The following is a 70,520-nucleotide window of genomic DNA, read 5'->3' on the forward strand; positions in this document are numbered from 1 at the left end:
GGATGGGATGGTCTAACAGTTGAATTCTTCAAGGAGTTTTGGGAGGAGCTCCAGGATTCAACCACCATCATAGCGAACAGAGCCTTTCAACAAGGTCAGCTTGAACCAGCAATTTCAAAAGGGCTAATTAAACCAATCCCTAAGCAAATCTCATGCTCCTCCCTTAAAGACTGGCGACCCATTACAATGATGATAGTCATGTACAAAATAATTGGGAAAGTTCTAGCAAGAAGACTTAGCCGAGTCCTCAACAACACAATTACACCACATCAGCATGGCTTCATCAAAGGTAGGTCAATTTTGGATAATATTTTGGCGACATTGGTTGGAATTGAATATGCCAAGCTGGCTGACCAAAAGTGCATCTTGCTGCAACTGGATCTCGATAAAGGCTACGACCGCATTCTATGGTCATTTATTCAGCAAGTGATGGAGGCATTAGGATTTGGGCCATGTATGAGTAAAGCAGCAAAGAGCTTAGGATGCGGAGGGTTCTCAGAGCTACTGTTCAATGATAGGATTGTTGGATGCTTCTTAGGTCAAAGGGCCATCAAACAAGGTTGCCCAGTGCCCCCCTTGTTCTTTGCAATCTGTACCCACCCGCTAATAACAACACTTGAATCCGAAGTAGCCAAAGGGGAAATTTGTGGCTTAGAACTCCCCAATAATGAGCAACTTCTGGTCAAATTATTTGCCGATGATGCTCTAATGTTCTTGAAAGTTGAAGAAGGGTTCTTAAGGAAAGCCTTGGAGATTTTCCAGGTCTTCTCCACTGCTTCAGGTTCAAAATGTAATATCGAGAAGTCCAGACTAATTTCACTTTCAGAAGATAACAACTTCGACCCTGCATGTTGGGTTGGAAAAGTCACTAAAAAAGGTGAGGTTTTTCGTCACTTGGGTACCCCGTTGGGTGTGCTAATATCACACAATCAAAGAGCTAGGTGGGTTCTAGAGAAAATTCAAAAGAAAATGAAAAGGTGGGAATTCATTCTTTTGCCATTTCATGCTAGGGCTAGAGTCATTAATGCATTCCTGACCCCCTTAATATCGTTCAACTCCCCCCTGCTGAAAATGGCAAAGATCCATTGGAAAGAGTTCTTGAAACCCATTAAGAATTTCCTATGGAGAAACAATACGAAATCAAGCAGACCTTGGCATTGGTGTAGCTGGGAACGGGTGACCACACCAAAGGAATATGGAGGGTTGGGAATAATCAACCCAATGGTTCATGCACAAGCCATGTCAGCTAAACTCTTTGTGACTCTCACAGACAATAAGCAGGCATGGGCAATTATGGCCAACTTCTGTATTGACCAGGCAACTCTCAAGTCGCAAGGAGGTTCCTGGAGAAGACTCCAAGTGGCTGACAAATTACTCACCCCGTAGTGGTCGTCCCTTCTGGTTAAAGGCATTACGGGAATGAAACTGTATGAAAGCAGCCACATTCCTAGAATGGCATGAACAACCAAGATATTTCACTAATTCATCATCTCATTGGTCTCCCTGGTTCTCTAAACTAGGTCTCAAACTTGATTCCCCGATTTGGATAGAAGCGGCACGAAAACTTAACAACAAAGGATTGACCCATCTGAAGGATGTCTGGGACTCCTCTCGCCACCGATGGATAGCCAAGACAGGCTCAACAATGATGGCACGGTTCAACATATGAGAGCATTTTGGTGGGCCGCCTCATAACAGCCCTTCAAAAAGGCTCCCACCCACCATGCACATCAGCTCAGGATTGGAAAGCTTGGAACTGGCCTCGCAACAGGCCGTTCAACAAACCTCTATAACAAAAGAACTATACCTTCAACTCAATGCCCCCTCGGATTGGTCCAAATCCTTTAACAAAGCCTGGAACAAGGAGTGGCTACCTGAAAAATGGCATTGGATTATAGGGAAACTGTGGAAGTCTAACTTCCAAGAAAACACTAAAGTATTCAAATGGAAGGTCTTGATAGGGGCTCTCCTGACAGGTTCAAAGGCAGTAGTCAGGGGATTAGGTCAGGACATCTGCTCTAGATGCGGAGCCAACGGGGACACTATGAGAGAATGGGGTGCTTGCTGTGGATTATTACCGTGCTATTAGAGAGAGAATGGGCAAAACAAGAGAGAGAGCGGGGGGAGGTGGAGAGAGGACATCTAGCGCGCTATTACCGCGCGTATTACCGCGTTTATTACCGTGCTTATTACCGTCAAAAAATCGAATGAAACTCCCGCCCTTTTCGCTTATACCGGTTGCTTTTCACTCTCTCTTTCTCTCATCATCTCTCCCCCTCTCTCTCTCTCCCCATTACTATCACCTCTCTCTCTCTCCCTCTCTCTCTTTCTCTCTCTCTCTCTCTCTCTCTCTCTCTCTCTCTCTCTCTCTCTCTCTCTCTCTCTCTCTCCCCCATTTTTTAGTCCCTCTCTCTTCATAAATATTTAAATTTTAGGTGACCTACATATTATGTTTGTTTATTTTTTGTTTTTTCTATTTTTCATTCTCTCCATCATCTCTTTCTCTTCCACTCTTATATATATATATATATATATATATATATATATATTGAAATCAATTATAATATAGATGTATGTATGTGTATATATGTATGTATTTATTTTAGACAAGTATGTATGTGTAAATTTCAATATATATATATATATATATATATATATAAATTACTTACTTATATATTATATTTGTTTTTATTTTTTCTATATCTTTCTGTTTCTCTCATCTTCTCTCTCTTTTTTACTTTCTCATAAACATTTAAATTTTTAATCAATTATAATATATATATGTGTAAGTGTAAATGTATGTATATATGTATATATACATAGATATTAATTAAGGAGATTGGACATCTATTTTACATACCACCCATTAAAAATTTAAAGAGACATGTTTAATATTGAGAGACTTCCTATGGATTTAACGACAAGGATCACGATGGCACATATAAGACAATGACAAACACAATACAAAAGATCAATCTCAAGAAGATGGATATCAATTTTCATCCGCTAAGAGGTCTCTACAAGCATTGGCATCCATATCTAAGCCCATGGTGGCTAGATCAATAAATAAACTCATTTCGTCTTCATCCGAAGCATCTTCCATTGAGTCGTTGTCATGTTCTGCATCGTCATCTTCTCCACTATGGTGCACGTCAGAGAGAGGTTGTATTTCATCAACCTCAGTGGTATTCTCCTCTGCATCTTCATGATGTGCTATACAAGGATCGATAACATGCTCTACATCTGCCTCTGCAAAGGTAGACCTACTCTGCGGTGTGACTGGAATCACATACCATAGTCTTCTTTGATGTATGGAAGGCACATAAAAGACCTAAAAAAATAAAATAAAACAAGTAGATTAGACAATGATCACTTAAATTTTATAAATTTAATTATAACTTATTACATATCTTTACATGCTCGCAACTAGTAGGGTGGATCAAGATATCGGTTTTTCCATGATGAAACTTGGTGGAATCCACCATATATAGACCATTTTCATGTTTCATCACCGCACCCGCAAACCATCGACACTCGAAGAGAAATGAGTGAAATGTTCTAAAATCCACCTTGATTATTCTTTCTATAGTTCCACAATATCTCACCTCTTCGCTTGTAGTGTCAAAGTTACCCATGACTCCGCTATCGCTTGTGGTTCTACTCTCATCCACCCTTCGGGTACGAAAATGACGCCCTTGAGACCACATAGAGTTGAAGGTAAGACCCTCCAAAACCAATAGATTTTAAATGCATATACTCAAACAAGAAAACACAAAGTTATATACACAAACAAATTCACATATGAACTATTTTTTCGTTACCTTTGGCATGCACCCTCTTGCATACTCCCATTCTCTAGGGCTAATTTGCTCTCCTTGTGCTTTAGCTTTGGTCATCGTAGCATGTATCCATTCCACATCAATGAGAGCGGAAAATTTTGCAAGCTCTCTAGGAAAAGGAGGTGCTCTCCTTCCCCCATGTGCCCTCTTCCATGCATCTCTCTCTCTATCTCTTGTTGCACGTGCTTCCACGAACATATCCACCCATTTTGACATCACGGGAGCATTGAGTAGAGAGTAGTTATTTACCATAGCTTGAAAATCTCTATCCATGATGAGCAAGCTTCCTTTCCCACTAGGAATGTTTGAATGCATCTTCGGGTCCTCCTCTTCAATCCATAGACGAGGCAATGATGGATCAATGGTAGAGAGATATTGAGAGACATAGACAAATGACTCTGGCACTATCCACCCTTCTACTATACTTGCCTCCGGTTGAGCTCGTAATCTGACAAAGTCCTTTAGTGTCTTGAGGAATCTCTCCAAGAAGAACATCCACCTAGAGTGCACCGCTCCACAAATGGCAATCTCATCAACTAAATGGAGTAGTAGGTGCACTTGATTAACAAGAATGGATCATGGAAAAGCATCCTCGAGAGCACAAACGGCCTCCACTGCCAGAAGACGAGCTGTAGGAATGGAAGAGATTTCTATCTCTTTGGAGCTCACAAACCTACAATCAATACAAGTATTTAGTCACATAATTGAAAAAAAAAAGAGAATCATGATTGAAATAAGAGTTACTGTATATTACCTCACCACTTCTCCAACCTTGAAGATTGCTCTCTTCACTTTTGCATCTCCATAACCACTTATGCCTATTGGAATGACAAACTTTAAAACAAGAGCAAACATGTGATTATTCCCTCTAGAACATAAGTATATGTAAATAAAGAAAAAAAAGATTAATCTTTAACCTGAAGCATTTTATGCCAATCATGACTCTTGAGTCCATAGAGTTGAGTCGAACCTCCCTTCTTGCTTTTTGTGAATGTACCCTTGAGAGATCGCATGTATCCAGTGGGGGTGCGGATGGAGGTAATGACTTGCCTCATTTGCTCTTGTTCCATTCTGGACATAATCCACGGTGCCTTGGGAAGGATAATCTTCCCACGAGGCCCCATGCGAGGTGTAGCTGAGGGAGGGAGACATCGAAGGGCTTGCATGTCTTCCCTAGCACCAAGTGAATCTCTCTTACCCGTTACATGATCCCATATGGCTTGTCCCACATTCTTGAACACGTGCATGGGATCCAAAAGGTGTTGGATCTTCAACTTTGACCAATAGGGGAGGCTAAGCAAGATGGAGTATCGTGACATACCTCTCGGTGGTCCATTGGGAGGAGTAGATTGCGCATGATGCTCCTCCCAATGCTTTGCCCAATCTTGCATATTCCATTGAAATGGCTCCATCCCATTGGTGGAAGGTACATACTTGGCATGCGATGTAGGCAAGAATCTATGGTTGTTGGGATATATCACCTTGTTTAGTAGCACGGGCCTCTCTGTCACCAATGATGGACCACAAATTGGACATGCTCTATGTCCGGATGTGGATAAACCTATAACATACATACAAACAAGAAGAATGAGCACATTTTTTAATACACTTCGATATATACATAACATTTAAAGATAAGATATGAGCATACCAGAGATTTCTCCAAAGCCTGGAAAGTCATGCATCGTCCATAAGAGGATGCCCTTCACCAAAGCATGTCGATCTCGAGGGGGCCTGGAAACATCCATCACCTCGATGCCTCTCCACAACTCCTGGAGATCCTCAATAAGAGGCTCCAAGTAAACATCCATGTTCTTAACCTTATGCTTTCCTGGGATAAGAAGAGATAGAAAGATATTGCCTTTTTTTGTTGTCTCCCATGGTGGAATGTTGTAGTTCCACGACTACAACCGGCCAAGTACTCCAAGTGGTGGAACGTTCACCGATGGGGTTCACTCCATCAGTAGCCGTTACATGATCCCATATGGCTTGTCCCACATTCTTGAACACGTGCATGGGATCCAAAAGGTGTTGGATCTTCAACTTTGACCAATAGGGGAGGCTAAGCAAGATGGAGTATCGTGACATACCTCTCGGTGGTCCATTGGGAGGAGTAGATTGCGCATGATGCTCCTCCCAATGCTTTGCCCAATCTTGCATATTCCATTGAAATGGCTCCATCCCATTGGTGGAAGGTACATACTTGGCATGCGATGTAGGCAAGAATCTATGGTTGTTGGGATATATCACCTTGTTTAGTAGCACGGGCCTCTCTGTCACCAATGATGGACCACAAATTGGACATGCTCTATGTCCGGATGTGGATAAACCTATAACATACATACAAACAAGAAGAATGAGCACATTTTTTAATACACTTCGATATATACATAACATTTAAAGATAAGATATGAGCATACCAGAGATTTCTCCAAAGCCTGGAAAGTCATGCATCGTCCATAAGAGGATGCCCTTCACCAAAGCATGTCGATCTCGAGGGGGCCTGGAAACATCCATCACCTCGATGCCTCTCCACAACTCCTGGAGATCCTCAATAAGAGGCTCCAAGTAAACATCCATGTTCTTAAACTTATGCTTTCCTGGGATAAGAAGAGATAGAAAGATATTGCCTTTTTTTGTTGTCTCCCATGGTGGAATGTTGTAGTTCACAACTACAACCGGCCAAGTACTCCAAGTGGTGGAACGTTCACCGATGGGGTTCACTCCATCAGTAGCCGTTACATGATCCCATATGGCTTGTCCCACATTCTTGAACACGTGCATGGGATCCAAAAGGTGTTGGATCTTCAACTTTGACCAATAGGGGAGGCTAAGCAAGATGGAGTATCGTGACATACCTCTCGGTGGTCCATTGGGAGGAGTAGATTGCGCATGATGCTCCTCCCAATGCTTTGCCCAATCTTGCATATTCCATTGAAATGGCTCCATCCCATTGGTGGAAGGTACATACTTGGCATGCGATGTAGGCAAGAATCTATGGTTGTTGGGATATATCACCTTGTTTAGTAGCACGGGCCTCTCTGTCACCAATGATGGACCACAAATTGGACATGCTCTATGTCCGGATGTGGATAAACCTATAACATACATACAAACAAGAAGAATGAGCACATTTTTTAATACACTTCGATATATACATAACATTTAAAGATAAGATATGAGCATACCAGAGATTTCTCCAAAGCCTGGAAAGTCATGCATCGTCCATAAGAGGATGCCCTTCACCAAAGCATGTTGATCTCGAGGGGGCCTGGAAACATCCATCACCTCGATGCCTCTCCACAACTCCTCGAGATCCTCAGTAAGAGTCTCCAAGTAAACATCCATGTTCTTAACCTTATGCTTTCCTGGGATAAGAAGAGATAGAAAGATATTGCCTTTTTTTGTTGTCTCCCATGGTGGAATGTTGTAGTTCACGACTACAACTGGCCAAGTACTCCAAGTGGTGGAACGTTCACCGATGGGGTTCACTCCATCAGTAGCCGTTACATGATCCCATATGGCTTGTCCCACATTCTTGAACACGTGCATGGGATCCAAAAGGTGTTGGATCTTCAACTTTGACCAAAAGGGGAGGCTAAGCAAGATGGAGTATCGTGACATACCTCTCGGTGGTCCATTAGGAGGAGGAGATTGTGCATGATGCTCCTCCCAATGCTTTGCCCAATCTTGCATGTTCCATTGAAATGGCTCCATCCCATTGGTGGAAGGTACATACTTGGGATGCGATGTAGGCAAGAATCTATGGTTGTTGGGATATATCACCTTGTTTAGGAGCATGGGCCTCTCTGTCACCAATGATGGACCACAAATTGGACATGCTATATGCCCGGATATGGATATACCTGCAACATACATACAAACAAGAAGGATGAGCACATTTTTCAATACATTTTGATATATACATAGCATTCAAAGAGAAGATATGAGTATACCAGAGATCTCTCCAAAGCCTGGAAAGTCATGCATCGTCCACAAGAGGATGCCCTTCACCAAAGCATGTCGATCTCAAAGGGGCCTAGAAACATCCATTACCTTGATGCCTCTCCACAACTCCTGGAGCTCCTTCACAAGAGGCTCTAGGTAAACATCCATGTGTTTAACCTTATGCTTTCCTGGGATGAGAAGAGAGAGAAAGATGTTTCCTTTTTTTGTTGTCTCTCATGGTGGAATGCTGTAGTTCACAACTACAACTGGCCAAGTACTCCAAGTAGTGGAACGTTCGCAGAAGGGGTTCACTCCATCAGTAGCCAAACCAAGCCTCAAGTGTCGAGGCTCCATCCTAAACTCTGGCCATGTATCTTCAATGTGACCCCATGCTGGTGTATCCACTGGCACTCGCATGACTCCATCCATACTTCGATTTGATGCATGCCAAGTGACTAGTGTGCTACTCCCTTTGCTCCTAAACATATGTTGGATACGAGGGATAAGTGGAAAATGCCTCAACACCTTGCGAGGCACTGTGGACGTTTGCATGCCATCTTTATACCTCTTCTCCCCACATTTGGGTCATGTATCTGCATAGGCATGCTCACCACGAAATAACATGCAGTCATTGACACATGCATGTATGCGCACATAGTCCATCCCCAAGCTCGTCACAATACCTCGAGCACTTCGACGGGTACTAGGTAGTTGATTACCTACCGGTAACAACTTCCCTAGCAATCTAGAACATACCAAAAATTCATGAAAAAAATGATATTAGAAAATAAGTATAATACACAATGTTAACTACTAAGTATAATACACAGTGATATTAGAAAGATACTTACTTAAGAAGCGCATCGACACTTGCACTACTCCATCCAAACATCGATTGAAGATTCAAGATCTCGAGGGAGGCTCACAAAATAGAGTATGTAGATCCCTCATACACCGGTTTATGGGCTGCTTCGAGAAAGGACTCCTCTAAAGATTGCATGGCCTCCTCGCACGCGCAATCATCCTCACAATCATTATTGGCTTCATTGAGAAGTAAATCTTCCACCATTTCATGTAAAGTTGTGTCCTCAACCCTCACATGGGGTAGAACATCGACGGATGCACCTTCGTCATGAGCACTTCTCGATGTATCGACCTCAGGGCAGGTTGAAACTCCTGTCTTCGCTTCTTGTCGTATCCGCTCCTCCTTTCTCCTTTGTGCTCCACCACCAATGACGCTCCAATGTGGAGCAATGTCGATCTCCGCCAAAGTTCGTGGATCCATCGTTTCTTCTCGTGTGCGCTTCCGTGGATCCTCCCATAAGCCCCAATCCTCAACGTGTGCCAAACATATGCGTCGAAGACGTGCAATGCCATTTTTACACCTTGTGCAAGGACATGGCAAACGATCTGCCAACCACCGATTGCGTTCCAGACCTGCTCGTGGCCCCTCCCTGTCCCATTCGTTCTGCACATATGAACAAGGATTAAATTTAGGATGATTTCTAAAATTCTCATGACAAAAAAAAAAACTAATAAGAGCATTTTACAACATAAAATGATCACTTCAATATTGAATCCAAAAAAAAAAATATTTGATTCTCTTTCTCCTAACTTTATGCTTACAAAGTGTACCTAGATTCTTTTTTCTAACTTTGCAATTGAGAATCTAGCAATAGGACATACATAGATGACAACAAACCTTGAATCTAGGAGGAGAATCCACTCTCGGGCCATGTTTTGTGCTACTTTCCCCACAGCGTCAATAAGCGCAGTAATGTGCGCGGTAATCTCGACGGTAAGGAGCGCGGTAATATCCACGGTAAAACGATTTTTAAATTTTTTTATATAAAGAGAGGGGCAACGGTGGGCGACCGCGTTTGGCCCCTCTTCTTGAAGCAGCAGCAGCAGAAGCAGCCTCCTCCTCCATAGCCACTCTCCCCCTCTCTATCTCTCTATCTCTCTTGCACTCTCTCTTCCCCTCCATATCCTCATCACCAAGCCATCTCCCCCTCTTCAAGAAGCTATCATGTAAGTGCTTCTCTCTCTCCCTCTATGCACACACACACACATATATGCACTACACACACATATGCACATACACATGCACATATATACACATATGCATATGCACACACACACACATGCACTCACACATGCATATGCACACACACACACATATACACACACACATATGCATATGCATACACACACACATGCATATGCACACACACACATACACATATGCACACACACACATATGCATATGCACATCACACACACACACACATGCATATACACACACACATATGCATATGCACACACACACATGCACACATACACATGTGCATATGCACACACACATATGCACACATACACATGTGCATATGCACACACACATATGCACACATACACATGTGCATATGCACACACACACATGCATATGCATACACACACATATGTACACACACACATGCATATGCACACACACACACACACACACACATTAGAGTGCTTAATGCACTCCAATGTGCATTTAAGTATACACATTGGAATGCAATAGGCATTCCAATGTGCACATCTAATGTGCACATTGGAATGCCTATTACATTCCAATGTGCTTTTTTTTTTCCTATCTCAATGTGCACATTAGAGCGCACATTGGAATGCCTATTGCATTCCAATGTGCACATTGCACATCGGAATGCTTGAAGCATTCCAATGTGCCTTTTTTTTTCTTTTTCAATGTGCACAATAGAGTGCACATTTCCTTTCTCCCCCTCTCAATGTGCACTCCAATGTGCACATTGAGTGTGTATGTGTGCACATACACACTCAATGTGCCTTGGATGGCACATTGATAGCTCATTTTTTCTCTCTCCCTCTCTCAATGTGCACCCCATGTGCACATTTCCTTTCTCCCCCCTCTCAATGTGCACTCCAATGTGCTCATTGAGTGTGTATGTGTGCACATACACACTCAATGTGCCTTGGATGGCACATTGATAGCTAATTTTCTCTCTCTCCCTCTCTCAATGTGCACCCCATGTGCACATTCTCACTCTCCCCCCTCTCAATGTGCACTCCAATGTGCACATTGAGTGTGTATGTGTGCACATACACACTCAATGTGCCTTGGATGACACATTGATAGCTCATTTTCTCTCTCTCCCTCTCTCAATGTGCACCCCATGTGCACATTCTCGCTCTCCCCCCTCTCAATGTGCACTCCAATGTGCACATTGAGTGTGTATGTGTGCCTTGGATGGCACATTGATAGCTCATTTTCTCTCTCTCCCTCTCTCAATGTGCACCCCATGTGCACATTCTCATTCTCCCCCCTCTCAATGTGCACTCCCCCATGTGCACATTCTCACTCTCAATGTGCACTCCCTCAATGTGCACCTCATGTGCATATTCCCTCTCTCATACTAAGAAGGGTGAGAGCACTTACATCCATATGTGAGACCGAATAGAAGAGGCACATAGGTGTAGGCTCCACAAGAGACTCCACGTAGGGGTAGGCTCCAATAGACTCCACCTATTGACCGGTTGAAGTTTAGTAGAGAGATTAGAGAGCCTAGATGAGAGAAGTAGAGAGATTAGTAGATAGAACTAGAGAGGTTAGATGAGAGATGTAGAGAGTTTAAGTGAAGGTATGCCTCTCTTTTATAGAAGAGAGGCACCTACATAGGATTCCTTCTATACATAGGATTCCCCTTTTCACATAGGATTCTCTCACCTAGGATTCTCCCCACACCTAGGATTCCCCCATCACATAGGATTCTTCCCACACCTAGGATTCTCCCCTCACATAGTATTTCTCTTTCACATAGAATTTCACACACGTATACGCTATATTTTATAATATTAAAGTAAGATCTTTCATATAAAAGTAAATTATTTTCTATTTATAAAAGTAAATTAGATATTTATATTGATAAAATAGATGTGTATATCTAATATGCACATTCCCTCTCTCCCTCTTCAATGTGCATATCTAAAATGCACATTGACTGTGTATGTGTACATCTAATGTGCACATATATATGCATATATATGTACATTGAAGGGAGGGAAGAGAGGAAAAGAGAGTGTGTATTTCACACACTTAGATTTCACACACGTATACGCTATATTTTATAATATTAAAGTAAGATCTTTAATATAAAAGTAAATTATTTTCTATTTATAAAAGTAAATTAGATATTTATATTGATAAAATAGATGTGTATATCTAATATGCACATTCCCTCTCTCCCTCTTTCAACATTCCCTCTCTCCCTCTTGAAAGAGGGAGAGAGGGAATGTGCATATTAGATATACACATCTATTTTATCAATATAAATATCTAATTTGCTTTTATAAATAGAAAATAATTTACTTTTATATTAAAGATCTTACTTTAATATTATAAAATATAGCGTATACGTGTGTGAAATACACACTCTCTTTTCCTCTCTTCCCTCCCTTCAATGTACATATATATGCATATATATGTGCACATTAGAGTGCTCTAATTTATATTGAGAGAGAGAGAGAGAGAGAGAGAGAGAGAGAAAGAGAGAGCATATTATTAAAATATATATTTTGTTTTTTTCTCAAATTATGGCTTCATCTTCTTCGAATCGTTTTCGTAGTGTTAGCGATTTTATATCCGATGGGCTATCATATGCGGAGGCTCATGCCGCATATGATGCCCAGTTTAGAGGGGCAGAATCTAGTCACTTAGGTGTGGCTAGTCCATCTGATATCCAGGCCGCTTTGCGGACACGTGCAGAGTGGGAGCAGCTTTCAGCCTCGCTGTTGGGCGATATACGCCCGAACAGCTCGGTTCTTATGGAATTTACTCTATGCCTCCATATACCTCTCCATATGGGGGGACACCAGTGGTTCAGAGTGTGCCACCTACAGCACTGCCTTCTACAGTTCCTTCTTACCGACCCTCTCCATTGCCGTCACAGGGTCCCTCCCCGCTTCCCTCACATCGGCCCTCTCCGTTGCCCTCACAGGCTCCTTCTCCTGCACGTGGCAGCTCTTCAGAGGGTCTCATCGATCTACTGGTAGCGGTAGACGCTCACGCCGCTCCAGTGGATCATGTTGCTTTGGAGGAGGGGATGTTGACTCTCCTCCTGTTTCACCACTTCCCACTCCTGCAGAGGATGAAGACACAGATAGACCGATGCCTGACGGGCAGGGTCTATATTATCATATCCACCGAGGTGGAGATGTGGATCTCAGCACTGCTGCTAGTAGGAGATTACGGACAACAATCTGATACATGCGACGTATCAGAATTGTTTTGTGAAATTTCGAGATCAAGATGTGAGTCTCTTGAATTATATAGAAACTTGCATGCACATCCGGTACCCAAATCCACCGGATCAACAGTTTTCTCGGCAATGGCTTGAAGAGCATGTAAAGCTCTTCCTAAAAAATAAAAAATCTAGTATCCGACGGGCGGCAAGCAAGCAAGTGGTAGAAGCAGATAGAAACTATCGTCCGGGAAACGCCCATGATGCTGAGTGGGATTACGCCATAGCCGAAAAGGTGGAGAGCCAGGCTGGTGGTCAAGCGGCACATGGACAGCAGAGGGATGCCAAGTCTCGACAGGCGCCGATGCACTATGGGTCTGGTGGGAAGGCTACTTGGAAAGATAAATTTGTAAGTCGTTTGATTATTTTTAAATACAAATCATTAAACTCTAAGTATCATATCCTAAATATTTTTTTATTGATTTAGGCACACATTACTGGTTGGCGGCTGACATGAGAGATAGTGAAGTATCGGGAGGCCCACACGAAGTACGAAACATGGCTATGGCTTCTCGAAAAGAATAACATCACTCAAAATGAGTTCGACAGGGCAGTTGGGACTCTTCAACAAGTAAGTAATAGATTTTATTAGAAGTTTAATGCTTTAAATTTCATGATCAAATAATTACTAATATCCTATGTGTTTTTGCAGAGCCAAAGAGGCGGTGATGAGTGGCGGCCTGCTAGCGACGACGATGAGGAGGATTAGCCTTGTTTTTTTTTTGTAACTCCTCCTATGTATATAAGCCCCTCTTTGTTTTGGGCTTTTTTTGTAAAACTCTTTATGATCAATGAAAAAACAATTTTTGAAATTGGTGTTTATGTGGTACTTGATTTTAATTATAATTAAAATTTAATTATTGATAAAAAAAAGGGATGACCACCTGGATGGGTCTTTTAGGGACCCAATCCAGGTGGTCATCCCTTTTTTTTTAAAAAAACGTTAAGCGGTAATGTCAGCGAGTATATTTGTGGGTATAGACGCGGTAATACGCATGGGTATATGGGCGCCGTATACCCACACCTATTACCGCATTTATTGCTTCTGGTCGAGTACCGCGACCATTACCGCGGATATTGCCGCACAAGCCCTGTTGCCCAGTCCCACTCCCCTATGTATTTTGGCGTCTATATACGCGGTAATACCCCACTTCTATTATAGTGGGAGTTGCTTTCCCACCTCTTTCTTGAGTGCCCAATCATATCAAGAGTGGTGTTCAAATTCAGGAGATGGATGTTCTCAACGTGGGGATTCAAAGTTTCCAAACTGCATCTAGCCCTTAGGAATATCAACCTAAATAATGAAACAGTAGAAACTATGTTTTTAACAGCTAGCTCATGTTTCTTGAAAAGAATTTGGCAGGCGAGGAACCAGAGGCTGTTTCAAGGGGGCAATTCCACCCCCACACTCAAAGAAATCTTGAACGCATGTGCCACTTCTTTCCTAGAACTTCGGAGCAAACTGGACCAAAGTGAAGCATGGCATCAGTTCTGGGAAGCTGTGAGAGTGATCCACATCTAATAAGAACTTTTAGCCATTAACTTGTAATGAGAAACATGGATTTGCCACTCAAATTGATTTGTCGGTAGAGGTGGGTGATTCCCATGATCTTTAGGGAGAGGTTTGAGATACCCTATCGGGGGCAGCTCCCTTAAGCTGCGATTGTAGCACAGCGGTCCAATCCCACCCACTCCATTGTACTTATATTTGTACTTTTTCTTTTATAAATAGAAAAGGTCTCTGCTCCCTGTTGGGGGGAGTATGGCTTTTTTTTTTAAAAGGCCACTAAACACAAGACACACACACAATATATACATGCTTTGAAACACACATAAATCCACCTACATACTAAGAAACTCTCTTTTTCTCACATAGTCTCTCACCCTCCACCCCATCTCTCCATATCTCTCTCTCATACACACGCACACAAACACATTCGTGCACACCTCATTTTCAGCTTGATTACTTTTTTTTTTTTTTTTGGGCCAAACTCCCCCCAATAGGGAGTAGAAATTCTATATTAGCAAACGAAGAAAAGAAAAGTACAATCGACGTTGGACTGACTAGGATTGGACTGTAGGAAAAGACCACCGCTTTACTAAAATTTATTTTACTAAAGCTTTGATGACAACGAAAGGGTTGAGTAATGAGTTGGAATGGTCTAAAGATGTATTATGGAGAAGACTTGAGGAACTTACTGATAGCATAAAGCAGTGAGTTGGAATGGTCTAAAGGTAGCCCTATTGGTGTACTACTAGCATTCTAGGTCACCCTATCGGCTGGTTGGTCCTGTTCTTTTTCCAACCACTTCACGGCCATTTTAAGATAGAGAGAGAGAGAGAGAGAGAGAGAGAGAGAGAGAGAGAGAGAGAGAGAGAGAGAGAGAGAGAGAGAGAGAGAGAGAGCACTGGTCACAAAAAAAAAATTTCATATATAAACATATACACAAACATTCATACCTTGGGGGGGTCACTCATCATATGTAACCCTATCACGTGAGTTCAACAGAAGGATTTTTTTTATTTCTAAAATTTACAGAAATAAATATACATAAGGGACTATTTAAAATAGTTTTGGAAAAAATTTACATATTTGTATAGAAAAGGGGTACATTTTATTAATGAAATTTTTTACAGATAAGGGACTTTAAATATAGGCCTTGAACGCACGTGATATAGAGGGTTTATACATAGTGACCCCCCCGAGATTCATACACACACGCACACATACACACACACATGCATGCATATACACATTCACACACACTCTCTATGTCTCTCTCACACACAAACTCTCTCACATACACACACTCATAAACACACATATGCACACACACTCATACACACATATGCACACACACTCATATACACATACTCATGTATATCATTAGATTTTAAGTATCATTAGTTTTCACACTATGAGAGAATCAGGTGTTTGCAACGGGTTATTACTGTGGCTCCGGATAGAGAATGAGCAAAAGAAGAGAGAGAGTGGGGGTGGAGAGAGGACATCTAGCATGCTATTATCGTGGGTATTACCACAGATATTATTGCAATTATTACTATGTTTATTATCGCTATAGTTTTTTTTCAAACTCTCGCTTGTTTCGTTTGTTCTCACTTTTTGTCTCTCTCTTTCTCATCATCATCATCTCTCTCTCTCTCTCTCTCTCTCTCTCTCTCCCTCCCTATCATCTCTCTTTCTCTCTCACTTTCTCTCTCTCCTCTATCATCTCTCTCCCATTCTATTTTTCTTCCACTCTCTTTCATAGATATTTGGATTTTAACTCACTTATATATTATGTTTGTTTTCGTTTTCTCTATTTCTCTCTCTCTCCCATGATCTCTCTCTCTTTTACTCTTTCTCATAAACATATAAATTTTTAAATCATGAATTATAATATATATGTGTATATGTGTAAATGTGTGTATATATGTATGTATATATTTTACACTATAGGAGAATAGGGTGTTTGCAGCAGGTTATTACCGCGACCTTGGAGAGAGAATGGAAAAGAAAAGAGAGAGAGTGAGGAGGGGCTGGAGGGCGGGTAACTAGCGTGCTATTACCGCATGTATTACCGCGGTTATTACTGTGACTATTACAGCACAAACCGAATTTCTCACTCCTGTCTTTTTGGAGTGTGCCGGCTCTCTCTCTCTCTCACTCTCTCTCTCTCTCCCTCCCTCCCTCTCATCATCTCTTTCCCTCTCTCTCTCTCTCCTACCATCATCTCTCTCCCTCTCCCACTCTCTCTCTCTCTCTCTCTCTCTCTCTCTCTCTCCCATCATCTCTCTTCCATTCTTTTTTCTTCCCCTTCTCTTCATAAATATTTGAATTTTAACTCACTTAATTATATGTTATGTTTAATTGTCTATTTTTTGTTTTCTCTTTTTTTTCTTTTCTATTATCTCTCTCTATTTCACTCTTTCTCATAAATGTATACATTTTTAAATCAATTATAATATATATGTATGTATGTGTAAATGTATGTATGTATGTATATATATATATATATATATATATATATATATATATGTATGTATGTATGTATGTATTTTGGATAAGTATGTATGTATATATTTCACAAAGATATAGATTTTAACTCACTTATATATTATGTTTGTTTTTATTTTCTCTATCTCTCTCTCTCTCTCTCTCTCATCATCTCTCTCTGTTCCACTCTTTCTTATAAACATTTAAATTTTTAATCATTTATAATATATATGTGTGTAAGTGGAAATGTGTGTATATATGTATATATGTATAGATCCTAAGGAGATTGGACATCTAATTTACATATCACCTAATATATTCTGAAGAGATATGTTCAATATTGAAAAAATTCCTATGGATTTAACGGAAAGGATTACAATGATAAATATAAAAAAAGTGACAAAAATAGAAGCACAAATATAAGACAATGACAAACACAATACAAGATATAAATATCAAGAACATGGATATCAATTTTCGTCTGCCAAGAGATCTCTACAAGCATTAGTATCCATATCTAAGCCCATGGTGGCTAGATCAATAAATAAACTCATTTCTTCTTCATCCGAAGCATCTTCCATTGAGTCGTTGTCATCTTCCCCATCTTCATCTTCCCCACTATGGTGCGCATTGGAGAGAGGTTGTATTTCATCAACCTCAGTGGCATCCTCCTCCGCATCTTCATGATGTGCTATAGTAGGGTCGATAACATGCTCTACATCTATCTCTGCAAAGATAGACCTACTCTGTGGTGTGACTGGAATCACATACCATAGTCTTCTTTGATGTAGGGAAGGCACATAAAATACCTATCAATAAAAAAATTCAAAACAACAAGGTTAGGCAATGATCACTTGAATTTTATAAATTTAATTATAATTTCTTGCATCTCTTTACCTGCTCGCAACTAGTAGGGTGTACCAAGATATCAGTTTTTCCATGATGAAACTTGGTGGAATCCACCATATATAGACCACTCTCATGTTTCATCACCGCACCCGCAAACCATCGACACTCGAAGAGAAATGAGTGAAATGTTCTGAAATCCACTTTGATTATTCTTTCTATGGTTCCACAATACCTCACCTCTTCACTTGTAGTGTCAAAGTTGCCCATCACTCCGCTATCGCTTGTGGTTCTGCTTTCATCCACCCTTCGGCGGGTACGAAAATGATGCCCTTGAGACCACATAGAGTTGAAAGTAAGACCCTGCAAAATCAATAGATTTTAAATGCATATACTCAAACAAATAAACACAAAGACATATGCATAAGCAAATTCATATATAAACTATTTTCTTGTTACCTTTGGCATGCACCCTCTTGCGTACTCCCATTCTCTAGGGCTAATTTGCTCTCCTTGTGCCTTAGCTTTGGTCATCGTAGCATGTATCCAATCCACATCAATGAGAGCGAAAAAGTTTGCAAGCTCTTTAGGAAAAAGAGGTGCTCTCCTTCCTCCATGTGCCCTCTTCCATGCATCTCTTTCTTTGTCTCTTGTTGCACGGGCTTCCACGAACATATCCACCCATTTTGTCATCACGGGAGCATTAAGTAGGGAGAAGTTATTTACCATAGCCCGCAAATCTCTATCCATGATGAGCAAGGTCCCTTTTTCACTAGGGATGTTGGAATGCATCTTCGGGTCCTCCTCTTCGGTCCATAGACAAGGCAATGATGGATCAATGGTGGAGAGATATTGAGAAACATAGACAAAAGCCTCTTGCACTATCCACCCTTCCACCATACTTGCTTCCGGTTGAGCTCATAATTTGACAAAATCTTTTAGTGTCTTGAGGAATCTCTCCAAAAAGAACATCCACCTAGAGTGCACCACACCACAAATGGCAATCTCATCAACTAAATGGAGTAGTAAGTGCACTTGACTAACAAGAACGGATCGTGAAAAAGCATCTTCGAGAGCACAAACGGCCTCCACTACAAGAAGGCGAGCTATAAGAATGGAAGAGATTTCTATCTCTTTGGAGCTCGCAAACCTACAAGTAATACAAGTATTTTAGTCACATGATTGAGAAAGAGAGAGATTCATGATTAGCATAGGAGTTATTGTACATTACCTCACTACCTCTCCAACCTTGAATATTGCTCTCTTCACCTTTGCATCTCCATATCCACTTATTCCTTTTGGAATGACAAACTATAAAACAAGAGCATACATGTGATTATTACATCGAAGATATAAGTACATATAAGGAAAGAAAAAAATATTAGTATTTAACCTGAAGCATCTTATGCCAATCATGACTCTTGAGTCCATAGAGTTGAGCCAAACCTCCCTTCTTGCTTTTTGTGAATGTACCCTTGAGAGATCGCATGTAGTCGGTGGGGGTGCGGATGGAAGTAATGACTTGCTTCATTTACTCTTGCTCTATTTTGGACATAATCCAAGGTTCCTTAGGAAGGATAATCCTCCCGTGAGGCCCCATGCAAGGTGTAGCTGAGGGAGGGAGACGCCGAAGGGCTTGCATGTCTTCCCTAGCACTAAGTGAATCCCTTTTACCCGTAAATGATCCCATATGGCTTGTCCCACATTCTTAAACATTTGCATGGGATCCAAAAGGTGTTGGATCTTCAATTTTGACCAATAGGGGAGACTAAACAAGATCGAATATCGTGACATACCTCTCGGTGGTCCATTAGGAGGAGGAGATTGTGCATGATGCTCCTCCCAATGCTTTGCCCAATCTTGCATGTTCCATTGAAATGGCTCCATCCCATTGGTGGAAGGTACATACTTGGGATGCGATGTAGGCAAGAATCTATGGTTGTTGGGATATATCACCTTGTTTAGGAGCATGGGCCTCTCTGTCACCAATGATGGACCACAAATTGGACATGCTATATGCCCGGATATGGATAAACCTGCAACATACATACAAACAAGAAGGATGAGCACATTTTTCAATACATTTTGATATATACATAGCATTCAAAGAAAAGATATGAGTATACCAGAGATCTCTCCAAAGCCTGGAAAGTCATGCATCGTCCACAAGAGGATGCCCTTCACCAAAGCATGTCGATCTCAAAGGGGCCTAGAAACATCCATTACCTTGATGCCTCTCCACAACTCCTGGAGCTCCTTCACAAGAGGCTCTAGGTAAACATCCATGTGTTTAACCTTATGCTTTCCTGGGATGAGAAGAGAGAGAAAGATGTTTCCTTTTTTTGTTGTCTCTCATGGTGGATGTGCACTCTAAAATGCACATTGCACATTGGAATGCAAGAAGCATTCCAATGTGCACATCTAACTCGTTGGAATGGAATAAGCATTCCAATGTGCACATTAGATGTGCATATTGGAATGCTTCTTGCATTCCAATGTGCCTTTTTTTTTCTCCCTCTTTTAATGTGCACATTAGAGTGCACATTGGAATGCTTCCAATGTGCACTCTAAAATGCACATTGCACATTGGAATACAAGAAGCATTCCAATGTGCACATCTAACACATTGGAATGCAATAAGCATTCCAATGTGCACATTAGATGTGCACATTGAAATGCTTATTGCATTTCAATGTGCTTTTTTTTTTCTCTCTTTCAATGTGTACATTAGAGTGCACATTGAAATGCTTATTGCATTCCAATGTGCACATTGAACATTGGAATGAATTCTCCTCCTTCAATGTGCACTCCAATGTGCATATTGATCTCTCTCTCTCCCCTCAATGTGCACTCCTTTGTGCACATTGAGTGTGTATGTGCACATCAATGTGCACATACACACTCACTCTCTCTCTCTCTCTCCTCCCTCAATGTGCACTCCAATGTGCACATTGCCTCTCTCCACCCTTCAATGTGCACTCTTTTGTGCACATTGAGTGTGTATGTGCACATTGATGTGCACATACACACTCACCCTCTCTCTCTCTCCTCCCTCAATGTGCACTCTAATGTGCACATTGCCTCTTTCTCTTCCCTTCAAAGTGCACATTGAGTGTGTATGTGCACATCAATGTGCACATACACTCTCACCCTCTCTCTCTCCCCCCTCAATGTGCACATTGAGTGTGTACCCTCCCTTCAATGTGCACTCCTTTGTGCACATTGAGTCTGTATGTGCACATCAATGTGCACATACACACTCACCCTCTCTCTCTCCTCCCTCAATGTGCACTCCAATGTGCACATTGAGTGTGTACCCTCCCTTTAATGTGCACTCCTTTGTGCACATTGAGTGTATATGTGCACATACACACTCACCCTCTCTCTCTTCTCTCTCAAGAAGGGTGAGAGCACTTACCTCCATATGTGAGATCGAATAGAAGAGGCACCAATAGAAGAAGCACCAATAGACTCCACTTAGGCACTCCACTTAGGCTCCAATTGAGATGAGAGAAGCAGAGAGATTAGAGAGCTTAGATGAGAGAAGTTGAGAGCTTAGATGAGAGATATAGAGAGCCTAGATGAGAGATGCAGAGAGCTTAAGTGAAGGCATGCCTCTCTTTTATAAAAGAGAGGCACCCACATAGGATCCCCTTTAGACATAGGATTCCCCTCTTCACATAGGATTCCCCCTCACGTATGATTCTCCCCCTCACATAGGATTCTCCCACCTAGGATTTTTTTCTCACATAGGATTTGACACACCTAAGATTCACACACATATACACGGTTTATATTTATAAAAATAAATTTTTTATATTTATAAAAAAAATAGATATTTATATTGAATGTGTATGTGCACATTAATGTGCACATATATACACACACACACTCTTTTCCCTGCTCAATGTGCACTCTCCCTCTCTCCTTCCCATATGTGCACATATACACACACACACACACTCTCTTCCCTTCTCAATGTGCACTCTCCCTCTCTCCTTCTCAACGTGTAGAGATATATATAGAGAGAGAGATTTAGAGAGGAATAAGAGATGAGATAGAGATAGATCTAGAGAGTTAAAGAGAGATATATATAGAGAGATATTTAGAGAGGAATAAGAGAGTTGGGAGATATTTACATATAAAGAAGAAATTAGAAGGAGATTGTTCTAGATAGGGTCAAAGAGCGATGCAATGAAGGTAGAAGAGAAGAAACATGAGGTAGCAAAAAAAAAGTGAGAGAAAAGCGACATTAAAAACTTGTAGAAACATTACAGGTGTCATCCGATTCAGTATCCTCGAGGTTTGGAAGCATTGCAAAAGCCCAAGCTAGGTCAAAAGCCAAGATCAAGTTTTGATGTATACAAGTTTGCAGAATATTATCGAGATCAAGTTTCTACAAGTATTTAATGTCGCTTTCTTCTCGCTTCTTTTCTTTCACCTCATGTTTCTTCTGTTTTACCTCCTTTGCTCCCTCTTCATTCTTCACACACACTCTCTCTCTTCCCTTCTCAATGTGCACTCTCCCTCTCTCCTTCCCATCTCAGTGCCTTAGATGGCACATTGATCTCTCTCTTCCCCCCTTCAATGTGCACTTGGATGTGCACATTGAGTGTGTATGTACACATTAATGTGCATATATATACACACTCTTTTTCTTTCATTTTCAATGTGCACCCCCATGTGCACATTTTCTCTCTCCCCCTTCTTAATGTGCATATTTTCTCTCTTCTTTTTCTCTCTCTGTGTCTCTCTCTCTCACTCGCTTTAATATGCTCTAATTAGATGCTAGTTAAAAATTATATTGAGAGAGAGAGAGAGAGTATATTATTAAAATATTTATTTTGCTCTTGCAGATTATGGCATCATCTTCCTCGAACCGCTTTCATAGTATAGGCGATTATATAAATGATGGGCTATCATATGCAGAAGCTCAGGCCGCATATGATGCCCAGTTCAAAGAGTCAGAATCTAGTCTCTTAGGCATAGCTAGCCCAAGTGATATCCAGGCCACTTTGCGGGCACTTGCAGAGTAAGAGCAACTTATGGCCTCGCTGTTTGGGCGATATACGCTCGAACAGCTCAGTGCTTATGGCATTTACTCTATGCCTCCATATACTTCTACATATGGGGGCATGCCACTAGTCCAGAGTGTGCCACCTACGGCACCATCTTCTACACTTCCCTCTTACTGACCCTCTCCGTTGCCATCATAGGCTCCCTCCCCATTTCCCTCGCATCGGCCCTCTCCATTACCTTCACAGCCCTCTCTGTTACCTTCACAGGCTCCCTCTCCACTTCCCTCACATCGACCTTCTCCTGCACATGGAGGCTCCTCAGAGGGTTGTCGTCGATCTTCTGGTAGCGGTAGACGCTCACGTTGCTCCAGTGGATCATGTTGCTTTGGTGGAGGAGATGTTGACTCTCCTCCTGTTTCACCACTTCCCACTCCTACAGAGGATGAGGACACAGATAGACCGACGCCCGACAGGCAGGGTCTATATTACCATACCCATCGAGGTGGAGATGTGAATCTTGGTACTACTGCTGGTAGGAGTTTACGGACTCACTTAAACAATCTGATACATTCGACATATCAGAATTGTTTTATAAAATTTCGGGATCAAGATGTGAGTCTCCTAAACTACATAGAAACTTGTACGCACATCCGGTATCCAAATCCACCGGAACACCAGTTTTCATGGGAATGGCTTGAAGAGCATGTAAAGCTCTTCCTAAAAAACAAAAAGTCTAGTATCCGACGGGCAGCAGGCAAGTAAGTGGCAGAATGCAGAGTGGGATTATGCCATAGCCAAAAAGGTGGAGAGCACAGCTGGTGGCTGAGCAGGAGCGAGATGCCAGGTCTTGACAGGTGCCTACACACTACGAGTCTGGAGGAAAGGCTGCTTGGAAAGATAAAATTGTAAGTTTTTTTAATAATTTTAAATATAAACCATCAAACCCCTAGCACTAAGTATCGTATTCTAAATATCTTTTAATTGATTTAGGCACACATTACTGGTTGGCGGCCGACACGAGAGATAGTGAAGTATCGAGAGGCTCACACAGAGTACGAAACATGGCTATGGCTCCTTGAAAATCGTAACATAACTCAAGAGGAGTTCAATAAGGCAATTGGGACTCTTCAACAGGTAAGTAATATATTTGATTTAAAGTTTAATATTTTTTAATTTAATGATCAAATAGTTACTAATATTCTATGTGTTTTTTCAGAGCCAAAAAGGTGAAGGTGGTGAATGGCATCCCACTAGCGATGATGATGAAGAAGATAATGACTAGTTTTAATTATATTTTGTAAATCCCCCTATGTATATAAGCCCGTCTTTGTTTTGGGCTTCTTTTGTAAAACTCTTCATGAATAATAAAAAAATAATTTTTGAAATTGTTATCTTTGAGGTGTTTGATTTTAATTATATTTAAAATTTATTTATTAAACAAAAAGGGATGACCATCTAGATGGGTCTTTTTAGGACCCAATCCAGATGGTCATCCCTTTTTTTTTGAAAAAACCAGTTAGTGGTAATAAGCACAGATATTATCGCGGTAATAGTCCCGACAACAAGCACGGTAATAGAGGCGTGATATACCCACGAGTATTACCGTGCCTATTGCTCCTGGACCATTGCTACGCCTATTGCCGGTAATATTGCCGAACTGGTGCCTAATGCTCAGTCCCACTACCCTGTGTATTTACGCGATTATATTCGCGGCGGTAAACAATGCCTTCTATTATAATTAGACAAGTATGTATATATGTATGTATTTCACAAATATATGGATTTTAACTCACTTCTATATTATGTTTGTTTTCTCTTTCTCTATATCTCTCATCATCTCTCTCTCTTTCACATAAACATTTAAATTTTTAATCAATTATAATATATATGTGTGTATGTGTAAATGTGTGTATATATGTATAGATCTTAAGGAGATTGTACATATTCTAATTACATACCACACAATAAAATTCTAAGGAGATATGTTCAATATTGAGAGAATTCCTATGGATTCAATGACAATGACCACATGACAAATATAAAAAAAGTAACAAAAATAGAAGCATAATTATAAGACAATCACAAACACAAATACAAATGGATATCAATTTTTGTCTAACAAGAGGTCTCTACAAGCATTAGTATACATATCTAAGCCCATGGTGGCTAGATCAATAAATAAACTCATTTATTCTTCATTTGAAGCATCTTCTATCGAGTCGTTGTCATCTTTTCCATCTCCATCTTTCCCACTATGGTGCGTATTGGAGAGAAGTTGCATTTCTTCAACCTCAATAGTATTCTCCTCTGCATCTTCATGGCGTGCTATATTAGAGTCAATAACATGCTCTACATCTGTCTCTACAAACATAGATCCGTGGTGTGACTAACATCACATGCCATAGTCTTTTTTGATGTAGGGAAGGCACATAGAAGACCTATCAATAAAAAAATTCAAAAAAAGTAGGTTAAGCAATGACCACTTGAATTCTATATATTTAATTATAAGTTCTTGCATGTCTTTACATGCTCACAACTAGTAGGGTGCACCACACCAAGATATCGGTTTTCCATGATGAAACTTGGCGGAATCCATCATATGTAGACCACTCTCATGTTTCATCACTGCACTCGCAAACCATCGACACTCTAAGAGAAAGGAGTGAAATGTTCTGAAATCTACTTTGATTATTCTTTCTATGGTTCCACAATACCTCATATCTTTGCTTGTAATATCGAAGTTGCCCATGACTCCATTATTGCTAGTGGTTTTGCTCCTATCCACCCTTCGGGTACGAAAATGATGCCCTTGAGACCACATAGAGTTGAAAGTAAGGCCCTGCAAAATCAATAGATTTTAATTGCATATACTCAAACACATATACAGAAAGATATATACACAAACAAATCCACATATGGACTATTTTTTCATTACCTTTGGCATGCACCATCTTGCATACTCCCATTCCCTAGGGCTAATTTGCTCTCCTTCTGCCTTAGCTTTGGTCATCATAGCATGTATCCATTCCACATCAATGAGAGCGACAAATTTCGCAAGCTCTTTAGGAAAAGGAGATGCTCTCCTTTCTCCATGTGCCCTCTTCCATGCATCTCTCTCTCTATGACTTGTTGCACGTGCCTCCATGAACATATTTACCCATTTTGTCATCACGGGAGCATTGAGTAGAGTGTAATTATTAACCATAGCTCAAAAATCTCTATCCATAATGAGAAAGGTCCCTTTTCCACTAGGAATGTTGGAGTGCATCTTCGGGTCCTCCTGTTTGGTCCAGAGATGAAGACAATGATGGATCAATGGTGGAGAGATATTGAGAGACATAGACAAAAGACTCTTGTACTATCCATCCTTTTGCCATACTTTCCACCTAGAGTACATAACACCACAAATGGCAATCTCATCAACTAAGTGGAGTAGTATGTGCACTTGACTAATAAGAATGGATCATGAAAAAGCATCCTTGAGAGCACAAACGGCCTCCATTGCAAGAAGGCAAGCTGCAGGGATGGATGAGATTTCTATCTCTTTAAAGCTGACAAATCTACAAGTACTAGAAGTATTTAGCCACGTGATTGAGAGAGAGAGAGAATCTAATGATGGAAGAAGAATTATTATACATTACCTCACCACCTCTTCAACCTTGAAGATTGCTCTTTTCACCTTTGCATCTCCATATCCACTTATGCCTTTTGGAATGACAAACTGTAAAACAAGAGCATACATGTGATTATTGCATTGAGGACATAAGTACATGTAAATAAAGACATAAATATAAGTGTTTAATCTGAAGCATCCTATGCCAATTATAACTTTTGAGTCCACAGAGTTGAGCAGAGCCTCCCTTCTTGCTTTTTATGAATGTACCCTTGAGGGACTACATCTAGCCGGTGGGAGTGCAGATGGAGGTAATGACTTGCCTCATTTTCTCTTGCTCTACTTTGGACATAATCCAACGTGCCTTGAGAAGGATAATCTTTCCACGAGATCCTATGCAAGGTGTAGTCGAGGTAGGGAGACACCGAAGGGCTTGCATGTCTTCCCTAGCACCAAGTGAATCCCTCTTACCCGTTACATGATCCCATATGGCTTGTTCCACATTTCTGAACATATGCATGGGATCCAAAAGATGTTGGATCTTCAGTTTTGACCAATAGGGGAGGCTAAACAAGATCGAATCTCATGACATACCTCTCAATTGTCCATTAGTAGGAGGAGGGATTCCACATGATGCTCCTCCCAATCTTGCACGTTCCATTGGAATGGCACCATCCCATTGGTAGAAGGTACATGCTTGGGATGCGATGTAGGTAAGAACCGATGGTTATTAGGATATATCACCTTGTTTAGGAGCACGGTCCTCTCTGTCACCAATGATGGGGACCACAAATTGGACATGCACTATTTGGAGGTGGATAAACCTAAAGCATAGGTACAAATAAGAAGGGTGATCACATTTTTCAATACACTTTGATATATACATAACACTCAAAGATAGGATATGAGCATACCAAAAATCTCTCCAAATCTTGAAAAGTCATGCATCCTCCACAAGAGGATGCCCTTCACCAAAAATTGTGGAGGATGCCCTTCACCAAAACATGTCGATCTCGAGAGGGCCTAGAAACATCCATCACCTCGATGCCTCTCCACAACTCCTAGAGATCCTCAATAAGAGGCTCTAGGTAAACATCGATGTTTTTAACCTTATGCTTGCCTAGGATGAGAAGAGAGAGAAAGATGTTGCCTTTTTTGGTTGTCTCCCATGGTGGAATGTTGTAGTTTTTTTGCAAGCACAACCGACCAAGTATTCCAAGTAGTGGAGCGTTCGCCGAAGAGATTCACTCCATCAGTAGAGCCAAGCCAAGCCTCAAGTATCGAGGCTTCACCCTAAACTCCGGCCATGTATCTTCAATGTGACCCCATGCCGGTGTATCGGCTGGTACTCTCATGACTCCATCCGTACTATGGTTTGATGCATGCCATTATGCGACTAATGTGTTGCTCCCTTTTTTCTTAAACATATGCTAGTAAACATATGCTGGATATGAGGGATAAGTGAAAAATGTCTCAAAATCTTGCGAGGCACTATGGTGGTTTGCGTGCCATCTTTATACCTGTTCTCACCACATTTGGGACATGTATTTGCATAGGCATGCTCATCACCCACTTAAAAGAGCACACAATCATTGACACATGCATGTATGTATGCATAGTCAATCCTCAAACTTGTCACAATACCTCAAGCACTTTGACGGCTATCGACGGATAGTTGATTATCTACTGGTAGCAACTTTCCTAGCAATCTAAAACACCAAAAAATCATTAAAAAGTAATATTAGAAAATAAGTATAATACGTAGTGTTAACGACATTAAAATATATATGCATACTTACCTAAGAATTGCATCAACACTTACACTACTCCACCCAAACATTGCCTGAAGATTCAAGATCTCGAGGAAGGCTTGCAAAATAGAGTAAGTACTTCCCTCATACATTGGTTTAAGCAAGGACTCTTCTGAAGAGTGTCTAGTCTCCTCGCACGTGCAATCATCCTCACAATCATTATTGGCATTATTAAGGAGTAAATTCTCTATCATTTCATGCAAAATGGTGTCCTCAACCCTCACATGGGGTAGAACATCGATGGATGCACCTCCATCATGAACCCCTTTTGATGTGCCGATCTTGGGGGGTTGAAACCCCTGTGACGGCCTCTTGCCATAGCCACTCCTTCCTTCTTCTCTATGCTCCACCACCAATGATGCTCCAGTGTGGAGCAATGTCAATCTCCGCCAACGTCTGTAGGTCCATCGTCTCTTCTCGTGCATGCTTCCATGAATCCTCCCATAAGCCCCAATCTTCAGACACACGCATCGAAGACGTGTGATGCCCCTTTTACACTTTGTGCAAGAGATTGGCAAGTGACCATCGGTGGCATTTTGGGCCCACCCACGGCTCCTTATCGTCCCATTCATTCTACACATATGAACAAGGGTTAGAATAATTTTTGAAATACATGTGACAAAAAATAACACTAACACCTTAGTTTTACAAAAAAATGGTCATCTCAATATTTAATTTATAATTATTACTTGATTCCTAAAAATAAGTGAAAAACTTCAAAGAATCTCATCACCCTAAGTTTATGCTTACAAAGTGTACATAGAATATTACAATTCTATGTTTTATGTACATTTTGTAAGCATGAATAATGCATGTCCACACATGCTAAAACTAGATATGCAAAGAGCAAAATCCGGGCACACAATGAGCAATGTATAGAGCGGCAATATCCGTAGTAAATATGCGATAACATCAAATTCAAAATTTTTTATATAAGAAGAGGAGCAGAAGCGGGTGACCACATTTTGTCCCTCTTCTTGAAAGTTTTGGCGAAGCAGTAACCCGCAAAGGAGGAGAACACATCTTTTTCCACTATTACCGCGCATATTGCTCTAGCTAGTCGAGTACCGTGCCTATTACCGCATAGGTACCTAATGCCCAATCCCACACTCCTGTATCCCTGGGTGTCTATATTCATGATAAATGAGGCCTTCTACTATACTATGTGCATGTGTATTTGTGTGTGTATATGTGTGTGTGCAAATGCATATGTGTGTGTGTGCATAGAAGGGAGGGAGAGCAATTACATTCCTTATTGGAGAGGAGGGATGGTGCTTGATGATGAGGGTGTGGAGAGAGAGAGAGAGAGAGAGAGGGGAGAGTGTGAAAGGAGTTACAAAAAAATACGCACATGATCCTAATGATCATCCTTTTCATCATCGCTACCAACCAGATGCCAATAGTCACCACCTTCACCTCTCTAGCTTTGCAAAAAAAAAAAAGTATATTAGTAATTATTTGATTGTTAAATAAAAAATATTAAACTTCTAGTTACGTATCTACTGAAGAATTCCAATTGCTATGTCGAACTCCTCTTGAGTTATATTATGATTTTCAAGGAGCCACAACCATGTTTCGTGCTTCATGTGGGTCTCTCGATACTTCATCATCTCTCGGGTCAGTCACCAACCGGTAATGTGTACCTAAATCAATAAAAAAGTGTTTAGGCTAGGATACTTAGAGTTTAGCATTTGATGAATATATGAATTTGTCTTTCTAAGTGGCCTTCCCTGCAAATCCATAGTGCATCGGCACCAGTCAAGATTTGGCATCCCTTTGCTGCTCATGTATCGCGGTATCGCACGACCACCGGCTGCACTCTCCACCTTTTTCGCTATAGCGTGATCCCACTCTATATCATGCACATTTTTCGGACGGTAATTTCTATCTGAGTCTTCGACCTGCTTGCTTGTAGTCTGTCGTTGCATACTGGACTTCTCATTTTTTAGAAGGATCTTTACATGCTCTTCAAGCCATTGCCGTGAAAATTGATGATCCGATGGATTTGGATACCGGATGTGCAAGCAAGTCTCGATGTAGTTCACAATGAGGCTTACATCTTAATCGTGAAATTTTATAAAATAATTCTGATACATCAAATGTATCAGATTATTTAAGTGTGTGCGAAATCTCCTACGAGTAGCAGTACTGAGATTCACCTCCACACCTCGGTGGGTATGATAATATAGACCCTACCTGTCAGGCATCAATCTATCTGTGTCCTCATCCTCTGCAAGAGTGAGAAGTGGTGAAACAAGAGGAGAGGCAATATCCCCTCCACCAAAGCAGCAATATCCACTAGAGCTGTGCAACCGTCTACCACTGCCTGAAGATCGACAGCGACCCTCTGAAGAGTTTCCACGTGCACGAGAAGGTCGATGCGAGAAAAGTGGAGAGGGAGCCTGTAAGGGCAACAGAGAGATCCGATACAAAAGAAACGAAGAGGAACCATGTATCGGCAATGGAGAGAGTGGGTAGGAGGGGACTGTAGAAGGCAGTGCCGTAGGCGACACACTCTGAACCAATGGCGTTCCCCCATATAGAGAGGTATATGGAGGTGTGGAATAAATTCTATAGCCACTGAGCTATTCGGGCATATATTGCCCAAATAGGAAGGCCGTAAGCCACTCGAACTCAAACCGTACACGAAAAGCATCCTGGATATCAATTGAACTGGCCATGCTTAGTAGCTCAATCTCGACTAGGAGAACTAGGCATATATGCGGCCTAAGCCCCCGCATATGATAACCCATCGGCTACAAAATAAATAATACTATGAAAACGATTCAAAGAAGATGAAGACATAATCTGAAATATCAATCTAATTTCTAAAACAAGACTTAACTAGTACTCCAATGTACAGATTGAAATGCACATTGAAGACGGAGAGTGAGAGGAAGAGAAGAACAAGTAGATGATGCAATGTACAATGTACACTTTGGAGAGCACATTCGAATGCACTAAACATTCTAATGTGCACTCCAAGATGCACATTGGAGTGCACATTGAGAGGGCCTAACTAGTATTTCAATGTGCACTTTGGAATGCACATTGAAGAGAGAAAAAAGAGGGGTTAAAGGAAAAAGCCTATTGGAATGCACTAAGTATTCCAATGTGCACTCCAAAGTGCACATTGAGAGGGATCAATGTGCATTTCAATGTGCACTTTGGAGTGCACATTGAAAAGAGGAAGAGAGAGGGGGGAGGAAAGAAGCACATTAGAATGCACTAAGCATTCCAAAGTGCACATTGGAGTGTACATTGAGAGGGATGAATGTGCACTTTGGAGTGCACATATAAGAGAGAAAGATAGAGGGGGGAAAGGAAACAAGCACATTGAAATGCACTAAGCATTTCAATGAGCACTCCAAAGTGCACATTGGAGTGCACATTGGAAGGGATCATTGTGCATTTCAATGTGTACTTTGGAGTGCACATTGAAGAGAGGAAGAGAGAGGGAAAGAGGGAAGCACATTGGAGGAGCCTATTTCAATATGAAGAGTTTATTTTATTTTTGTAAATTTGAAAAGTCTATCTTAACTTGTCATTAGTGAACCTATTTTTTAAATACGGAGCCTAGTGTATATGTGTGTAAACCTTCGTGTGTGAAATTCTATGTGAGGAGGGAATCCTATGTCAAAGAGAAATCCTATGTGAGAGAATCCTAAGAGGAGGAGAATCCTATGTCTAAAGGGGATCTTATGCATGGGTGTCTCTCTTCTATAAAAGAGAGGCATAATTTTACTTAAGCTCTCTATATCTCTCACCTAAGCTCTCTAATCTCTCACTAATCTTTACTAATCTCTCTATTTTTCTCATCAAAGCTTTCTAATCTACCACTAATTCTCAATCGGCATCATTGTTGCAATCATCTATTGGAGCCTAAGTGAAGTCTTTTAGAGGCATCTTCAACTCCTTTCTACTTGGTCTCACATATGGAGGTAAGTGCTCTCACACTTCTTAGTATGAGAGAAAGAGAAAGAGAAAGAGAAAGAGGGGTCAATAGCTCAATGTGCACACCCAATGTGTCCATTGGAGTGCATATTTATTTGCACATATACACTCAATGTGTCCATTGGAGTGCACATTGAGAGAGGGTTGAGAGGAGTAGAGGAAGGGGGAGAGGATTAATGTGCCCAATATGCACATTAATTGACAGAGAGAGACTGTTAAACACACTCAATGGGTACATTTGGTGTGTATGTGCACATACACACTCAATGCACACATTGGAGTGCACACTGAGAGAGAAAGGAAAGAAGAGAGAGTGGAAAAGGGGTCAAAGGCACAATGTGCACACCGGCCAATGGGCACATTGAATGTGTATGTGCACATACACACTCAATGTGCACATTGGAGTGCACATTGAGGGGTGGAGAGGAAAGGGGACAGGGATCAATGTGCCCAATGAGCACATTGATTGGGAGGGAAAGAGTGTTAAACACACTCAATGGGCACATTGGGTGTGTATGTGCACTCCAATGTGCACATGCACACCCAATATGCACATTGGAGTGCACATTGAGGTAGAGAAAGAGAGGAAGAGAGAAATTATTGTAATGCATATTACACATTGGAATGCTTGATGCATTCCAATGTGTATGCATTCCAATGTGCACATTAAGTGCACATTGGAATGCGTCATGCATTTCAATGTGTAATCTGCATCTTGGAGTGCACATTGGAATGCATCATGCATTTCAATGTGTAATCTGCATCTTGGAGTGCACATTGGAATGCATTAAGCATTCCAATGTGCACTGTAAGATGCACATTAATGAGTGTGTATGTGTGTGTGCAATGCATATGTGTGCATGCAAGATGCACATTAGGTGTATGCATGTGCACATTGGAATGCTTCAAGCATTCCAACGTGCACTATTAAGTGCACATTGGAATGTGTGATGCATTTGAATGTGCAATCCATGTGTGCACATGTGTGTGTGTGTGTGTGCATGCAATATGCACATCAAGTGTGTGTATGTGTGTGCATGCAAAATGCACATTAGGTGTGTGTATGTGTGTATATGATGCATGTGTGTGTGCATATGCATGTGTGTTTGTGTGTGCATGTGTGTTTGTGTGTGCATGCATGTGTGTATGTGTATGTGTGTGTGTGTGTGCATAAAAGGCGGATCGAGCACTTACATTGCTTCTTGGAGCTTGGAGATGATGCTTTATGATGAGAGTGTGAAGGGAGGAGAAAGCGAGAGAGAGAGAAAGAGAGAGAGACAAGGAGAGAGAGAGAGAGAGAGAGAGAGAGAGAGAAAGGAGAGGGGAGTGTGGCTATGGAGGATGATGAATCTCCTTCTTCGTAGGTTGCTGCTATGCCAAAACTTAAAAGAAGAGGGACAAAAGGTGGTCATCCACCTTTGCCCCTCTTCTTATATAAAAGAATTTAAAATTCATTTTATCGTGGGTATTATCGTGAGTATTACCGCACAAATTATCGTGGATATTATTACACATATACCCATTCTGTGCACGTGCCCATATTTTGCTCTTGACAAATCTACTTTTGGTATGGCATACATGATTCTTGCTTACAAAGTGTACATAAGACATAATTCTAATATTCTATGTACACTAGGAGATTCTTTGAAGATCTCTATATATTTTTAGAAATCAAATATTAATTATAAACTAAATATTGAGATGACTATTTTCTTTGTAAAATCAAGGTATCAATGTTTTTTTCATCACATTTATTTCAAAAATTATTTTGACCCTTGTTCATGCATGCAAAATGAATGGGACGATGAGGCACCGTGGGCGGGCCTAGAATGCAACGTCCAAAACGCAACTGATGGTTGGGCAATCGCTTGCCTTGCCCCTGCACGAGGTGCAAAAGAGGCATCGCACATTTTTGGCACGTGTATGTGGCACATGTTGAAGACTGGGGCTTATGGGAGGATCCACGAGACACTAGTATAGTAGAAGGCCTCATTTACCACGAATATAGATGCCCAGGTACATAGGAATTTGGGACTGGGCATGAGGCGCTTATGCAATAATAGGTGCGGTACTCGATTGAGAAGAATATGCACGGTAATAGTCATGGGCATAACGCGCCTGTATTATCACATATATACCCGCATCTATTACTACGATTATACCCGCTACTATTACCATCTACATGGCTTTTTTTTTAAGAAATGGATGATCATCTGGATTGGGTCCTAGAAGGATCCATCCAAATGGTCATCCCTCTTTTAATTTATTAATAATATTACATTTTAAGTTTAATAAAAGCACATTATAGACACCAATTTCAATTTCATTATTCATGAAGAGGTTTACAAAAGAATCCCAAAAATAAAGGTGGGCTTATATGCATAGGGAGAGTTACAAATAAGCACATGATGCTAATCATTATCCTCCTCATCATCGCTACCAACCGTCACCACCTTCACCTCTTTGGCTCTGCAAAAACAAATAGCATATTAGTAATTATTTGATCATTAAATAAAATTTATTAAACTTCTAATCAAATTTGTTATTTAATAATTGAAGAGTTCTAATTGTCCAGTCGAACTCCTCTTGAGTTTATATGTTATGATTTTCGAGGAGCCACATTCATATTTTGTACTCCGTGTGGGACTCCCGATACTTCATTATCTCTCAGGTCAGCCACCAACTGGTAATGTGTGCCTAAATCAATAAATAAATATTTAGGATAGGATACTTAGAGTTTAGCATGTGATGAATATTCAAACAACTTATGAATTTGTCTTTCCAAGCAACCTTTTCTCTAGACCCATAGTACATCGGTGCCTATCAAGACCTGGTGTCCCTTTGTTGCTCATGTGTCGCATGACCACTAGCTACACTCTTCGCCTTCTTCGCTATGGTGTGATCTTACTCTACATCATTGACATTTCCCGGGTAGTAGTTTCTATCTGAGTCTCCGACCTGCTTGCCTGTCGTCGCCACTCACACTTGAGTTCTTATCTTTTAGGAAGAGCTTTACATGCTCTTCAAGCCATTGCCATGAAAACTGATGATCTGATGGATTTGGATTTGGATTTGGATTTGGATACTGGATGTGCAAGCAAGTTTCGATGTAATTCATGAGGCTTATATCTTGATTGCAAAATTTTATAAAACAATTTTGATACGTCAAATGTATCAGATTGTTTAAGTGTGTGCGAAATCTCTTGCTTGTAGCAACAGTACCGAGATCCACCTCCCCACCTCAGAGTGTATAATAATATCGACCCTGCCCGTCCGACGGCGTTGGTCTATCTATGTCCTCATCCTTTGCAACAGGAGTGGAAAGTGGTGAAACATGAGGAGAGTCAACATCCCCTCCACCAAAGTAGCAATATCAACTCGAGCTGCATGACCATCTGCTACCACTGCCTGAAGATCGATGAAAGACGACCCTCTAAAGAGTCTCCACATGCATGAGAAGGTCGATGCGAGGAAAGTGGAGAGGGAGCCTGTGAGGGCAACAGAGAGGGCCGATGCACAGGAAACGGGGAGGGACCGGTGATAACAACGAAGAGAGTCATTATGAGGGGACTGTAAAAGGCGGTGCCATAGGTGACACACTCTGAACCAGTGGCGTATATGGAGATGTGAAATAAATTCCATAGACACTGGGCTATTCGGGCCTATATCGCTCAAACAGCGAGGCCGCCGTAAGCTGTTCAAACTTTGCCCGTGAATGTAGAGCAGCAACCTAGATATCAAATGGTCTAGCCATGCCTAAGTAGCTTGAGCCTCCGCATATGATAGCCCATCGGCTATAAAATCACTAATACTACGAAAATGATTCGAAGAAGATGAAGGCATAATATAACATTTTTTAAAAAAGAATATTTTAATAATCTTCTTATGTTCTCTCTTTCTCTGTCTCTGTCTCTGTCTCTCTCTTTCTCTTTCAAGCTAATTTCTAAAACAAGAGCCTAACTACTACTCCAATATGCACATTGAAATGCACATTGAAGAGGGAGAGTGAGAAGAAGAGAAAGAACAAGCAGATGATGCAATGTACAATTTGCATTTTGGAGTGCACATTGGAATGCACTAAGCATTCCAATGTGCACTCCAAGATGCACATTGGAGTGCACATTGAGAGAGCCTAACTAGCATTTCAATGTGCACTTTGGAGTGCACATTGAAGAGGGGAAGATAGAGGGATAACAAAAAAAGCACATTGGAATTCACTAGGCATTCCAATGCGCATTCCAAAGTGTACAATGGAGTGCACATTGAGAGGAATCAATGTGCATGTGAATGTGCACTTTGGAGTGTCCATTGAAGAGAGGAAGAGAAGGGGGGAAGAAATAAGCATATTGGAATGTACTAAGCATTCCAATGTGCACTCCAAAGTGCACATTGGGGTGCACATTGAGAGGATCAATGTGCATTTCAATGTCCACTTTGGAGTGCAAATTGAAAAGATAAAGAGAGAGGAGGGGAGAAAAGAAGGACATTAGAATGCACTAAGCATTCCAATGTACACATTGAAAAGAGAAAGAGAGAGGGAGAGAGGAAAGAAGCACATTGGAATGCACTAAGCATTCCAATGTGCACTCCAAAGTGCACATTGAGAGGGATCAATGTGCACTTTGGACTGCACATTGAAGAGATGAGAGGGACAAATGAAAGAAGCACATCGGAATGCACTAAGCATTCCAATGTGCACTCCAAACTGCACATTGGAGTGCACATTGAGAGGGATCAGTGTGCATTTCAGTGTGCACTTTGGAGTACACATTAAAGAGGGAAAGAGAGAGTAGGGAGAAAATAAGTACATTGGAATACACTAAGCATTGCAATGTGCACTCCAAAGTGCACATCGAAGTGCACATTGGAAGGGATCATTGTTCATTTTTCAATGTGCAATTTGGAGTGCACATTAAAGAGAGGAAGAGAGAGGAGAGGAGGAAATAAGAACATTGGAATACACTAAGCATTCCAATGTGAACTCCAAAGTGCACATTGAGAGGGATCAATGTGCACTTTGCAGTGCACATTGAAGAGGGAAAGAGAGAGGGGAGAAAAAAGAAGCACATTGGAATGCATTAAGCATTCCAATGTGCACATTGAAGAGAGGAAGAGAGAGAGGGGGAGGAAAAAAGCACATTGGAATGCACTAAGCATTCTAATGTGCACATTGAAAGGGTGTGCACTTTGGACTGCACATTGAAGAGATGAGAGGGACGAATGAAAGAAGCACATTGGAATGTACTAAGCATTCTAATGTGCACTCCAAATTGCACTTTGGAGTGCACATTGAGAGGGATCAATGTGCATTTTAGTGTGCACTTTGGAGTACACATTGAAGAGGAAAAGAGAGAGGGGAGAAGAAATAAGTACATTGGAATGCACTAAGCATTGCAATGTGCACTCCAAAGTGCACATTAAAGTGTAAAAGGCGGTGCCATAGGTGACACACTGTGAACCAATGGCGTATATGGAGATGTGAAAAAAATTCCATAGACACTGGGCTATTCGGGCCTATATCGCTCAAACAGCGAGGCCGCCATAAGCTGTTCAAACTTTGCCCGTGCATGTAGAGCAGCAGCCTAGATATCAAATGGTCTAGCCATGCCTAAGTAGCTAGATCTTGGCTGGAAGAAGTGGGCATCATATGCAGCTTGAGCCTCCGCATATGATAGCCCATCGGCTATAAAATCACTAATACTACGAAAATGATTCGAAGAAGATGAAGGCATAATATAAAAATTTTTTAAAAAGAATATTTTAACTATCTTCTTATGTTCTCTCTGTCTCTGTCTCTCTCTCTCTCTCTCTTTCTCTTTCAAGCTAATTTCTAAAACAAGAGCCTAACTACTACTCCAATATGCACATTGAAATGCACATTGAAGAGGGAGAGTGAGAAGAAGAGAAAGAACAAGCAGATGATGCAATGTACAATTTGCATTTTGGAGTGCACATTGGAATGCACTAAGCATTCCAATGTGCACTCCAAGATGCACATTGGAGTGCACATTGAGAGCGCCTAACTAGCATTTCAATGTGCACTTTGGAGTGCACATTGAAGAGGGAAAGATAGAGGGATTTAAAAAAAAGCACATTGGAATTCACTAGGCATTCCAATGCGCATTCCAAAGTATACAATGGAGTGCACATTGAGAGGAATCAATGTGCATGTCAATGTGCACTTTGGAGTGTCCATTGAAGAGAGGAAGAGAGGGGGGGAAGAAATAAGCATATTGGAATGTACTAAGCATTCCAATGTGCACTCCAAAGTGCACATTGGGGTGCACATTGAGAGGGATCAATGTGCATTTCAATGTCCACTTTGGAGTGCAAATTGAAAAGATAAAGAGAGGAGGGGAGAAAAGAAGGACATTAGAATGCGCTAAGCATTCCAATGTACACATTGAAAAGAGAAAGAGAGAGGGAGGGAGGAAAGAAGCACATTGGAATGCACTAAGCATTCCAATGTGCACTCCAAAGTGCTCATTGAGAGGGATCAATGTGCACTTTGGACTGCACATTGAAGAGATGAGAGGGACGAATGAAAGAAGCACATCGGAATGCACTAAGCATTCCAATGTGCACTCCAAACTGCACATTGGAGTGCACATTGAGAGGGATCAATGTGCATTTCAGTGTGCACTTTGGAGTACACATTGAAGAGGGAAAGAGAGAGTAGGGAGAAAATAAGTACATTGGAATACACTAAGCATTGCAATGTGCACTCCAAAGTGCACATCGAAGTGCACATTGGAAGGGATCATTGTTCATTTTTCAATGTGCAATTTGGAGTGCACATTAAAGAGAGGAAGAGCGAGGAGAGGAAGAAATAAGAACATTGGAATACACTAAGCATTCCAATGTGAACTCCAAAGTGCACATTGAGAGGGATCAATGTGCATTTCAATGTATGCATTAAGCATTCCAATGTGCACATTGAAGAGAGGAAGAGAGAGAGGGGGAGGAAAAAAGCACATTGGAATGCACTAAGCATTCTAATGTGCACTCCAAAGTGCACATTGAGAGGGTGTGCACTTTGGACTGCACATTGAAGAGATGAGAGGGACGAATGAAAGAAGCACATTGGAATGTACTAAGCATTCTAATGTGCACTCCAAATTGCACTTTGGAGTGCACATTGAGAGGGATCAATGTGCATTTCAGTGTGCACTTTGGAGTACACATTGAAGAGGAAAAGAGAGAGGGGAGAAGAAATAAGTACATTGGAATGCACTAAGCATTGCAATGTGCACTCCAAAGTGCACATTAAAGTGTATATTGGAAGGGATCATTGTTCATTTCAATGTGCACATTGAAGAGAGGAAGAGAGAGGAGAGGAGAAAATAAGAACATTGGAATGCACTAAGCATTCATTCCAATGTGCACTCCAAAGTGCACATTGGAGTGCACATTGAGAGGGATCGATATGCATTCAATGTGCACTTTGGAGTGCACATTGAAGAGGGAAAGAGAGAGGGGGAGAAAAGAAGCACATTGGAATACACTAAGCATTCCAATGTACACTTTCATGCATTCCAATGTACACTCCAAAGTGCACATTGAGAGGGATCAATGTGCATTTCAATGTGCACTTTGAAGTGCACATTGAAGAGGGGAAGTGAAAAGGAGGGAGGGAAGAAACACATTGGAGTGCACTAAGTAGTGCACATTGAGAGGGATCAATGTGCACTTTGGAGTGCACATTGAAGAGGGAAAGAGAGAGGGGGAGACGAAAGAAGCACATTGGAGCATTCCAATATACAATGTGCACTCTAAGATGCATATTGGAGAGGGATCAATCTACCTTTCAATGTGCACTTTGGAGTGCACATTGAAGAGAGAAAGAGAGAGGGGGAGAGAGAAGCACATTGGAGGAGCTTATTTTAATATGAAGAGTTTTTTTTTGTAAATATAAAAAGCCTATTTTATTTTTGTATTAGTGAACCTATTTTATAAATATGAAACCTAGTGTATATGTGTGTGAACCCTAGGTGTGCGAAATCCTATGTGAGGGGGGAATCCTATGTGAAAGAGGAATCCTAAGTGAGAGAATCCTAAGAGGGAAGAATCTTATGTCTAAAAGAGATCCTATGTGAGTGTCTCTCTTCTATAAAAGAGAGGCATAATTTCACTTAAGCTCTCTCTATCTCTCATCTAAGCTCTTTAACCTCACTAATCTCTCTACTTCTCTCATCAAAGCTCTCTAATATCTCACTAATTCTCAACCGGCATTGTTGCAATCATCTATTGGAGCCTAAGTGAAGTCTATTGGGGGTGTCTTCAACTTGTTTTTACTCAGTTTCACATATCGAAGTAAGTACTCTCACATTTCTTAGTATGAACGAAAGAGGAAGAGAGAGAAAAAGAGGGCTCAATGGCTCAATGTGCACATTGAGTGTATATGCGCACATTAATGTGCACACCCAATGTGCACATTGAGTGTGTATGTGCACATATACACTCAATGTGCCCATTGGAGTGCACATACACACTCAATGTGCTCATTGGAGTGCACATTGAGAGGAGGAGATGAAAGGGGAGAGGATCAATGTGCACATTGATTGAGAGGGAGAGAGTGCTAAACACACTCAACGGGCACATTTAGTGTGTATGTGCACAATAATGTGCACATTGGAGTGCACATTGAGAGGGGACAGGGAGGAAGAGGGAGAGAAAAAGGGATCAACCACACAATGTGCACACCCAATGGACACAATTAGTGTGTATGTGCACATACACACTCAATGTGCACATTGGAGGGCACATCAAGAGGGGGAGAGGAAGGGAGAGAGGAATCAATGTGCCCAATGAATACATTGATTGAGAGAGAAAGAGTGTTAAACACACTCAATGGGCACATTGGGTGTGTATGTGCACTCGAATGTGCACATGCACACCCAATATGCACATTGGAGTGCACATTGAGGTAGAGAAAGAGAGGGGGACAGGGATTATTGAAATGCATATTGCACATTGGAATGCATGAAGCATTCCAATGTGTACATTAAGTTCACATTGGAATGCTTCATGCATTCCAATGTGTAATGTGTTTCTTAGAGTGCACATTGGAATGCATTGAGCATTCGAATGTACACTCTAAAATGCACATTAATGAGTGTGTATGTGTGTGTGCAATGCATATGTCTGCATGCAAGATGCACATTGAGGTAAAGAAAAAGAGAGGGAGAGGGATTATTCAAGTGCACATTGAACATTGGAATGCATGAAGCATTCCAATGTGTACATTAAGTGCATATTGGAATGTTTCTTGCATTCTAATTTATAATGTGCATCTTGGAGTGCACATTGGAATACATTAAGTATTCCAATGTGCACTCTAGAATGCACATTAATGAGTGTGTATGTGTGTGTGCATGCAAGATGCACATTAGGTGTATGCATGCAAAATGCAGATTAGGTGTGTGCATATGCACATTAGAATGTATCAAGCATTCCAATGTGCACTTAATAGTGCACATTGGAATGCTTGTTGAAGCATTCCAATATGCACTATGAAGTGCACATTGGAATGTTGGATGTATTCCAATGTGCAATGCATGTGTGTATGTGTGTGTGCATGCAAGATGCACATCAAATGTGTGTATGTGTGTGTGGATGCAAAATGCACATTAGGTGTGTGTATGTGTGTTTATGATGCATGTGTGTGCATGTGCATGTGTGTTTGTGTGTGCATGTGTGTTTTTGTGTGCATGCATGTGTGTGTGCACATGCATATGTGTGTGTATGTGCATGTGTGTGTGTGTGTGTGCATAGAAGGGGGAGAGGGCACTTACATTGCTTCTCGGAGCTTGGGGATGGTGCTTGATGATGAGCATGTGGAGGAAAGAGAGAGAGAAAAAGAAAGAGAGAGAGAGAGAGAGAGAGAGAGAGAGAGAGAGAAGGAGAGAGAGGGAGAGAGAGAGAGAGCGGGAGGGGAGTGTAGCTATGGAGGAGGATAAATCTTCTTTTTCATGGGCTACTATCTACTGTGCCAAAACTTGGAAGAAGAGGGGCAAAAGGCGGTCGCCAGTCTCTACCCCTCTTCTTTTATATATAAAAATTTTTAAAATTCATTTTACTGTGGATATTACTGCACTCTTTATCGTGAAGATTACTGCATATATTACTGCGTATATACTCACTTTGTGTGCGTACCCGGATTTTGCTCTTGACATATCCACTTTTGGTTTGGCATGCATGATTCTTACTTACAAAGTGTATATAGAGCATAAAATTGTAATATTGTATGTACACTAAGAGATTCTTTGAAGATTTTCACATATTTTTAGAAATCAAATATTATTTTTAAACTAAATATTGAGATGATCATTTTTTTTGTAAAATCAAGATATCGATGTTATTTTTTTTCACAATTATTTAAAATTTGTTTTGACCCTTGTTCATGCGTGCAGAATGAATGGGACAATGAGGGACCGCGGATGGGCCCAAAACACAACCGATGGTTTATTGATCACTTGTCTTACTCCTACATGAGGTGAAAAAGAGATATCGCATGTCTTCAATGCGTGTGTTTGGTACACGTTGAAGATTGGGACTTATGAGAGGATCCACGAAAGTATGCACGAGAAGAGATGATGGATCCACGGATGCTGGTGGACATCGACATTGCTCCACATTGGAGTGTCATTAGCGGCGAAGCACAGAGGAGAAGGAAGGAGCAGTTATGGCAAGAGGCCATCATAGGGGTTTCGATCCCCCCCACCCCCTCGCAAGGTTGGCACATCAAGAGTGGTGTATGATGGAGGTGCATCCGTCGATGTTCCATCCCATGTGAGAGTTGATGACACCATTTTGCATGAAATAGTAGAGGATTTACTCATCAATGAAGCCAATAATGATTGAGAGGATGATTGCACATACGAGGTGGCTAGGCAATCTTCAAAGGAGTCCTTGCTTGAAGCAACCCGCGAACCGATGTATGAGGAAAGCACTTACTCTATTCTACGAGCCTCCCTCGAAATCTTGAATCTTCAGGCGATGTTTGGATGGAGTAGTGCAAGTGTCAATGCACTTCTTAGGTGAGTATGCAAATATGTTTTAATATCGTTAACACTACGTATTATGCTTAGTTCCTAATATCACTTTTTTATGATTTTTTTGGTGTTTTAGATTGCTAAGAAAGTTGTTACCAGTGGGTAATCAACTACCCGATAGCCGTCAGAGTGCTCAAGATATTGTGACAAGCTTGGGGATGGATTATGCACGCATACATGCCTGTGTCAATGATTATGTGCTCTTTCGTGGTGAGTATGCCTACACAGAGCCATGTCCTAGATGTGGTGAGAAGAGGTATAAAGATGGCATGCAAACCACCACAGTGCCTCGCAAGTTCTTGAGACATTTTTTACTTATCCCTCGTGTTCCCAGCATATATTTTAGGAGCAAAGGGAGCAGCACGCTAATTGCATGGCATGCATCAAACTGTAGTACGGATTGAGTCATGAGAGTGCCAGTGACGAATACACCAGCATGGGGTCACATTGAAGATACATGACCAAAATTTAGGATGGAGCCTTGACACTTGAGGCTTGGTTTGGCTACTGATGGAGTGAACCCCTTCAGCAAACACTCCAGTACTTGGAGTACTTGGCTGGTTGTGCTTGTAAACTACAACATTCCACCATGGGAGACAACCAAAAAAGGCAACATCTTTCTCTCTCTTCTCATCCCAAGCAAGCAAAAGGTTAAAAACATAGATGTTTATCTAGAGCCTCTTATCGAGGAGCTCCAGGAGTTGTGGAAAGGCATCGAGGTGATGGATGTTTCTAAGCCCTCTCGAGATCGAGGTGCTTTGGTAAAGGGCATCCTCTTGTGGACAATGCATGACTTTCCAAGATTTGGAGAGATCTCTGGTATGCTCATATCCTATCTTTAGCTATTATGTGGGTGAAAGCATGGTACGGTGTACCCATTTAGTAGTGTATTTGGCCAAAAATTGAGCGATACTATTCATACTTATTATACTAATTTTGGTAGTAATGAAATGAAAATTTAAAATTCTAAAAATAAAGATAGTCCCACAATTCAAAAAATTTTGGACGTGCATGGTATAGTTTGTTTATTTTCTTTGAAAGTTTGGATGCTGACCGGTTTACCTTTCCTGTATCCCGCCTGGTCTCTCTCTCTCTCTCTCTCTCTCTCTCTCTCTCTCTCTCTCTCTATACCTCATATGTTCTCTTGGTTTACCTTTCGTATATCCCGCCTGTTCTCTTTCTCTGTGTATCCCGCCTATTCTCTCTCTCTATGTACCCCGCCTGTTCTCTTTCTCTGTGTATCCCACCTATTCTCTCGGTTTACCTTTCCTATAACCTACCTGTTCTCTCTCTTCATTTCCCTTTGTCTCTGCCTTGTTATGATCTAAAGATGGACTGAGCCATGCGTCTCTGTGGGATCATTAGGTGGATATTCAAAGCGCTCTGAAAGGAGCAAGTGGGGTCTTGCTTTGTCTATAGTGTGCTAATTTTTGAACATTACTAGCAGTTTTAATGAAGAAGGACGGTCACAAATTCTTAGCAGGATTTTAAAACATCTGAAACTACAAGCAATTATGAAGAAGACAATGTTTCCAAACCAAACAATTTTGGAGGCAATTGTAAAGAACATCAAGACATCACTACGCATGGTCAAAGGCATAAAACGTGCAAATAAGCTAGCTGCAAAGAGAGTAGCACTTCACATGGTTGCTAACTATGCAGGAAAACAGCAATACAGTGATAGGAAAGTTGCTAAAACCCTTGGTGTCCAACCAAGAAATTTGAAAAAATATCGTGTTGATATACAAGCTAAAACGTTCAAATGGGTGGGAGAAGGATGCAAACGTAGGGCTGATTGTCTAAGTGAAGAGGTTGTTCATGCTGTTATTCAATTTTGGACAAGAAACACAAGGGTGTCTCCAAACAAGAAGGATGTTTGTAGGCAGCGGATAAGTCGAAAAAACTACAGATTTCATCCCTCCCATTACTTGGAACTTACCGAGGTATATCTACATCAAATGCTTCTACCTTAAGCATGATTCAAAGTGCCTTTACCTTTTTTTTTTAATGAGCTGTTTCATTTGTGAATATTGTCATAACTAGAATAAAACTAGAATGCACATCTAAACTTCTTCACTCAAGCCCTTAAATTTCATCTATGAATATTCTTATGTAAATCCATAAGCAGCTACACTCTACTAAATTACCAAATCCAACCTCTCAAGCAGTACCACCAACCTCTTTAATTTTTTCTTTAGATCAAATGAAGATTATTATTATGATTAGTCTAATAGCACTGTTAGTACTAGCAATATCACCATTATAATCACTGTTAATAGTATCGGAGTTCATACTTACTAATTCTTCATTTTGTACTTTTTGTTCTGCTGATGCAGGCAGAATTCTTCATGAACTTCAAAGAGCAACATCCCTCAATTGACATTGGATTTCGTGCTTTTCAAAGCCCGAAGCCTTCTTTTGTTAGAAAGCTTAAGGAGAGAAACACATGCTATTGTGTTTACCATACAAGAATCGACTTGATGCAGCTTGCTGTGAATTCCTTAAGGATCGACACACAATCAATACATGAAAATGCATGTGATTGCTTGTGTATGATTTGTAGGCCAAATGAGGAGGAAAAGTGTAGTGCCTATACAGCCACCTTTTCTTCAATTTCAGAATTGTGGAGGTTGGCTGTATGCCCAAAGGAAGAGTCAGTTGTGTGGCACAAGCTTGCATGCTTATTGCGAATGTGTAAGCAGTGTCTGAAACCTTTATTTTGTCCTCGTGAACTTGATGTAGCAAATCAAGAACTGGTAAAGTGAAAAACTTTTGAGTATGTCACAGAGGACATAGGAAGAAGTCGAATGAGGAAGCGCATAAAACAAGTATACAAGGAGACACCTGTGAAATCCGATTTTTACAGCATTTGAATGTGTTCATCCCTCATAACTTTCGAAGTTATTGGCAAAATTCTCAATTCAAAGAATGCTTGAAGAATTTGCTAGATGACGTGGTGATGTCTGTTGTCAACTTTGCCGAGAATTATACCTTTAAGGTGCAGAACGAAATCCAGTCCATGCATTGGTATAATGACCAGTGTACAATAATGGTACATATTTGCTATTAGAAGGAGGATGGAAATTTTAAGAAGGAATCTATCTTTTATATTTCAGATGACAAACAGCATGGCACTTTGTTCATTCAACATTGTTTTAAGATTCATTATGAATGTCTTGTGTCTCAAGGATTGAAGTTTAAAAGGCACTGGGTTTAGTCGAATGGAGCAACATCTCAATTTAAGGCAACACGACTATTTTACTTTATTGCAAGGTGAGGTTATGCAAAATTCTTGCAAACCCCTTATTTTTTGTGCTCTCTTAGCCTTGTATTAGTAATATTTGTTACTCCTTGTTAGTACTCTGCATTATCACTCAATGTGAGTATTGTGTGACTATTCATTTAGTACTATTTAAATTACATTCAAGACTATTTAAGTACTATGTTAGTCCTGCATGAGTATATTTGCACTATTAATTCTCTTTGTTAGTCATGTAGGAAGTACTATCTAGGTTAGTACTCTTCTAAGCTAGATATAAATCTTCTCTATGAGTACTATCTATTTCAAAACTCTTCTATGTTGATACTATGTGTTAGTAGTTTTCTATGTTGGTATTGTTCTATTCTAGTACTGTATCTTACCTAGTACGCGATGTTAGTACTCCCTAGTAGTCTGTGATAGTATTATGTTCACACTATGTATTAGTACTCTTTTGTGCTAGTACTCATACATTTTAGTACTCTATCCTAAAACTCTATTTGAGTACTATAAATTAGTAGTCTTCTTTGTTAGTACTCATCCATTTTAGTAGTCTATCCTCGAACTCTATTTCAGTACTATGTATTAGGAGTCTCTTGTGTTAGTACTCCTCCATTTTAGTACTATATCCATTCTAATACTATGTATTAGTAGTCTTCTCTGTTATTAGTACTAATCCATTTTAGTACTCTATGCAAGAATTCTATTTTAGTTCTAATGCAACACTATTAGTACATATTAGTAGCCTCTTTGTATTGTTTCTTAGCTTGTGTTAGTTCTATGTAGTACTCAGTATTATTTTCCTACTACGCGATGAATACTATGTGTTTAGCACACTTGCATGAGTACTATAGTCTATGTTAGTACTTGTTAGTACTTTGTTTTAGTGATCTACAATAGTCTGTGTTAGTACTATTTGTACTATGTTAGTATGTTAGTCTGTGTTAGTTTTATGTTGGTACTATGGTAGCATGTTAGTAGGTTAGTACTACATTAAAACTATATGTTAGTGCTCTATTTTAGTATTCTGTGTACTATATGCAATGACTATGTTGATCAGTGCTTGTTTGTCCTAGTGCTATGTTAGTACTCTGTGTTAGTGCTCTATGTAGTTTACTAGTTTGTTGCTTTTTGAGAAGGCTGTGCCATGACTCATAGCGTCTTTAGCAAGGATGAAATGATTGATACTATTGGAGTTACCAAGGGTCATGGTTACGAGGGTGTGGGGAATAGGTGAAGAGCTACAATGCTGCCTCGCAAGACCCACCGTGGTCTCGGCAAGGTTGCATGTATTGGAGCATGGCACCCTGCTTGCGTGTCATTTACTGTGGCCAGATCTGGGCAAAGAGATTATCACCACAGAGTATAGATGAACAAGAAGGCTTATAAGATTAGGAAGGCTGGGGAGGAGACTCACAAGGCAGCTACTAAATATGACCCAACAGATAAGGGAATAACCCCTATCGGTGGCTTTGCTCATTATGGTATTCTCCATGAATATTACATCATGATCAAAGGCTGTTGCATGTATTGGAGCATGGCACCTTGTTGATTAGAAATGGGCTAACTTGCATTTAATTTTGTGATAATTCTCTAGTATATATGTGTTATGTTAGTTTGTGTTGGTGTGCGTTATGTTAGTGCTTTATGCCAGTCTTTGTCAGTAGTCATTAGTGCTGTGTAAGTACATGATAGTTTGTCTTGATAATTAGTTATAATGCTCTGTTAGTCATTTGTGCTATATGTAAGTTTGAGTTAGTACTTAAGTGTTGTATGTTAGTCTATGTTTATACTCTATCTACTATCTTAGTACTATATGTTTGGACTATCGTAATAAGTGTTGGACTATATTAGTGCTAGTTTAGTTCTATTGTAGTATTATTTCAATATTATGTTTAGATCGGTATTTGAATTCTTAGTACTATTTCAATACAATGCTAGAATTTTATGTTAGTGTTATTTTAGTACTTTTTTAGTACTATTGAAGAGCTACGTTAGTCCTGTACTAGTCAAGTATGGTTGTACACTAGTAGTCCTACAGTAGTTTTGTTTTAGTACTATGTTAGTTCTATGTGTTAGTCTGTGTACTCTGTGCTACTATGTGTAGTTTGTGTTAGGACTACATCCTGACTATTTTACCACATGTTCTACATGTAAAAAATCAGTATTGTCCTGCAATCAACTAAATCTTGTTGTGTTTGTAATTATAGGTACTTTTCACTAACCAATAGTCGAATGCTATGAAACTTCTTTGGTATTGGGCATGGTAAGGGAGAGCATGATGGTGCGGGTGCTATGATAAAGCGTGCTCTAATAATTGAGTAGTTGGATGAAAATGGTGCTAAGCTACATAATGCCCACGATGCTATTGAATGGTTGACTTTGAAGATGGTAGATGATGGAAAGCAAAGGCTTTTTGTGGAGGTGAAGATCAATGATGTCAATAGCAGCAATGCATACACGTGACAAATAGTCAAAGGTACTCGCAACACACATTGTGTGTTGGGATTCAGTCACAAAGACCCACACAAGTTTTGTTTCAAAGTTTTTCTTGCTTTTGTTCCTATTGTGTTGATGAATGTTGGGACAAATGCATCAATCTAAGTGATGTACAGCCATGGAAGTTGCATAAGCTGGAGCCTGATAGAGAGAAGAATAATGCAGTAGTTGTTGAGCAAGATGACATTGTCTACGCAGAGCAGCAGGAAGAATTAGCTGATATGTTGGAGGTTGGAGACCACCTAGAGTCTCCTACAAACATAGACAATGAGGATTACTACATTGTGCTATGCAAAGAAGCCAAGAGAGTCCTCTCAAAGCAAGTGAAGGATGGTTGGGGTAATGTTTTCAACATTGGAGATGCAGTGGTGCATGGTATCTATTATGCTAATTGCCACAATCTAAAAATAGTTATGCCTTGCTAAGGGATGCACCTACAGCCATGTTGCATGCTGATGCAATAGTTGCAATAAAGTTCCCAATGTTACAAGCAAAGCTCAAGCTAAAAGGGTACAACACTACTTATCGTGTCCCTTTGGAGGTGCATGAACACTACAAGGCATAGGCCATTTTCCGACGGAAATACCGACGCTTTTTACATTAAAAATTTTTTTTTTCACGGGCGCAAAGGTCGCTATAAAAGTCGTTAAAATCGTCGGAAAAGGAGCGTCGCTATAAACCGTCGCTATATAGCGACGCTGTTAATCGTCGCTATATAGCGACGATGTAAACGTCGCTATATAGCGACGATAAAAACGTCGCTATATAGCGACTCTGTTAATCGTCGCTATATAGCGACACTGGTAAACGTCGCTATATAGCGACGATTAACAGAAGGTAAAAAAAATGGTTAGTGGGGCTAAACAGGGCCAAAAGGAAGCCCTGTTTAGCCCCACTAACCATTTTTTTTTTTTTGTAATTACAAAAGAAAGTTTTTTATAACAAAATTTCCCTTGCTTGCAGGGTGATACAAAATTGTTCTTGTGAACGATGAGGAAGAAATGCATATACATATACAACTGTGTTTGAAACAAAATTACCCTGTGAAAGGGCGATACAAAATGGCTCTAACGAGCGGATATGAAAAATGCTACTACCACTACTAATCCGAATCCGAATCCGAATCGTCTTGTTGGGCTGTTCCCTGGTCCTCGGCACCTGCATCTTCTCCCTCGTCCCCGACACCTGCGTCTTCTCCTTCGTCATCGGCACCTGCGTCCGATCCTTGCCCCTGTTGATCGCTCGTCTCTGATGATGGGACGCTTGAGCTTTGACCCTGAGACTGAACCATATAAATCGAAAATTAGATTGGAACTTAAATTAAAAAGTGAGATTACAAGCAGGAGTAAACTTATACCGTGCGGGCAGCCACCTCAGCCCAATCGACTGTCGCTCCCATTGCCTCTTGCTCAATGAACCACGGCTTGGTTCCTATCCGAAATGCGCGCCGCGTCTCTGCATCCGTAGGAAGACGACCCATCGCAGCTTGCTGTGGATCCAATTTACGAGAGTTAGAGTTAGCTAAAGTGCATGTAATATGTAAGTAAAACAAATAGAACAATACATTAAATGGAAAGAAGTAAACTTACCACGGTTGCCTCGAACGCATACCGTCCACCTGCACCAAAGTGCGAAGTACCTACGACATCCAGCCGTCTCTTCGCAGCCCTCCTCTGACCCTCGAACATTTCAGGATGGTCCCTATTCTGCTTCTTCAAGAACTTCCAATCAGCTTTGTCTGCCCAGCTGGGTTTAGACAACCCCTTTGTAATGGAAGTACGCATGGTTGATCTGCGATGCTTTAGGACCAAACCCATGCGCTCGAGCATATAACTGTTATTAAACTCCACATTTGGCGGATTAGGAAATCTGAGTTTTAACTCATCGATCACCGCCTGCTTCTTTTGGCCATCTTGATACCGCCAATCGATATTTATGCCGCTCTTGAAGTGATGACTCATCAACCGCCTCATGGCGGCCATCACTGCTTTGCCCTTTTTGTCTTCTATTATCTCTCCGGCAGATGTGATTTGATAGGAGAGATCCCCTGATGAGTAAGGGGGACTGACGGTAGCAGAGTCTGAAGGAGTGGAAGCTGCGCGACCGCTTCCGGATCGAGGAGTAGCTGTGGGAGTAGGAGAGGGAAAGGGACCTGACTGATACTGTGTCTCCGGACCAAGTGGAGACCTAAAGGAGCGTGAGTGTGCTGACTCGTCTACATCTCCTGAGTCAGCACAACATGAGCCGCCCATCCTACTCTTCCTTCCCTTGCGGGAGGCATGCGCAGGTGATGATCCTGCGGTCGAAGGGGCGCGAGGGGATGGCTGGGCTCTACGTCCACCCGTCGGTGTAGGGGAAGGAATTGCGGAGGTCCTCTGAGAGAGCAGAGAGAAGAATCTCGCTGCCTCCTCATCGCTCATTTGCGCTACAAACTCGTCGGGAGTCCCAACAAAGCCATGCGTGGCTAGCAAAGGAGTCCCCTGAGGGGTAGTCGCAGTGCTACGTGGAAGAGGGGTCGGACCAGGGGTAGTCACAGTGCTAGGACCGAGAGGAGTCGGACCAGGGGTAGTCCTCGGGGTAGTCGCCTGAGAGGAATCAAAGTCCTCTGGAGCATATAGATCGTGAGCTCTCCTCCTGCGAGGCTGTCCGTACTCGTCCGATGAGCGACGTGATCCCATGTCTAACATAGACACAAACACGAAAACAGAAAACAAATAAACAAACATGAGCATTCTCATAGGCATAGGCATAGGCAAGAAGAAAGAAGAGGGAAAGGAAAGAAGAGGGAAAGGAAAGAGGGAAAGGAAAGAGGGAAAGAAGAGGGAAAGATAAGAGGGAAAGAAGATGTAAAGGAAAGAAAAGAATGAGAACGAGGAAATAGAGAATGAGAGAAAGGGAAAGAGAAGGAGAAGGAGCTTATGCTCATGCGGAAATAGAGAAGGAGCTTATGCGGAATGAGAGAAGGAGCTTATGCGGAATAAGAGAAGGAGCTCATGCGGAAACTTGCGGAAACTTGCATGCGGAATAAGAGAAGGAGCTTATGCGGAAAAAGAGAATGAGAGAAGCATATGCTTCTCTCATTCTCTATTTCCGCATAAGCTCTTGCGGAAACTTACGCATAAGCTCATGGACATGAATGAGCATAAGCATGAAGAATGAGCATAAGCATGAGCTTATGCTTATGCTTATGCATAAGCATAAGCATAAGCATAAGCTCATGCTTATGCTCATGTAGAAAAAGAGAGGGAGCTTATGCGGAAAAAGAGAAGGAGCACTTGCGGAAACTTGCGGATAAGAGAAGGAGAGAAGGAGCTTATGCTTATGCTTATGCTTATGCGGAATGAGAGAAGGAGCTTATGCGGAGAGAAGGAGAGAAGGAGCTCATGCTTATGCTTATGCGGAATGAGAGAAGGAGCTTATGCGGAAAAAGAGAATGAGAGAAGCATATGCTTCTCTCATTCTCTATTTCCGCATAAGCTCTTGCGGAAACTTACGCATAAGCTCATGCTCATGAATGAGCATAAGCATGAGCTTATGCTTATGCTTATGCATAAGCATAAGCATAAGCTCATGATTATGCTCATGCGGAAATAGAGGAGGAGCTTATGCGGAAAAAGAGAAGGAGCACTTGCGGAAACTTGCGGATAAGCTCTTGCGGAAACTTACGCATAAGCTCTTGCAGATGAATGAGCATAAGCATGAGCTTATGCTTATGCTTATGCATAAGCATAAGCATAAGCTCATGCTTATGCTCATGCGGAAATAGAGAAGGAGCTTATGCGGAATGAGAGAAGGAGCTTATGCGGAATAAGAGAAGGAGCTCATGCGGAAACTTGCGGAAACTTGCATGCGGAATAAGAGAAGGAGCTTATGCGGAAAAAGAGAATGAGAGAAGCATATGCTTCTCTCATTCTCTATTTCCGCATAAGCTCTTGCGGAAACTTACGCATAAGCTCATGGACATGAATGAGCATAAGCATGAAGAATGAGCATAAGCATGAGCTTATGCTTATGCTTATGCATGAGCATAAGCATAAGCATAAGCTCATGCTTATGCTCATGCGGAAATAGAGAAGGAGCTTATGCGGAATGAGAGAAGGAGCTTATGCGGAAAAAGAGAATGAGAGAAGCATATGCTTCTCTCATTCTCTATTTCCGCATAAGCTCTTGCGGAAACTTACGCATAAGCTCATGGACATGAATGAGCATAAGCATGAAGAATGAGCATAAGCATGAGCTTATGCTTATGCTTATGCATGAGCATAAGCATAAGCATAAGCTCATGCTTATGCTCATGCGGAAATAGAGAAGGAGCTTATGCGGAATGAGAGAAGGAGCTTATGCGGAAAAAGAGAATGAGAGAAGCATATGCTTCTCTCATTCTCTATTTCCGCATAAGCTCTTGCGGAAACTTACGCATAAGCTCATGCTCATGAATGAGCATAAGCATGAGCTTATGCTTATGCTTATGCATAAGCATAAGCATAAGCTCATGCTTATGCTCATGCGAAAATAGAGGAGGAGCTTATGCGGAAAAAGAGAAGGAGCACGTGCGGAAACTTGCGGATAAGCTCTTGCGGAAACTTACGCATAAGCTCTTGCGGATGAATGAGCATAAGCATAAGCATAAGCATAAGCTCATGCTTATGCTCATGCGGAAATAGAGAAGGAGCTTATGCGGAATGAGAGAAGGAGCTTATGCGGAAAAAGAGAATGAGAGAAGCATATGCTTCTCTCATTCTCTATTTCCGCATAAGCTCTTGCGGAAACTTACGCATAAGCTCATGGACATGAATGAGCATAAGCATGAAGAATGAGCATAAGCATGAGCTTATGCTTATGCTTATGCTTATGCATAAGCATAAGCATAAGCTCATGCTTATGCTCATGCGGAAATAGAGAAGGAGCTTATGCGGAATGAGAGAAGGAGCTTATGCGGAAAAAGAGAATGAGAGAAGCATATGCTTCTCTCATTCTCTATTTCCGCATAAGCTCTTGCGGAAACTTACGCATAAGCTCATGCTCATGAATGAGCATAAGCATGAGCTTATGCTTATGCTTATGCATAAGCATAAGCATAAGCTCATGCTTATGCTCATGCGAAAATAGAGGAGGAGCTTATGCGGAAAAAGAGAAGGAGCACGTGCGGAAACTTGCGGATAAGCTCTTGCGGAAACTTACGCATAAGCTCTTGCGGATGAATGAGCATAAGCATAAGCATAAGCATAAGCTCATGCTTATGCTCATGCGGAAATAGAGAAGGAGCTTATGCGGAATGAGAGAAGGAGCTTATGCGGAAAAAGAGAATGAGAGAAGCGTATGCTTCTCTCATTCTCTATTTCCGCATAAGCTCTTGCGGAAACTTACGCATAAGCTCATGCTCATGAATGAGCATAAGCATGAGCTTATGCTCATGCGGAAATAGAGGAGGAGCTTATGCGGAATGAGAGAAGCATAAGCATAAGAGAATAAGAGGGATGCGGAAATAGAGAATAAGGGGGAAAGGAAAGAGAGAAGGGAAAAGAGAGAGGGGGAAAGAGAGAATAAGAGAAGAGGGAAAAAAGAGAAGGGGGAAAATGAGAAAAAGAGAAGGGGGAAGAGAGGGTTCCTACGCCCATCACTGCAGCTAGCGCTTAAGGCGCTAGCTGCAGGCAAATGCAAATAACAAAAAGCTTAAATGGAAAGAAGAGGAAGCACTTACCTATAAAAGTATGTCCCGCTCGGTGTAGTGGACTGGGCCCACGAAAGAGAGACTATGTCCCGCTCGGTGTAGTGGACTGGCCCTACAAAAGAGAGAAAACAACCCATTTTTTCAAATAAGATGTTAGTGGAAAGAGGAGATCACAAAAGCAACTTCTTGAAAGGAGACAAGGAAAGAGAAGATTGAGGAGACAAGGAAAGGAGGAGATTGAGGAGAAGAGAAGGAAGAGAAGGAAGAGAAATACAGAAAGAAGAGGTGAGTTTCTTTCTTTCTTTCTTGAAATTTTCTTTCTTTCTTGAAATTTCGTTTTTTGTTTGAATCCTTTCTAATCAAGCATAAAAACTAGTTTAAAACTTTAGCAATACAAGTAGAAACACTCACAAAACCAAAGCTAACAAACAAACAACCTACATTGTTGAAAAAAACTCACCTTTTGAAGAACTTTCTTTCTGGAAACCAAAGAGGGAAAAAGGAGAGAGAGGGTGCACAAGAGGTAGGAGGAGGGTGAGGAGTGGGAAATAGGGTAGGAGGTTGCTTGGAATAGATGGGAGGTCAGTGAAAATAGGTGGGAGGAGATTTTGGAGAGCTTAGTTTAGAGATTAGGAAAGCTTTGAGCAAAACGCCGCGGGTTTCGACGTTTCGGCTTTTAACCCACAGCGTCGCTATATAGCGACGCTTATTCGTCGCTATATAGCGACGTTTTTAATTGAAAACGTCGCTATATAGCGACGCTTTCAATTAAAATCGTCGCTATATAGCGACGGAACAGAGCGTCGCTATATAGCGACGCTTACTGTTTGTTTTTTAATGAGGCCTCTTGTGACTCAAACATGCTATGCCTATAATTGTCAATATCTCCTCTTACTACACAGCCTTACTATATAGGATTTTTTGTTTCAATCCTTACTATATAGCGATGTCATTCTTTTTATATAGCCTCAAGAGAAGCTCAAATTAAACATGCTATGCTCATAATTGTGTACATCTCCTCTTCATGCTTATGTTTTGGTTTTATAAGTGTAGATGGAAGGGACGAGTGGAAGCTCATCCGATGATGCGCCAACGCCCGGGAGCACGAAGTGGCTTACGGAGAGGTTATATTGTCATTGCACTCATTGCAAGCGAGAAGTACGACATCAACGTCGTATTATCATGCGCCACTTGCGGATGTATGGGGAGGAGCCGGAACCAGTACCCCCCGTTGGTGTTGCACATGTTGATGGATCATCGGTAAGTCAAAGCTATTTAAGTTCGCAATCTTATTGTATACCCGGAATTAGAAGATCTTCTATTTACACGAATGAGCTTATGACAGGATGACGAGGGTGACGAGGGTACACATATACCTTCTCACTTTCAACAAGACTATAGTCTCCCAGATGACGACGAGGGTATGGTCGACATGATGGATTCCATTTTTAGGGGCACTACATCCCACGTACACGTGATGTCAGAGTCTGAGGTGAAAATGCGAGAGTTGCAATCAACACAATTGTACGAGGGTGCCAGGATGTCTAAACTACGTGCTTGTCTCTCAATCTTGAATCTACAAGTACAGTATGGATGGTCGGATACAAGTGTCTCGGCCTTAATGAGGTTAGCCCTTGCATTAATTTGATTGACTCATTATTTGGATATTGTTTGTTTTGAGAATCATCATTTGGATAGTGTCTTTGTCATAGGTTGCTCCAAAAGATGTTGCCTGCACCAAATACCATGCCCGCATCAAGAGATGAAGCGAAAAAGATGCTAACAATGGTGGGTATGGATTATGATACCATCCATGCTTGCCGTAATGATTGTATTCTCTTTCGTCGTGAGCATGGAGATTTGGCTAGTTGTCCAAAGTGTGGGGAACAACGATATAGAGATGACTTGCAGGGTGAGAGGATACCGGTAAAGGTCTTAAGACACTTTCCCATCATTGCAAGAATACAACACATGTTTCGATGCAAATCCATAGCGGAGTTGATGACATGGCATGCATCTCATCGGTCCACTGATCACACATTGAGGATTCCCGCAGATTGTGCGGCTTGGAAGCACATAGATAATCAGTGGCCGGACTTTGCGAGAGAGCCACGCAACTTACATCTTGGGCTAGCCATGGACGGCGTGAATCCTTTCGGGTTACGCTCGACATCTTGGTCGACATGGCCCATAGTCGTGGTGAATTACAATATCCCACCATGGCTAACAATAAAAAAGGGACACCTCATGCCTGCACTACTTGTGCCAGGAAAGTACAAGGCAAGAAACATGGACGTGTACATGGCACCTTTGATAGAGGAGTTACAGATATTATGGAGAGGAGTGCAGGTCTTTGATATTTCCAGAGCTCCTAGGCATACCAATGATATTTCCGTCAGGGGTATCTTGATGTGGACCATGCATGACTACCCAGGATATGGAGAGTGCGCAGGTACGTGGTTATGTCTTTACATGTACAATGAGGGATTATGCTTTTTTTACTCTCTTTTGCACGCATGTCTTGTACTAACATATTCATGCACGCGTGCAAGGCTTGTTACAAGTGGGTACCATGCTTGTCCTGTTTGTGGACCCGCTCTGAAATCGCTTGCACACTACTCCAAACACATGAGGAAAAATGTTTATGAAGGTCATGCTCGATACCTTCCGCTCGACCATCTCGCACGTGGAGGTCAGCTTGATCCACCACCATCATATTTGAAAGCAAGTGATTGGATTCAAGCTTGGAGGGAGAATGGAGAGGAACCTCCTCCTGGTATGAAGAGGCTATCGATCTTTCACGAGCTTCCTTATTGGGGTCAGTTACAAATCAATCATCTCTTGGATCCCATGCATATCTTTAAGAATGTGGGGGCTACCATTTGGGCACACTTGGTTGGTTCCAAGGACTCGAGAGGAGTGCGAGAAGACTTGCGTGCTATGAATAGGATGTCTCGTTTGTGGCCCCAAGTGCATGCTTCAGGAAAAGTTGTCCTCCCGAAAGCAACGTGGATCCTCTCTACGAGGGAGGAGGCAGCGATCAAGGCAGACATTGCCTCTTTTCAAACACCGACAGGGTACATGCGTTGCTTGAAAGGAGCATTTTCAAAGGACAATAAGCTTAGTGGCCTCAAGTCCCATGATTGGCACAAGGTCTTACAGGTATTCTAAGTAGAATTAGTGTACCGATAATAGTGATGCATTAGCGTAATTATTATTATGTTATATTGTTGACATGATTTCATTGTTGCTTTGATAGTTCATCCTTCCAATTACAATAAAAGGGTGCTTACAAGAAGATGTTAGAAATGCTATATTCAAGATCTGTGGTATTGTGAGGTATGCTTACTATCAATTCGCATTATGTATTTTCTTCATGGACATGTGAAATAGGTGGATATCTCAAATATCTTACATATGCATGGACATGTGAAATAGGTGGATATCTCAAAAAGAGATCTCTATATCGAGCATCGAGAAGGCTAGGGTGGAATCCATCGAAGCCGTATGCTTGCTTGAGAAGCACTTTCCCTCAAGCATTATGACAACTCAAGTCCACTTGCTTGTGCACATAGTTGATGAGGTGGCTATAGCAGGTACCGTTCATAATCGATGGATGTTTTTTCTCGAGCGGTTTATGAAAACTTTAAAGGGGTTTGTAAGACAAAGAGCAAGACCAGAAGCAAGCATGGCAGAGGGATGGCTTGTGCAAGAGTCATTAGTATATATCACAGAGTTTCTTGCATCCACGGATCCTGATATGCCGCAAGCTTGGCACAACAAGGATGATGATCGCATCATTGGCGAGGTCCCCCAAGGAAAAGGGATTGAAAGAAAGATGAGCGAAGAGCAAATGGAGAAATTCAATAAGTTTTGTATCCTCAATAGCCCTGAGATGCAGAAGTGGATTGAGAGATATGAAGTGGCCAAAGCAGAAAGAATAAATGCAAGGACGAGATTCAGAGTAATGTACAGGCGATCACAACCATATCCACGAGATCTGGCTCTTCTCCCTACTCACATGTCACTTGATTGGCTACAACTAGCTATACGTAAAGCCGAACGTGATGGAGAGACAATAAACGAGCGCGAGCGGGAGTTATCATCTGGATGTATGGTGCATGTAAGTTTCTTATCTCTTGATGTAATTAAGTAATTATTTGTGGCAATATATGCTATAAAATAGGTGCATCTTCATTGTTTTAATGATGCTCTTTTACAGTACAAAAAGTACAGTGCATTATGGTCATATGGACGACATTTTCGCATAGAACGCATCGATTCAAAGAGAGTCACGTATGATTGTGGAGTCATGGCTAACTTCACACAAGATAGCCGAGCAAGTGCTTCGGATACCAATCTTCTCTCCTCACAGTTGGATTATTGTGGAACCATACGCGACATCTATGAAATTGATTTCAGACGATTTACTATTTTCATTCTTGATGTAAAATGGTTTAGAACTACTTACAACGGTCCCCATGCAACTGTGAGAAAAGATGGTAGCGGTCTCTTTGCAATAGACTCCACCAAACATTGGACCGATGAAAGTGATACTTTTGTTCTTCCCGAGCACTGTGAGCAGGTGCATACTAATGATTCAATTAGTCGAAGCTTTCGTTTTTTAAGTCCATTGATATATATATAATTGACGACATTTGGCACGTGATTTTTCATCTTCAATATAGGTGGTTTTTCATCCGGATCGTTCTGATCCAAGATGGTGGTACGTGATCCAAGTTGCACCACGAAGTAAGCAGATTTTTGAAGATCGAGATGTGGATATGGAGATGCCACTACCAAATCCGGATCCAATTGATGAATCTAGCGAAGAAGATGTAGATCACCATATGAGGCAAGAGGAAGATGCGCATAATGACATCGCACGGGAGGAGGATGGAGATCACGATATTGACGAGGAAGACAACAATCGTCAAGATCGATCACCACACTTAAGCTTAATTGAAGAAGATGATCAAATACTTTTAGGTGAACGTACGATGCTAGAGTACGATGATGATATAGGAGATCAACTCGGTATAGAGTTGGAGATAGACTTGCTTGGCGCCTTAGACTTGGCTCAAGATGAAACAGTTGATGTAAATGCTCTTATTTAATTTGATTTTTCTCATCTCCAACTTGGACATGAATATATGAGCTTCAAAGGCTTGATGTACATGCTCTCATTTTTTATTTCTCTATGAGCTCAAACATGTATGAAAATTTAAAAAATTTTGTCATTGGAAGAAAATAAATTTTAAGGCTAAAAAAAAAAAAAAAACCTCTCTGTAAAACGTCGCTATAATATAGTCTCAGTGTCGCTATATAGCGACTTTTAAAAGTCGCTATATAGCGACTTTTACTAAAGTCGCTATATAGCGACCTTTAAGATAGCGACCATTACTAACGTCGCTATATAGCGACTCTTATTAAAAGTCGCTATATAGCGACGATTTACGACACCCGATTTTTATACCGACGATTAACGCTAAGCGAGCGCTAATCGTCGGTACGTAAACGTCGCAATAGGATGCGTGTGTAGTAGTGGAAGAGCACATCCTAGGTAATGTGACACTCCTTAATTCCTAGGTAATACTAAAGTGGGTAAATTGAGGGATAAGATTGGCAAGCTTACTGCCTACATACTTGACCTGCTTAACCACATCAATAAGCTTAGAAATAGCAAGCGGTGGTTTTATTGCATGAGAGTGAATTAGGACTGATTCATTCCTTGTAACAGTTAACAAGTAATGGTCTTAAGATGAAGTGTTTCAACCAGGCTTTTTTCTAAAACCGTATCCTTCTCCACATTTTTAAGTTCTTTGTGTTTTTCTAGTATTGTGTTAATTAGTTTTCTAGTCATGATATTGGGTTCTATCTCTGGACATTATTGTGTTGGTCATAGTTTTGTTTGTTTTCTTTGGACAGTACCGTGTTAGTACTAAGGTATCTTTGGAAAGTACTAACTTAGTACTATGTTGAAACTGTGTTAAAGTTATGCTACTATTGTGTTAGTACTGTCTTAGTTGTACCTTAGTATGTGCCATAGTAGAGAAAGGCATATATTAGTACCATGTTAGTAGTGTTTAATCAATTAGAACTTTAAATAGCAAGGCTTCTTATTTTAGTAAACTATAACTTGAATTATAAAATAACATTTATAGAGATGTCCAAAAAGTTACAAAAAAATCCAAGACTGTCAGATGACTACTAAGGAGCTCATACAAAAGGTGGTTTGAGAGCAAAACCATGTATCATTATATAATAGTTGTCACATCAAAATCCTTTTACAATATAGCTGATTACAAAGGCCAAAGCTAATCACATACTCTAATCAGTTCACCAGCTCTTATACGCATGAAATCGGGTCTTTTTTGAAATTTCTTCACATACATTGAATGGTAGCATTCGAATTCTTTCAGTAACTTCTGGCCAGTTTATTGGTGTTGGATCAGCTCTTATGAATTCCACGGCACTTTTGATGTCTTCCACCTTGGCGAAATCAGCCTCTATTACATTTAGTAGCTCTTGGAGGGGATTTGTGTTGTGCAACTTCATGTACTACTCAAAAATAAATCTTTTGTATGGACAATTGTATGAGAAGTTTGGGACAGTGCCATTAAACTTATATAGCCTCTGCAAGTAAGGCAACAGTGTTTTGAGCAACTCAATATCATTTGAATCACCGTTATATGTCACGACACAACATGTTGTCCCTAGTGGGTTCAAATATCCCTTATCTAGACTATCATCAATGAGCAAGGTATGCATAGGGTCCATTTGAATGTCCCTCTGAAGAAGCACTGTGAACGGCTTTAAGAATAAAAGTTCGTGAGTTTGCTCAGAATGGTGTACGCCGTTGTGTTGCACACACTCATCTTGCGAGAAGTGGAATTTGAATTTAACGTTTGAATCCACAGGAGCCACCTCATTCTCTATCAAATTAATAATCGGCATCATATTTATGCGGGTCATGCTACTCCAATATTCTACATCATAATGAGACCCCACCTCAACAAGGAACTCAATCAGTCCCGGCCTGAGCGACACCATGTGTTTGCCGACTATGTGGAGCTGAAGATCAAAAGAAATATCGGATGGAGCTTTTTGGAACCATCTTTTGACCATGACTCCGTTAACATCAAAAATAAGTAACTTGACTGGAGGAACCTAACATACAAAAGAGTGACAAGGTGAAATTGACAAGCCCCTAGAAAATGAACTCATACCAATCAAAAAAAGTAAACGACAAATGAACACTACTCAAGATAGAAAATAAAATGTATTTCAAAAGTGCAGCACACTCATAAAAGCCAAAAAAGCCAAAAAGTAGGGACAATACACAGCTCATTTAGAGCCAGATTTGGTTTTGGGCAAGTATACAAGGTCACAACCATTATGGGTAGGACGGCTACGAGCTTTCCTCATCTTAAACCCCGCAAGGATAAAGCTAGATAGTTTTAGATTGTCACCATCAATGTGAGGTGTAGCCTCCTCAAGCTCGTCAGTGGTGGCCACCTCAACAGTCGTCACATCATGCTCCTCGTCGGTCATGCTATTGCTGGATGTGGCCTTGGGCTCTTTCTTTGATGGATGTGGCCTTGTTGTGCTCTTCGTCCGCAGTGACCTTGACACATGTTGCAGCAGTCACCTCATGCTCTCGGATAGTAGCCTTGGTGAATGTGCTGGATGTACTAGCGTTCTAGGTAGTCAGCTCGATAGATGTAGCAATCACCTCATGCTCCTGCACCAGTGTTTGCAAGCAAGCTCTCATGATCACTAGATTTAGTCTTGACTTCAGTACTATCTAAACCTTGCATGCTCAACTCATTGGAATCTTCAGAGTCCAATGAGATTGGTGCCTCATCTTTTTTCCCATCTGTATCACACAAAAATAGCCCCATCACAATTGAATCAGTGCAAAGAATGTGACATAGCAAAATTCAACACTTAGAAAATACCAGGTAAAACACTAAACCAATTGTGCCATACCTTGCTTGCATTTCTTTTTGTTCTTGTATAACTTTTGCTTTGCATTTTGTTTTTTAGAAATGGCGTTCCCTTGAGGAATAGAATCTCCATCACTTGAATTCTCATTTGGGTAGCTTTTGTTAGTATGCTCAGAGCTTAGAAGCTCATTTTGGTGGAGGGCAATCCTTTTGCATTCATCTTTGTTTTATGAGTCTCCTGCATCCTCCTTGCTTTCTAAGGGAAGGCTACTTTGACCTTCTTTCTTTCCCTCATTACCCTCTAAGTTTCCAGATGAGAGGTCAGGTCTCAGTATCTCAATTGGCTTCTCCTCCTTATGCTTAACAAAAGAGCCTTATGCAAACCCATGCACACCTATACAGGCAACTCCCTCATGCACCTGGGAGCAAATGCTTTCGGACGTTTTATAGTCAGTAAGTTCAAAAATGCATGGTGCTCCACCTGCAAGCAATAAAAACACAATATGCTTATCAGCACAAACAAAAAAACATAGTGCTCTAACATAGTTTGGATTACTAACACTAATGAAAATATAGTACTAATATATTATAAAACTAATATAATATAGTACTAAGTAGTACTATGAAAAGTACTAAATTTTACTAAAAGTGGCTAATTTGTGAGTACTAACATATACCAATGAGCATTGTGTACTAAACATTACTAACAAATGGCAAAATAGTCTTAAAGAGCAAGAATTTGTATAGTACTAACCTCTCTACTAGCATACTAAAACTATTTAGTACTATATTATTATTGAAAAGCACTAACATTAAGCTATCTGTGAGTACTATTATTAACTAAATACTTTAAAAAATAGTAATAATATTGCTAGCACAATGGCAAGAATGTGTATAGAACTAAACTAGTTTACTATGAATAAAAACTATAAGGTTACTGAGTATTACCAACACAGTGCTTTCTTCGTAAGTACTATTGACTACTAACAACTAGAAACTACAAAAAAATGTAGTAAGTGATGCCTAGAACACAATGGCTTCATAGTACTAAAGAGTAGTACTAAATGGTATAGTACTAAAATCTGAGCAAATACTACTAGCTAACTGGGACTATTCAAGACAAGAGCACTTAATAGTACTAACATAGTGCTTTCTCTATGAGTAAATACTACTAGTTGAAGAGCAATGAATAGTACTAACATGGTGCTTTCTCTATGAGCAAATACTACTAATTGACTAGTGCTATTTAGGACAAGAGCAATGAATAGTTCTAACACCTAGATACTACAAAAATAGTATTAAAATATGTTGTTGTATTAGCATAGTACTAAAGAGATACAATTTGTATAGTACTAACATCTATTAATGTTAGCAAATACTGCATACTAGTACTAAAGTGTTCTAAGATAAGTGGTAGTGTAGTATTAAAGAATGGACATATATAGAACTATTATAGTTCTATAGACTAATGGCATACTACTAAAAGCAACTAAAAGGTACTAAAAGGTCTAACCTACTACTAAATCAAGGTCTACCCTACTACTAAAAGGTACTAAATTAAATAGTATTATAATAGTACTAAATTAAACAGTATTATAACAGGACTATAATAGAACTATAACAAAACTAAGCTATGTAAAAATAATGTTAAATAGTACTAAAATACAAACGTAGAACCTGAGTTTTAAGAGAACACATACCTATAGCTTGGGTACTTGTAGGTCCAAAACCCATTGCAGCCATCCACTCATAGGACGTGATTTCACTACATGACTGTGCCACGCACTTTGGGGAGTACGAGAAGTGATGCGTTGCACACAACATGTGGTATGTATGCAAGCAAGGGGGGAATTACAACATCCAATGCCTGCAAGCCAAAGCCAAGGCCACAAAACACACACCTGCATAGAGACAATGTACAAGAAGTTCAATATAAGCTTCTTACTAGTGCACAATCACAAACAATCTAAATACATAAACCTAATGCAAATTACCATTCAATGCTAACAAGTAGGCTGGCAGGGCCTACAAGATGCTCAACCAGAGCAGGATGAACTGCCCTCAATCCCTGAGCATACAAAGAGTCAGCCAGACACTTTGTGTTGTGCATAAATTCATTGCTCCCTCTCATCTGCTCTGCAATCCTTTTATGATCATGCTTTGCTGACTGTAGCACATTTCTAGCAGCAATTAGATCTTGTTGCATCTTGTCTATCTCTTTTGGTAGCTCAATTTTGAGCACCTCGCTCTTCGAATTTTGGATTGTACTTAAAATCCAATCATAAGTGCCGGTAATGGAGCCGCACGTTTGCTCTGCTTCCTTCTCTAACGTGCAAGCTACGTCTAATACTTCTTCTAGTGATTGGTTGTTGCTGACTTCTTGCATGTCAACATTGCCTCCAGCTTTCTTTCTGTCATTTCATATTTTTGCAAGCCATGTTTTTGAAAACCATCACCTGAGTAGCTATCAATCTTGCATGGCACATGTTCAATTTTACAAGGTTCCGAGTCCTCTAATTGGATGCTAGAGGGATCTCCCCTCTGAAAAGTAGATCTTTGCTGAACAAAATCATCCTAATCAACCTCAATGCCTCCCTATTGTGATGCGTCAAAGGCACGGGAAAATACTGTACCAACTTCATTATTGATGATGGTATCCGTTTGGTAAATCTTCTTGTAGAGCTTGTAAAACTCCTCCTGTAAATCAATGTTAAGGCAACTAATGTGGAAGCATCTATGTGTGGTAGGATGCGAGCAGCGCCATGTACTTGACAACCACTCATTCAACTCTGAGTGAGTTTTCGGCCTAGCTCATCGAAAAAATCCCACCCCAGTTTCGGTCCTTGAGAAAATTTGAGCCAACCTGTATGTTCAACCTTCTTCTCCTTGCTCTTTGCCTTTCCCTCACTTCTCTTCTCTGGAGTAGCCTTCAACTTGCTTTTCGATGGAGATTTCTTTGCAGGTAATTTTGCCACAAGGCTTTGTTTTGCAGGGGAGTTCTTCATCGGCTTCTTCATCCTTGATAGCTCACAGAGAGAGAGAAAGAGAGAGAGAGAGAGAGAGAGAGAGAGAGAGAGAGAGAGCTCAAAGAGAGCATGCAATCGGGGACGGTTCTGAGCGCGCTAAGAGAGCATGCAATAGGGGACGGTTCTAAGCGGGCTAAGAGAGCATGTAGCTATGTGAGAACAATTCAAATGCAAAAACGAGAGAGAGAGAGAGAGAGAGAGAGAGAGGGAGAGAGAGAGAGAGAAGGAGAGAGAGACGTATCTCATACTACACATGCTCATTAATTATTAAGCTGCATAAAATTCGTAACAAGAATCCATAACAAATCTTTTTAACGGGTACATTTTTACTTATGAATAAGATTCTTACTTATGAAAAAGTCACTCTCTTAGTACTAAAGAGTTTTGCTAATAGTATATACACTGTAGCATGCTTTCACCCATGTATATATCAACATGTATTGAAAAGTGTGCTCACCCTTCTTTTTTGTGCATGTGCTTTAGGTTTGTCTACATACTGACATAGTGCATGTTCAATTTGTGGTCCATCGTTAGTCACAGAGAGGCCTGTGCTCCTAAGCAAGGTGATATATACCAACAACCATCGATTCTTGCCTACATCGCATCCCAAGTATGTCCCTTCCACCAATGGGATGGAGCCATTTCAATGGAGCATGCAAGATTGGGCAAGGCATTGGGAGGAGCATCATAAGAATTCCCTCCTCCTAATGGACCACCAAGAGGTATGTCATGACATTTGATCCTGTTGAGCCTCCCCTATTGGTCAAAATTGAAGATCCAACATCTTTTGGATCCCATGCATGTGTTCAAAAATGTGGGACAAGCCATATGGGAACATGTAACGGGTAAGAGGGATTCACTTGGTGCTAGGGAAGACATGCAAGCTGGCATCTCCCTCCCTCAGCCGCACTTTGCGTGGGACCTCGTGGTGGGAAGATTATCCTTTCCAAGGCACCTTGGATTATGTCCAAAGTAGAGCAAGAGCAAATGAGGAAAGTCATTACCTCCATTCGCACCCCCACCGGCTACATGCTATCCCTCAAGGGTACATTCACAAAAAGCAAGAAGGGAGGCTCTGCTTAACTCTATGGACTCAAGAGTCATGATTGGCAAAAGATGCTTCAGGTTAAACACTAATCCTTCTTTCTTTGTTTACATGTGCTCATGTCTTTAATGGAGGGATCCCAAACAATGAGCAATAGTGAACGAGTAAGACATGAAACAAGCAAAAGGGATTATTTTGAATTTATGGATATCTAGAAGATTTGCTATGTATGGTATGTTATATGGATTGCTTTATAATGATTGCTTGTTTATTTGTGAGGGAGTTTTTAGATGTTGCATATCTTAGCCAATTTATGGATATCTAGAATATTTGTTTTATAATGCTTGCTTGTCTATTTGTGAAGAAGTTTTTAGATGTTGCATACCTCTCAATTCAGCTTCATTACTTGATCCCAATTGATACTTTGGAGGGGATCCCGATTTGGTTGCCGTGCCCATTGAATATACTAATGCTGATAGGTAGATGTTGCATGTCCATGCGCTTGTCCACTTCACCCTCTTGGGCTCTAACGGTGTGCATGCATGTAGAACATGCCTCGCCATCTTAGTTGAAGAGTTTGCGTCAGGTACACAACTGAAGTCACTGGCGGTTTGGACCATTGTAGCCATTAATGGCATTCATGTACTTTGAGGCTGTGTTGCCCTTCCGTGTTTCCCATAGGGCTAGCTATTTCAACCACAAGAAGAAAACACTGTTTGTTGTTGTTGCGTGGTATTGTCTTACTCATTAGCTTATGAGATATAGAGCTAAGTATCAAACTAAACCCTAAATGAGGTCCCTTTCATAAGTCCTAACTCAAAGAGCCATGTGTAGCTAACAGAGATCTTCTCTTCTAAAACAAAGCTCGTATACTCCGGATGATGCATAACCTGCTATGAGCATGCCCAAAGAGGTTACAGTTTTTACAAGCAGCTCATCAAATTCTAAGGAATGAGAGTGGGCCACCACCATATGATAAGAATAAGATCCAAGAACCTTCACATTTAAACCCGAAATTCCCTCCATTCTTTCATCACTATATACTTGGGGAGTTCCAACCAAACTTAGGCTACTGAAGCAGCCACAACAAACCAGCAGACATATTAGCCATCTGAAACACTCACTAGTTCATACTCGACAGTTGAAAGATTATTATCCTATGTTGACACAATGAAACAAGCGAGCAAGAGTGTCCAAATGTATTTTTTCAATAACTATAATTCTTCACAATCTTCAAAATCAAGGAATAATTTCAAACAATTATTCCTCCATAATGCTCTCATGATCCACAAGGAAGCATCTTCTCCAACGACGCTCTTTGGTAGTCTTCTCAAACCTTGGATCCCCAACCATGCGCCTTACCATAGCTTATGCATAATCTAGCAAAATACTTCACACCAAAAAAAACACTTAACATCGACCACCAACATGGAGAAATGCAACAAATATCAAATAGCATCAAGTCTTCATTACATGTTTAATGCAATACAATTGCTCATGAATGACAAATCGTATAAACATCAAATACAAGAAACCAAACTATGTTTTCAACCTTGTTCAATAATAGAGTTAAGAACATCCAATATTGAAAAAATAACACAAAAAAAAGTCATAAGCTCACTAGTCATATGGCGACACTCCCATGAAGACATCAACTACGTCATCACCCTGAAGTGAAGTACCAACCACCTAGACTCCCAATGGCTTCTTTTCGGATTGTAGAAATGGTTGGACATAAGCGGAAATGATTCTCTCATCCGAGTTCATAGAAGTACATAAAAAATTGAACTCTAGGCAAGCCCGCAAGAGTGGGGCAGTGCCACAACAACCCAACTCAAGTACTAAGCCACCACTGTGACAAAGCATCTCTAAATAGCAAGCCATAAATGTATGGCTTCTCTGCATGCTTTCTCTCCATTTGGTACCATCTGCCTCTTTCGCCATGTTCTCTAAAGGCAAGTGATGATAAACAATAGAGTCCATAGGTTCCATGCGCAAGGTCTGAAAGAAGGACCTACTTGCAGACAAGAATAAAGGAGAATCACATCCTTGCCTTTGAATCAAAAAAAGCATAGAGGCATTGTACTACAAGTAAACAATGCAAACCATAAATTGAACAATTTTAGAGATTAGACAAAACAAAATGGCTTTACCAAAATATTAGATTTATCTCACACCATAGATCTTTGGCTTCCCAGATTCAGATAACCATATGGCAAATGGTGCATGACTACCACTCAATGCGAAATCGTCATCTCAGAAACACGAGAATATCTCTCTATCCAGCTACAAGTAGGTCCTATGAAAAATAAAATGTCAAAAGATGCATATACAATAATATTTTTCTCTATTGAAAATTAAAATATGAATAAAGAAGCCAACCTCCATATTGGGATGCTAAGATAAGCAACCAACCACTATCACATAATGATGCTACTGCTACAAAAATACCATAACGCACATGCTCCTTAGTGAGTGTATCGTAAAGAGAACATGGCAAAGGTCCATCAAGAGTGCATCCAAAAGGAAGGTCCAAAAACACCATATCTGATGCCCAAGACACAAGCTTACCATTGCAGTAGTACTTCCTATCTTTAGGATGATATTCCATGAAGTGCTCATGCACACTAATGTACATGAAGTTTTGGTTTCCATAAGCAAAAAACTTGCCAATAGCAATGTAATCACCAACTATGGCCAAGCACTATAGATTCACATTGGATGGCAATAACTCACCCACATGTTCATTTACATACACAAAGAAGCTAGTCCTTCTAGCAATGCATATGTTTTTGGAACCACCTACAAGTAAATGACAATCGAATATCAAGCAGCAAAGAAAAACCACACCCATACAAAGGTACATGTGCACTTCTTCTATACAAGACAACATCTCACCATTTTTTGATTGATTTTCATTTTCTTCGAGTGGTTCTATTTTCTTATCCTCTTTGTCGTAGTCCTTATCATGCTCTTTGTTACCATGAGACAAATGCTTAGAGTGACCTTTCAAATGTGCAAGCAAACACTTCCCTACCATCCATATCAATCCACCAAGGACAATTCTCAATCTCCCATTTTGAAAGAGAATGCATGTTAGGAGGATACATAGTAGTGGTCTCATCAATTATTGACACCCAAGGTCCACAAACCAATGGGAGAGCCAACAATTGATGACTCTCCTTCATATAGATAAGAAACCTACATCATTAAAGTAAAACCCAAGCAATAAAATACCATCAATATTTATCAAACAAAAAAATGTACATTAAGGCCAAAGCACAACATACAAACACTCACCTATGCCAATTGGATCAAGTCAAATTTTTTGAGCGCCCTCAGTTTAGGACACTTCTCTCTATCTTCTGAGCACACAATGGTACTGAAAAGGAATCTCCTTTTCTCCATATGTATTTCTTCATAGTGCTTGTGCAATGACATGTCCAAGGGAAATATAATATCCTATGGCTGCTCAATGATGTCCTTAAAGACATCTTGCGCTCGTAAGATAATCCTCTCTAACACAGATTCTCTTTGCAGCAAACTACCAGTAATAAAACAACAAAAAAATATAAAAGATTAACAATAACCCATAATTACCAAAAAGCAAAAGCCAAGCTATATATTCTCACCCTTTGTAATCATGGTCTCCTCTTGGTAGACAATAAGCTGCCTT

At 40.8% G+C, this 70,520-nt stretch overlaps 3 protein-coding genes and 6 pseudogenes across 3 annotated transcripts; 3 read left to right on the plus strand and 6 right to left on the minus strand.

The window, feature by feature from the left end:
- Positions 1-2,992: 2,992 nt before the first annotated feature.
- LOC147886802 (uncharacterized) lies at positions 2,993-5,375 on the minus strand. The gene is made up of 5 exons (XM_087395851.1): positions 5,274-5,375; positions 4,594-4,673; positions 3,822-4,512; positions 3,417-3,725; positions 2,993-3,331 (listed from the first exon to the last, which is right to left on the minus strand). The coding sequence occupies exons 3-5, from the start codon at positions 4,332-4,334 to the stop codon at positions 2,993-2,995; spliced, it is 1,161 nt and encodes a 386-aa protein (XP_087251977.1). The 5' UTR covers positions 4,335-4,512; positions 4,594-4,673; positions 5,274-5,375.
- Positions 4,416-9,524, minus strand: LOC147886803 (uncharacterized; annotated as a pseudogene).
- An 8,045-nt stretch (positions 9,525-17,569) lies between these two features.
- LOC147886804 (uncharacterized) lies at positions 17,570-19,956 on the minus strand. The gene is made up of 5 exons (XM_087395866.1): positions 19,855-19,956; positions 19,177-19,256; positions 18,405-19,095; positions 17,997-18,308; positions 17,570-17,908 (listed from the first exon to the last, which is right to left on the minus strand). Exons 3-5 carry the CDS (start codon positions 18,843-18,845, stop codon positions 17,570-17,572), a joined length of 1,092 nt encoding a protein of 363 aa, XP_087251992.1. The 5' UTR covers positions 18,846-19,095; positions 19,177-19,256; positions 19,855-19,956.
- LOC147886805 (uncharacterized) lies at positions 18,864-19,994 on the minus strand (annotated as a pseudogene).
- A 5,157-nt stretch (positions 19,995-25,151) lies between these two features.
- On the minus strand, positions 25,152-26,189 carry LOC147886806 (uncharacterized; annotated as a pseudogene).
- A 520-nt stretch (positions 26,190-26,709) lies between these two features.
- LOC147886807 (uncharacterized) lies at positions 26,710-28,812 on the minus strand (annotated as a pseudogene).
- A 14,464-nt stretch (positions 28,813-43,276) lies between these two features.
- Positions 43,277-43,906, plus strand: LOC147886808 (uncharacterized; annotated as a pseudogene).
- Positions 43,906-66,936, plus strand: LOC147886809 (uncharacterized; annotated as a pseudogene).
- Positions 56,302-57,995, plus strand: LOC147886810 (uncharacterized). The gene is made up of 3 exons (XM_087395051.1): positions 56,302-56,450; positions 56,537-57,280; positions 57,377-57,995. Exons 1-3 carry the CDS (start codon positions 56,302-56,304, stop codon positions 57,993-57,995), a joined length of 1,512 nt encoding a protein of 503 aa, XP_087251177.1.
- Positions 66,937-70,520: the final 3,584 nt, after the last annotated feature.

This window comes from Dipteris shenzhenensis, chromosome 24 (genome assembly GCF_047967505.1).
Source record: "Dipteris shenzhenensis isolate YYH24624 ecotype China chromosome 24, Dip_SZ_1.0, whole genome shotgun sequence".
Classification (NCBI taxonomy): domain Eukaryota; kingdom Viridiplantae; phylum Streptophyta; class Polypodiopsida; order Gleicheniales; family Dipteridaceae; genus Dipteris; species Dipteris shenzhenensis.

Excerpts from the sequence above, each read along its gene's own strand:
- LOC147886802 (XM_087395851.1), bottom strand. The coding sequence starts at position 4,334 with ATGTTCTTCTTGGAGAGATTCCTCAAGACACTAAAGGACTTTGTCAGA. Across the intron at positions 3,726-3,821 it reads CAAGAGGGTGCATGCCAAAG|GGTCTTACCTTCAACTCTAT; the intron begins GTAACGAAAAAA and ends TTGGTTTTGGAG. Across the intron at positions 3,332-3,416 it reads ACCCTACTAGTTGCGAGCAT|GTCTTTTATGTGCCTTCCAT; the intron begins GTAAAGATATGT and ends TTATTTTTTTAG.
- LOC147886804 (XM_087395866.1), bottom strand. The coding sequence starts at position 18,845 with ATGGTGGAAGGGTGGATAGTGCAAGAGGCTTTTGTCTATGTTTCTCAA. Across the intron at positions 18,309-18,404 it reads CAAGAGGGTGCATGCCAAAG|GGTCTTACTTTCAACTCTAT; the intron begins GTAACAAGAAAA and ends TTGATTTTGCAG. Across the intron at positions 17,909-17,996 it reads ACCCTACTAGTTGCGAGCAG|GTATTTTATGTGCCTTCCCT; the intron begins GTAAAGAGATGC and ends TTTTATTGATAG.
- LOC147886810 (XM_087395051.1), top strand. The coding sequence starts at position 56,302 with ATGTCAGAGTCTGAGGTGAAAATGCGAGAGTTGCAATCAACACAATTG. Across the intron at positions 56,451-56,536 it reads AGTGTCTCGGCCTTAATGAG|GTTGCTCCAAAAGATGTTGC; the intron begins GTTAGCCCTTGC and ends TCTTTGTCATAG. Across the intron at positions 57,281-57,376 it reads TATGGAGAGTGCGCAGGTAC|GCTTGTTACAAGTGGGTACC; the intron begins GTGGTTATGTCT and ends CACGCGTGCAAG.